Source organism: Pholis gunnellus (genome assembly GCF_910591455.1).
Source record: "Pholis gunnellus genome assembly, chromosome: 16".
Taxonomy (NCBI): domain Eukaryota; kingdom Metazoa; phylum Chordata; class Actinopteri; order Perciformes; family Pholidae; genus Pholis; species Pholis gunnellus.
In genome coordinates, this window is record NC_136543.1 from 17,989,911 (window position 1) to 18,060,869 (window position 70,959).

Sequence of the window (70,959 nt, forward strand, 5' to 3'; positions counted from 1 at the left end):
AAAGTACAGAAATACAGAAGATCACCTGAAAATCCGGGTAATTTGATCTAAAGTCAAACTTTTTTCCTTCATGTGCCCCTGAGCAACTTTTGGATGGATGGGGCGCCGTCTCAAATTCTGTATCCAGTTCTCTTTATATAGATCCATGTATGTCCCAGGTAAACAGTTGATGATCCACAAAAGAAGAAGAGAAGAGATTTGTTCTTGTATTGCAGTGTAGAGCTAGGCAGTCGTATACAGGAATTGTAAGATTAAACTCTTCATTCTAACATTAAATTAACCCTGTTTGACTGCTTAGCTTACTTGTATGCATGTTTGTAAACAGTATTCACTCTTAACGTTACATGAGAAAATGTTGATTTAGAATTCAAATGTCAACATTGTAAATGAATAGTCAAAGCTTCCAACTATTCAGTAAAGGCCTAGAATTGTCTTACATTGATGGGTTTGATATTCTGATATGGAGGGCACTTTGTTTACTATTTGTCACTTTACATTGACACCAGTATTGTTGAGAAGGAAGGGAAGGGACAGGTATGTGGTCCTTGGCCGGTGGACCCTCTGCCTCCACCGTCTCCCAATCGTCTGTCCCATCAACAACTCCACGTGACTGCATATGAGCAAACACACCGATAACCGATTTAACCGACAAGGAAGGTGCTGCCGCACGTCCCTGTGTGTGCAACAAGCAGAGTGAACTTGATCATGTAGGCGCATCTTACTATCTAAATAATGCACTTGTGCACACCATTGACTTTGGATCAGGTTTTTGTTGGTCAATGGCGTAGTCGCTCTCTGCTGCCTCGAGATAGAAATGTGACAACAATGTGGCTAATGACATTTCAATCAGGAGAGACTTGTTTTATAGTTTAACAATGATTTATTACACATGCATGAAATATGAAAAGTGCAAAGTCTTTGGCGATTGGACTCCATCCTGAAGTACTATCACCGAGGGAAGGGATACTGAGGTCCAATAGGCCTAATCCCCCCTGGAGTCCAGACACTGGTGTTGGTTGTGAAGGGTGTTGCTGCAATCTGATGATGAATCAGGAGCATGGCTATGATGCTGACTGGAGGTGACTGGGGTGGAGGAGGGTCGCGTCTACTTAGCTGAAATGACAACTGACAGCAGCAGAGAGAGCACTTTTAAAGTTGACAGCAACGATATGATTGGCTTAAGGAAGCTGTGTGTAGAATCTGGTTGGTTACTTAAAAGTGCACGCCCCCAATCAGCTGATAGAGTAATTCCAATGAGAATAGAGACAGAGATTACGAGTGAGTGTCTTCCTGACTGAACTTGCGCTTGAGCTTCATGTCATTTTAAGACCAGGGCGTACAGATGGGTGCAAAGTTATACAGGCCTGCCATGCCTACTTACAGTTGCTACGCTATATGATTGGACAATCGATGTACAAGGATTGGTTTTAGTGAACTGTCAACAAAGACTTTATTTATATGGTAAAGTTGCTTTGGAGTTTACTGTTCCAAAAGTTTTCCAAAATTTTAAGTAACGGGTTCATTCTTCGATTGACAGCCTTGGCTGATTTATTTTTCAGTGGCATGCCTTTGTCCCCAGGTCATGAAATTTTAATGTAGGGGATAATGTCAGCGCGTAATTACAGAAAAAAGGGGGCAAGATTGGATTTGTGCACTTTGTGCAGCGCTGCCAATGTTACTCTGAAGGCCTGGTACAGGCCAATCAATACTCTGAACATTAACAGTTCTCTCCAAATGCTAGCCTGGAGATGTGCAATTAACAATGAATGTGGTAATTTTGTTGTCAGGATTTGTACCTTCAAATGAGTTTTATTTTTATTACACCTGTCAGTTGTGAATTAGGGAGTGCATTCGCCAGAGAAACAGTCCAGCTTGCAGTCATCAGCACTTTCATAATTTTATTTTGCCATTAGACATCATAGATTAGAAGCCGAGAAAATGTTTTTACTCTTGTCTCAAGTCACTAATGCAGACCAAAGTGTCCCAAGGCACAGGAATATATCAAATCTGGAATATATTGCAGTGAGTTCAGTGTACTGGATCCCTGTGTGCCTTAATCCTTAGGAAAGCTGGATATACTGTATATTATTGATATACAACTTACAGAAAAAAGTGGTTTCAGGTATGCAGTAGATTCTATATTGCCAGCTATTTCTGGTTGGTGCAGTGATTGGCACATGAGATGAGGTAAGTTAATTAATTTCCATATCTGGGGCTGAAATTTTGGCTCATTTTGAACATCCTCACAGTGGAGAATGGAACAGATGGAAAATGATTATTTCCACTGACATAATATCAAATACAAAAAGAAAACATGTTCTACACGTTATAGAATGTTAAATACCGCAATGAAAGACTCTCACAAGAAGTTCTTTTAGAGTGCATAGTGTGCGACGCATGCTGGGCTTCAACTGCAGTGTCTGTGCACTAAATAGCAATATCTCCCAGCGTGAGGCACACAGCCCTCTGGCAATCTCCTTCTCACGCAGAGCCAAGGTCACTTGGCTAACTACGGTATCTCATCTCACAATGCAAAAGGATTACCAGTTTGTTGGGCTGCTCTCCGGTGGGGAAGCTTTCCTCTCTATCGCTCTACTTCAACAGACCCTCCATCATGAAGGGCCGTCGACTCCGAGGTTGTGTGCCCTTCGTCATTCAGTGTGTAAAGTGTTGTTTTCATTCTCACTGTTTTCCAGGTGCACACCTGATCATACCTCAAATGAACCGGGATGCTTTTTGGCTCTACTCCAAAGATGGGTCTTTCACCTCCTCCCACTCCTCCTTTTTCTCCTTCACTTCTCCAACGGCGTCTAAGGAGAGAAATCCACATGGCAACCTTTTCCAGAGATTATTGTGGAGGCAAGAAATCTGTGTTGTCATAACAGTGCAGCATTACGTCAGTGATCCGGGGAGAAAAACTCTCAGATTATCAAGCAAAACTTTTCGAGTGAGGCTCACAGCGGCAAACTACTTAAGATTTGTGGATACTGTAACAAATAAATTAAAGTTTGTGTCATACAATTAATTCCTTTATTGGCATGTCGCTGTTTTGTAGCTCTCCAGCCATGGGCAATTAGGATTAGACAGAGCGAGATATGAAAAATTGAGTGTTGCGGACCTGAATTCTGTCTCAACCAATTCAGCAGCAGCTCCACATGAGAGCGAACACCCCAGGAGTATTTTACAGAGCGGATTATCAATTCACCACTGCCAGGAGAAAAACCATCTCTCCAGTGGGAGATGCCGTTATTTAAAATCTTTGTCCAATTATATTATGCTTGCAGGAGCAGCTTGTCTGTCTCTGTGTGTGTGTGTGTGTGTGTGTGTGTGTGTGTGTGTGTGTGTGTACATGCAGGTTGATTGGGCAATAGGAGGGCACTGAATACTGGGGATGTAATCAAAAGTAGTAAGTGTTTGCAGTCAGTAAAACTAGTTGGAGAGATACATGGCTTCTGAGGAGGGATGAGAAGGCATGGGTCTCTCAGGAGGGCGTCGGAATCTGTCTTGTTGATGGAAAATCATAATCAAAAGCATTGAGAGTACTGGGGGTGAAGACAAAAATGCAGCCTGTAGAGTCCATCCAAAACAGCTCTCATCTTGTTAAAATTGATATGGCGCTGCCCTCCGTTTTGATCTCGGGAGTAGTATTTGTTCCTAAAGTCCAATGTTGTTGATTTGTGAAAGTGCCTCAGCATTGGATCACAGCATGGGCGTCAGATGGGTTATTGGCATGTTGTGACACTTGCCATGTCTGAGCCTTTCTGAGTCCAAATTGATCGTGCGCTGTGCTTTATTATAGTGGAGAGGAAAGTTCATGGAAACTTTGAGACAAGATTGAAACGAACAAAGTCTAAAAACTCTGCTAATAGTCAAGTAGAAGGTAGGCTGCAATGCGTTATTGGTAATGGGGCTAAACATGTGATGTTTGTCCTTCAGGATGGAGCTGAAGTACAGACCGTGGCCTCATTAAAATCAAAAGCATACCTCCCCTTGGGAGCATCACTGTTCTTACAAAACTCTGAGGTAATCTGCTGTTATGACATAATTGCGAGAGAGAGGGACATTTCACAACTGATTTTGGTGCTAGAGGAAAGCTCATGGACTCCAAAATGGAAAGGGTCTATCCTCAGTGGAGTACCCTGTGTTGAAGAAGGCAAGGCAAGTTTATTTGTATAGCACATTTCAACCACAAGGCAATTCAAAGTGCTTCACATAAAACCATTAAGAACATCAAAACATCAGGCAAAAGAAAATGAGATTTAAAAATAATTGAGAACATTGATTGAAACAGTCATTAAAACATTAAAAAGCTAAAAATAGAATAATAGTTGCAGTGCAGTGTAAGAAATAAAATACAGTAGTAAAATGCAGAAATGCAGGAAATTGATTATTATCCTTGAATATGGTTCAATTACAGGCAGCAGCAAACAGAAACGTCTTCAATCTTGATTTAAAGGAGCTGAGGGTCTCAGCAGACCTGCAGCTTTCTGGGACTTTGTTTCAGATATTTGGTGCAGAACAACTGAACGCTGCTTCTCCATGTTTAGTTCTGACTCTGGGAACAGAAAGTAGACCGGTCCCAGACGACCTAAGGGATCGGGATGGTAGCAGCAGATCAGAGATGTATTTTGGCCCTAAACCATTCAGTGCTTTATAAATCAACAGCAGGATTTTAAAGTCAATTCTTTGTTGGACAGGAAGCCAGTGTAAAGACCTCAGAGCTATAGCTACAGACACAAAGTATTCTCGGTCCTTCAAGTAGGATTCAAACCAGTTGAGTGCTGTGCCAGAGAGTCCCACCCAGATTTTTAGTCTTAGTAGTATGTCATGGTCAACCGTGTCGAATGCAGCACTGAGATCCAGTAATACTAAGACTGAAATTCTGCCATTGTCTGTGTTTTAGTGGATGTCGTTGAATACCTTAACAAGAGCAGTTTCAGCACTGTGGTGCTGTCGAAAGCCTGACTGGAAGACATCAATGCAGTTATTTACAGCCAAGAAGTTGTTCAGTTGTTGAGAAACCGCTTTTTCAATTATTTTTCATAAAATGGGAGGTTTGATATTGGCCTATAATTTTTCATTGTTGCGGAGTCTAAATTAGCCTTCTTTAGGAGTGGTTTAATAAGTTTTTAAGACTTGTGGGAAGACTGAGAGACCCGAGAGATGGATAAAGAAAGTCAACAGCCATACTTTGTGAGGTTGTTATTAGACACAGTCGTGCTTTGAGCTAAACGCTAACGTCCATACTCATAGTGACAGTGCAACATGCAGATGTTAAGCAGGCATGATGTTTACCAAGTTTACTGTCTTAGTTTAGCATGTTAGCATGCTAACATTTGCTTCAATAATGGAGCTAAACACAAAGTACAGCTGAGTCTGACGTGAATAGCACTAGTTCTGCAGAAAGAATGAAAACGAATAAATGGGGCGACCCATAGGTCTCGGCAACCATGTTAAAGCAGGTTGGCCCCCAATCAGTTGCACCCAACCTGTTTAATGCAATTGAGTTTGATCAGATTTTCTGAGAAATATGAAGCAGTGTGCGCTTGTTATGAATTTGGAATTCATTTTGTATTGTGGTATCTTAAAGTGTGAGATCTTGAGTCCTGACATCTGATAACCTTAATCAAGGGATGTCAATTGAGTCAGTGGCAGTTGGGGATGAAGACTACAACTTTGAAAATGAAAAAAAAGGGTTGGTGGAGTTCTGTAAAGTACAGTTTTACCTCAAATAAAATATGTAACTAGAGGAATTCAGTCACACGAGTAAGTTTGTAGCAAAACAATGTCCTTATATTAGAGTAAAATTATTATTTAAACATTTGATCATGTGTGTTATACACATTTTATGCTTTCCATTTCTGATTCTAGACAATCATCATCCTATTAACACAGCTGCCTCCTGGTAGTTTAACCCACTGTTATTTCGACAGACAGAATGTAGAATGCAAGAAGCTTGCAGTGATGGAACAAAACAAAACCACTGGGACACCCACAAACACACACACACACACAAACACCCACATACCTGAGGATCAAAACAACTTTGTGGGGATTCTGGGACCAGATATCCCCACTGTTCCCCCCCCCCCCCCCCCCACACACACACACACACCCGAGTCTCCTCTCCCTCCTGTATGTGTGTGTGTTTCTTTTGTTTGTCTTTTTCTTCTTTTTCTTACCCTAGCCTGTTTCTCCTCCAGACTCTCAACTTCTTAGCCGGAGTGCAGCCGTGTTGCCGAGGTACTAACAGGCTCTTTTGCCAGATTGCTAAGAACTTCAAAGTGTGTTTGACATGTACACTCGGGAGGCCCACACTGGGAGCGAGTGCGTCTCGGGCTGAGACCTGAGGATGGGTTTTAAAAGCACAGTGTGTATCTACACTATTAACATTCAAAGGAGCGTGCACTTTACTGACTCTTTCATGGCTACTTTGAATTAAATATGTGTCATCACTGTCACATCAGCTCCAGTAATAGCTTTTGCTGCAACGTTTAACTGACGAGGAGTGTTGAGACAAAGGTTGCATGGCCTACATATCAATGAATGAACTCTTTCTGGCATTTCATTTGACATTTGACACACTGGAGGCACGTCTTTGTCCCGGCTGCCATGTTTGTGTCTGCCCTTTTTAATTTGAAGTGCCTTTGCTTTTGGGAGAGGCATTGAGAGAGCAAGTGAATGTTTAAAGAGGGGGAATGCCTTTTCAGTATTTAATTTAGCACTTCTTCCACAGAACATGACGCGTCGGCATTGAAAAAGCTTTCAATCCACTCAGTGCACTTGAGATCTTTTCATTTCATCATGATACGCCAGGGTTTTTCTGGCTTGTCTTTTTATCTATGCAGCCCCCACACTGACTAGTCGCAACACTCAATTTAAGACAAAGCTCAAGAGGACTTTAGAATATGAAAACTGTGGAGAAATGGATTGAGAACGACACAAAGCACGAATGAGTAATACATTAACTGAATATGGAGATATGACTTGAGTATAAATAAATGAAGAAATCGCTCCTCTAATCTTGTTTAATACTGCATGTTTACCAAAGACAGGGAGAAGGAAAAAAAAGGTCTATCTTGAATTTTTCATCTCATAATTGAACATGAAGATGAGCCTGCATATTGAGGAAACAATACCAGAGGAATCTGGCTTATGGTCGGATTGAGTACATGACAAAAGTAACTTTTTATTATCCTTTATTTTCCTGATCAATACAACTGAAATAGAAAATAAACGTTTTGTTATGCGCTTGGTAAGTAAAAGTTTGGTTTCCCGTTCTGTGTCTACACAGGAATGATTGTGTCCTTTGTGTAGCGAGTGTAATTTAAGGATGTGGTTTTAATTTAAGAAGGTTGGGGTGGAAGACAGTCATGTAGTGCATCATGCAGGACTCGCATGCAGGTTTGCAATATTTTCCTAATGTGTTTTAGTTGCCTAACCTTGACCCTTGTTTATGGGCCATAATCACCATTCCGTGGCCAGTTGTTGGCAGTGAAACAGGCTTACATATACCTTATGAAGTTGATATGGATAATGTGTTACCTAACGACAGGCACAGAGCAGTGTTAGCATTTGCTTTTATCAAAGAAGTAACGTTCTATCCAGGTCCAGCTAAGAACAGTGAGATGCTCCACAGCTAACAGCTGCTGATTCGGTCAATGACAATATTGATTCGGTTTAGTCACTTTGAAGATTCAATGTTGAAGATTTGTTCGTACATGTACTGAACATCTGTAGCGGTCACCTGATGAACATAAGCTTAAATGTCTGTCTCCTTTTAGCTCTGTTTTGGATTCCAGCAGACGACGGGGTTGAATTTTGCTTTCAAACTTCATTGTGACTTTTACATTAGCAAAGCCCCGTATTACCGTTACCAATGTAATCATTCCTGTATGATGAGCGTCAGTCTTTCATAAATGTAAGGTCACACTAGGTTGTTATGAATGGGTTTTGGTGAGCACGTCCCTGGTAGCAGAAAAGAGCTAAGACAAGAGTGTTCTGCTACCAGGGACGCTACCGGGGACTATTTATTCTAGTAGTGGTTTATTGACTCTGGAGGATAAACACTGTCGGAAAAAAATGGTCAATAGGCTATTTTGCTTGATCCTCTGCTCACCCTCCTAAACTAACAACAACATAAGATGGAGGCTTTGGGCAAAGCATTTAATAGTGGGATTGTTTCAGGTATCAGTAGACAATGGCCATCACTTTGTTTGGTAATGAAACTATGTCAAACATTATTGTGCTTATACGTGATTTCACATGATTAAAAACATGGTTAAAATCCTTCAAACATCCAGTCAAATGTGTGAAACAATGTTTGGTAGATTTACACTCATGGAAACTTGTTGCATTTGTAGATTCTTTTTGAGATCTACTGTATGTTTGCCATCGGAAATGGGTTTGTGGAACTAAACAGATTGAGATGTCCTCGTGAAGAAATGTCTTTAAATAAGTGCAGTAGTCAGCGAGGAGGTGCTGGAAGAGATTTGCATGGAAGCTAATGATATGTGCATCACCCTGAGTGTCTCTTGCTGTCCTAATAGCATTACGGAGGGGATTGGCCTACCTGATGGCTGCTGATCATAATGGGTTTGGACCAGTGTGTCAGTGTGACCACCTCCCAGCTAACAAGATCTGAATAACCACGAGGGGGAAAAGCCCAGATTCCCTCACTGAGTGAGGAGTTCTTTCAGAACTATTCCACTATCGAAACATTTTTATTTAACAATGAGGGGTTTTCATGACAAAATCTAAAGGACGTGGTGCCAAGTCCCATGAAGAGACAAAGATAACATTGAATTCATTATACTAACAAGTGTTGGATGTGTTGCAAAGCCTGATAAATGTTATCACTCTGGGTGATGGATCTCCATTGTTGTCCGAAAACTATGAAGAACACATCAATGAGCCCCATTGTTGCACTGGATGACAATGTCCTTCATCACATCGAATACACACCTTATAGTTTATTTTGATTCATACACCATTGTGCTGCAGTTAGTCTTCGATCCTCATACAAAGGTTTTTGCGATCTTTTGCTTCATGATTACTTGGATTACACACAAATTGATTTCGTGTGATATCTACAAATATCAGCGCATTCATTTTCGTAGACAAACCAATGAACACTGTATAAGAACGACCTGAGTAAATTAATATTCTGTAGTGCAGCTAGAAATAGTTCCAAAGAGATTTAGACCATCTACTCCTGTTTGAGTTATGTTTGTTAAGAACTGCAGTGCTCAGACTTACACATTTTTGCTTTTGGTGAAAGTTTAGTGAAAAGAAGAACACAGAATAATGCCAGACTCACCTTTTAAATTACGGAATTTTGACACAAAGAAAGCAACATGTATGCTCTTTCTTGAATTATTCATATGCTGTAAAGCAATGCTGCACCTCTGAACCTCTAAAGTAATACTTCGTTACACCTTTAGCCACGCAAGCGGGGCGACTCAATAGCATTATTGTTCAGTTGGTTGATTCACAACTTTGGTGCAGTTGGAAATATCTCAACAGCTGTTGGATGGTTTGCTGCGATATGTTTTGAAGAAATTCATGGTTCCCAGAGGATGAATCCGGATGACTTTGGCGATCCCCTGACTTCTCCTCTAGCACCACCGTCATGTTGAAATTTGTGTTTTTTAGTGGACTGCCCTGAAAGTTTGTTGCGATATATATGTTCCCCTCAGTATGAAGATTAATAACTTGATCACTTCGTTTTTCATCTAGGGCCATCTGCAGGTCAGGTTAATTGAATCATTTTGCTCAGTTTTGTTTCATAATCAAATTCCTGCAAAACTAATGACACCCCCATCAGCCGCAGCTGTACTGAACCAACGGTTCTCAACATGTGGGCCGGAAGCCCCGAGGGGGTTGTAAGATAATTACCGGTAACCATCTTCCGTAAAACTATATTATCACAGGTTGTGAGATAATTACCGGAAACCATCTTCCGTGAAACCATATTATCATAGAAACCACAGGGCCTTATGTGACATGAGGCATGAAAAAGATGGGTAACAGGTAAACACCAGCATGCAAGCAGCCATTGCTAGCATATTGACTTTAACGGCCTCACAGAGTTGCTAGCTGTCAACTCAAACTATCAGTTTTGCTGTATTCCGAAACAATTGTTCTCCTACAAATCAGAGAATCAATCTGAGCCACCTCTGGAAAGCTTAGGTCAATGTTTCATTACGTTCATTTCCAGTTTGGTATGAACAGAAGAATTGGTGAGAAACATGTCTTGGCCCCGGCCACATTGTTTGATTGACGAGCAGTTTCTGGGAAGTGCAAAGCGAGAATGCATCAACACAAAGACGCTGATAAATTAGAAAAAATAAAAAAAACAATCCACTTTAACACTTTAATTTCTCACCACAGCTGAGCTGCTGCTTAAGAGCTGCAAAACATTTTGCATGCTTTTACTTCGTAACTCACCTTGGAAGTGTCTTTTTGTAAACACTGTTACACGGCTACAGTAATTACAGCAGGCTTTGGGGGGATTGAAGGCACTCCCTTCTCAGATGGTTCCATCGTTTGCATGCCCATTAGAGGTAATTGGATTATTTCTACTCTGTTTATCTCTTAATTCCCCACATCTGTAGTTGGGGGGGATGCAGATTGGATGGAGAAGCACAGGATCTCACCAAGGGGTTTATGGGAATGTTCCCACAGCGGAATCTGTCCCCGGGGAACTAGCACTGATCATGTGCAATTAAAACCACCAAGAGGAGGAAAAAACAAGGGATTATCCAGACGCTATTGTACATGGCAAAGTAAGGACATGCTTTAATGCAAGCATTTGCTAATTTAGATATAAAACATTAATACCCACAGATCTAACCAGAAATTTGAATTTTTGTACCTCAGACACGAGGCAGCAGATCAATAACGTGTGTATTGTGGGAGAACGCAATCCAAAGCCATTGATTTGTTTCAGTGTGATATTGATTTTACAGGCTAAGAATAGTTTTAGCTTCAGCATATCACAACGCAAATGTATTTATTTTCTTTCTGTGACATATTCACTTTAGTGCCTTTCTTGATGGGGTATAGGAAGTGTTTTCTTCTTCTTTTTTTCACTGTGTTTTGGGAGTTTTTTGTGTATCTGCATATTTCAGCTTCAGGTCCACAAGTGTGAAAAGCAATCCCTTCGAACCGTGTAATGTTGTCACACTGCTTGACTTCCCTCTTCACTGGAAGAACACTATGAAGCAAGACCTTGGCTTGCAAATAAATCGTGGCTACCAGAGTCCCTGAAAAATACATTTACACACTCTGCAGGCGAGATGCTCACCTTCCTCCCTTTTTTCCACCGTTTGATTTCAATACTGTTTATACATTCTTTGTCTCTCATTAGTCAAAATTTCCTCCAGTGCTTCAATGCTGCTGATTAATTATGCATTTAGACACAACTGCAAAAGCAGCCTCAACATCACAATAATGAATTAATGATCTGCATTTGCAAGATTATCATGTGCGACCTACATTTGTCTCAGAATTGTTTCTTTCTATTTGAAGCTTGGGAGAATAATTATGCTCTAAAGTTTGTTCTTACATTAAAATCGATCCTCGGTGTGATGTGCTGAGAGACTGCAGCAGCATCGCTGGGGGGAGAAGACTGTGCTTCAGGGCACGTTTCGAAATTCTTACATAACTTAAACACAACAGTCCTTTCGCACAACTGTGACATCATCAGTCATCCATCCCTTTACTTAGCTTGATGTCATTGTCACTTATAATAAAGATCCAGATCTGTGCAGCACATCATAGACTGCTTTTCTCAAAGTGTGCGATGTGTGACAAATTCCCTGCTGCGTGATTTTTGCATGCAGCACCCATCTGCCCATTTGTAATACTGAAATTAAAGGAGATTGCAAGGTTATACCCATTGTCAAGAGGTACAAAGAAGTGCGGCAGGGACGTCTTACATCGGCTACATCTTTTTCTTACAACCTTGGCAGACCTTGAAGTGCTATCCCTGCATGACTGGCGGCAAGAAAATGTTCTTTGGTTTGGGATGACAGTCTCAAAGAGATGTGAAAGTGGGTGGTATTTCTTCTCCGAGATCCTTTTTTCGCAAAGCGATGTAAAACCTTGTGAGTCACAATGGAAGCTCAGGACAGACTGTTCATTCAAGGGTAAACACAAATCAGCTTTTGTGCAGTATGCATTTACAAACAAAAGGGGTTTTGCAATGATATAACTCCGGCCCAGGGCCACAGGCTGCACCGCGGTGAAAGCACAACTCTCAGAGAGAACTCAATCCAACTCTGTAATGTCATTCTCACTTATTATAAATAGCGTCTTCATCGGTTCACTAGTCAACTGATTGTATGAATTACTTTCCCAGGAGTAAAAAAGTAATTTGCATCGCCCTGGTTTGCTCAGCAGTGAAGAGGGGTGTCCATTTTTTCTCTCTCTCTCTCTCTCTCTCTCTCTCTCTCTTTCTGTGAACTGCCTCAGCGCTCCCCATCAATCCCAGCTCCATCCTTAGGCGCCATTGCTGTCCCCGTCCCCACTTTCACTTTGTCAAAGCACTAATTCCATACCCGGAGTTGACATTTGGCTACTGTGGTCGGTCTCCTAACCCATCCCTGTACCCGCGCAACCCGATGAAATCTCATTAGCTATCAAAACGCTCGATAAACAATGTGGAACTTAATCCCGTGCCATCCGATGTGCAGCTTTGGCTGTGTTTTTCTATTTGCTCCTGAAATGGGTTTCAGAGATGGAGAGCGCCAGGGTGCATCACCGACTGTCTTTGAGTTTTAACTCCGGTGCGATTCCGTGTCAGCGCTGGAATAAATGTATGACTGGAGGCACAGGTGAGCCAGACAACAAGAACTGTCAGCATTTCCAATTTGATGTATAGTGTTTGTGGGTGTGAATGAAATATATAATTCACGGTACTTATTAAAATGGGCAGTCCAACTGCATTCCCGTATTGGTTTTCTGTCTGACATAAATGATACATTTCTCTCTCTCTCTCTGTGTGTATATACATACATATATATATACAAACATTTCAGAGCATATCTACAATAAAAAATTGGAGAAAGTAAAACATTTTTAAAAAGATCTCCAGAAGAAATCGCTCTGCTTCACGTTTATTAATTATAGGCAATATGCCTTGGAGCTGGGAGGAGGAAAAAAAACAAAACACAATTTGCTGCACCACAGGACAAGAAATTCATCCTTGGGTGTTGTGCTTTCAGTCTTGTTTGTGGATTCAACGTGTGTCTTTCATTTTTACAGATAGAGAGCCAGGAGGGAGGAGGATCTGAGATTCAATTTACGGACAAGATGGAAAGGCAACACAGATGTCAGGAGTGAAAAATAGTTTAAATTGACAAGTGGAAGAAGTTTGCAATGTTGGGCTGTGATGGTTCTGGCAGGCGGGTGTCCTGCCAACGTGTTACAGCTGACATGCAAGGCCGTGGCTGGTGGAATCCTGCATCCCAAGATTTAATATATATACAGTATATATATATATATATATATAATAGTAAACCGTCTTGAGATGAGATGTATTTTTCTTTTGGTGCTTGAAAATCCCTCAGCACAACAGGTTGGAGGGACAAGAGGAATAATTGATGTGTACCATATGCATAATTTATTTCCCAGCCATCATGATCAAAGCAGCCAGTGCCATGCTGTTTTTCCCGCCGCACTGTTTGGCGATGAACGTCCTACCTGTAACGGAAGATTCTATGACTGACACGGCAGCTCTAATCCGTGTCGAGAATCACCGCCTGGAATTCACTGATATTCAAGGATATTGCATAATCAGTGCTTGTTCAGCAGGAAATGAATAGAGAGGCTTTTTTTCATTTCAGTGGAACCAAATAGGCCTTGAACGATTTCCATAAATGAAACAAACATTCTTAGGCATTCAGTCCCCCACCTCTCACATTTTATATTCTTCCCCGTCAAGGTTTGTTTATTTTTAATCTCCTTTGTTAGCCGCCATTTAACCCCTCTCTCTCTCTCTCTCTCTCTCTCTCTCTCTCTCTCTCTCATCTCCTCTCTCTCTCTCTCTCTCTCTCACTCTCTCTCTCTCCTCTTCTCTCTCTCTCTCCTCTCTCTCTCTCTCTCTCTCTCTCTCTCTCTCTCTCCTCTCTCCTCTCTCTCTCCTCTCGAGGTGGATTTTGCTCACCTGAGAATACGACGGAGTGGCAGGCAGCCTCAGCCGCAAGTAATACATAAATATGAAGTAAGAAGAGTGCCTTTTGCGGACAAAACCAATTATTTGAGCCAATTTGGAGTCAAACAATGGACACAGGTCATTCCATATAATTGAATGCCAATTCTCTGGGAAATATACAATGGGAATAAGAATAGAGACACTCTGGGTGAAGGCACTCACCAAACAGCAGCAGCTAGAGGAGAGACAAAGGCAGAGAGAACAGAAAAGCGGTGCACTAGCATGAGCCCATTGTTTTTTTAGAGATTCTCTCGCATCAATGAATGCAGCACATTCCAACATTCATGTTTTTGTGTTTAAAACATGCATGCTTGGTAGTCATTTCACAATTAACAGTGGTGTTGTTATTTAGGATTATGATAGAGATACAACAGAAAAGTATCTCTGACTGCGGAAAATGCGACGATAAATAACACCAAAGATCTGTAAATGTTGCATTTTTGGAAATTTTCAGATGGAAAACAAGAAAGCTCTCCGTCAAAGAGAGCTTTTTTGATTTTATCACCTTCAAACAATCGACCTCCTGGGAGTTCACAAAGAATTCTCTGTTCCTTTTTATTAGAAAGGTTGGTGTTTCCTCTGCCACAGCGGGTAATTTCCTCTATTTTGGTTCGGCTTTTTGAATAGTGATATTTAAAATAGTAAATGTTTGTTACTATCTTGATTCCCTAAGTTCATTTTGATCTTATATTCAGATTCAAATCCTCTTTTCCCAGTTGCTATTATATTTGTGCTTGCTTTCATACTTGTCCTTTTCAGTGATTTTGCATGAACAACAAACAATTATTTACACGCCCAGCGGATACATGGTGAAGACCGGGAGAATTCAAGTCCAATATTCACTCTTCTTCATCTGTGTTTCCATCAACTCAAATACCGGCTACTTCAGCCGATAAAAGCTCCACTATGTTCACCTGTTCACTGTGCTGGTGCACGGTGAGCTTATCAGAGTGTTTTCACTGAAAACAGCTGCCTGCTGCTGCAAATGAGACTGAGAGCAACGAGAGTGAGCCAACGCTGTAGAAACAAAACACATATCTTGATGCTAAATCAGTCTGCAGCGCAGAGAGGAGCTGTGGAGTCAGTTCTCTTGCTACAGGTGACCGTATTCACTTTACACATGTATTTGATACATTGTTAGAAACTCATTGATTACTGGAGCTTTAAAATAGTGCAACGAGCTTGAAACACAACTTCTGACGTATTTATAATGTTGTTATGGCGAATATATTTGCACATTTATGCATTAAGCAGACATGGAGCCACATTAGCATTCATATGGAGTTGTGTGTCTCGCCACCTGATGAATGTACGTTCAATATCCACTCTCCTTTTAGCTCGGTTTATTTCTCCAGCCACGCCTGAGAAATAATGGCTTCTTAACTGCCACAGTTTGTAATTTCTTCTCCAGCTGGTAGCTAACTTTGCCTTTCCAGTTGCTGGACAGGTAGCCTATAAAGGAAATATTGGATTATTGAGAGCAGAGGTTGTGGGACAGAAAACCAAACAATGAGATAAAAGACGCTAAAAAGCTCTGTAAGAATGAAAAGTATGCTGTGCTCATTCTCTGTTGATTTGTCCCACAAAGTGACTCCACAATGGATACAAACCACGTTAAGGGTGCTGAATACGAGATTGGGAGCACTTCTATTGCCTTTCAACGGCTCTCAACATGGTTGATGACGGTAGGAGAAGATAATATACCAACCATTATAGGAGGATATGTTGTTCTTCAAATAGCAAATAGCTCTGAATATCAAATGTAGTACTTTTGACATAAAGATTATTAGTTTGTGCACCTTTAGTGGACGTTTCAATTGAGTGATACATGTTTCTGGCTTACATACAGTACACATACCCACTGATGGTATTAAAAACATGCACACTGCTGGTGTGCATACTACAACCTACATGTTTGACCTTCACTGTCTTAAGTGATAGAGTCACTATGTAGATGGCCCCATTCTGGCAAAGCAAGTGAGAGGATCATTAATCATCTTTCAGAGGGGACTTGGCTGGTATGTATGAGGTATATAAAAGCCCAGCCAAAGCCAATTTGGGTGACGCAAACCATTTCCTTTCATCTGAGCATCCCGTATCCCAATGAGTAAGGTGCTCTATATTCTGCTATGTTAAAATCATATCACATGTGTTAAGTGTCCTGGAGCTGTTCGATCGTCCAAGGCCATGACATGCTGTGCAGCAATTACATTTTTCATAATTTCACATGAACGTGACAAAATGGTTTCTTTGAGAAAAAATAAATAAAAAATGATTTGGTACTTACATCTGGAAGAGCAAATGTTCAATTAAACACTTCACAGTCTGGAGACTTTCACAATTTGCTGTTATGGAGTCCAATTTGCACCAACGATAACCGTATATTTCCCTCAGCTATTATTGAGCTTTGTTACAAAACAAAGCGAGTTGCACAAGAAATCAATCTGCATTTCAATTCGGAGGAATGTTTGTACGTATAACTCTGTTTCAGGGTCCACGAGCCATCGGCTACAATGCTAGCAGTTCTTTTTATTTTTTTATTCTCATGTTTGAATACTGTAGAATCATAAAAAGAAGAAATTCACCCTCCAGTAGCAAATAAGTTCATGTAATGTCAGAGTGAGCTCAATAAAACATGAAGAACCAGTATTGACATGTAAAGTCACCCTTGAAACTCTATGTGATATATAATGTGGATTATATGTGAGTGTTAATTTTAGGAGTTTGGTTATAAATAATAAGACACAGTAAGGCAGGAGCACTTTAAGTGCCCCTTGAGCGTGGAATTAAACTTGCCCTCTTAATAGCCTGATGATTAACACATTTATAAGGCTCCTTGAAGCTACATGGCGCATTCATAAATACTGATTTATGACTCGTGCTAGCCTAATCACAAATGAACTGATCGTTTGTGACGGGCCATGGAACAATGTGTCAAAACTGTTTGGCTTAATGAAAGAGTAAAGGTCCTTCTGCCACTTAACATTTCCCGCAGATAAACACGGCTCGGAAAAAAAACTGTCCTCTCCTGTATCACCTGCTGCTCTCCTCCTCCTCTCTGGTCTGAGTCTGATCAAAGAGTAGCTTCATCCTTGCAACTAAGTGTGTGTGTGTTGTTCAGTCGAAAGAGGAACATATCGATTTCTCTTTAATCTCCCTCACTGAGTCATGACAGTGAATTTAAGTATTGTTCAGGAATGTTGTTTTTTTTTACTATTTTTTTGCCATTGAAAGTTGGGTGAACATTAAAAGGAAGTGCTTTTCCTTTCACTGCATTCAGGTCATTAAGGGTACTTGCACATGTGGTCCTGCTGCAAATGGCACATATCTGATGTGTGTCAATGTGACCTCAGTCTGAATCATGGGACCTTCTATTCTAAACAGAAAGAGTATAAAGTAGACCTCGACATTCTGATATTCAGAATTAATTCTGTTTCTGTAACGCCATTGATGTGGCGAACACAACACCCCTGGCTCTGACCTTGCATCAAGTGCCTCTCTGCACAAAAACTAGCCTCCACAGCTGCACGGTTATTAAAATCTTGGCTCTCTTTTGCCTTTTCAGACTCAATAACCTTCATACCGTAAGAACATTAATGTATAGATGACACAGCATGCAGTGCATTAACCAAAGCGGACTCATTTTCATTTCCTTAGATAAGCATTACCATGCTGAGTTTACCGCCTTTGTTATTGTTCGCTTCCTTATGTGAAAAGAGCTTTCTCTGTTCAGGGTTGTTGCATTTCAGGGGATCCATTGGCTGAAATAGAATATTAATATTTGAGTATATATTATTAATAGTATAATAGCTTTCTTTTGTGTATAATCTTGTGTACACTTGAAAATAAGATTTTATCAGCAATGCCCAACACACACTTGAAACCATTGCTCCTAGCCAGAGTTGAATCACAAACCTTAAACCTTAGCAGGCAAACAAGACAGCAAGCATATTTTTTTATGTTGTGTCATGTTCCCATTATGTGACGTATGAATCTGGGGAACCTAGGACCGTGGGAATGACCCCATGCTGAAATGCTGGCCTTTAGCAGCTTCGTTTAGTGTGTTAACCTGCTAACATTTGCTATTTATTGATGGCAATGTCATTAGTTTAGCAGGTAGCCTATTTGGTTATAAACCACCCAAGTATTGGAGAAATTACAAGTTTGACGTGATGATGGCACAAAATGAAAGGATGACCAAAGTTATTCCAAGTAGCGCAGTGAGAATATGAATGTCTGTACCAAATAGAATGACAATGTTGAGATAATACTTGAGCTTGAGGAAAAGTCAGAGGATGAAGATTTAGAATTCAAAATACGTTTTGTTTATCACATCATGATCGAAAATTGTCTTGTTAGGAGCTCAAAAGCAACTTAAAAACATGCACCCATGCAAGACATATAATTACAATAAGGCACAAACAATTCCATGAACAAAGAAGAGCAGGTGTATTTAGAAGTAGTCTTGTTTAAAATGGGCATTGCATTTGGATGAAGAGTTTTTGTCGGTTCTCTTTTCGGCCAGAGGTGCTCTGAAGCAGCTGCCTGACGGGCGTAGCTGGAAGCAGTGGTGAAGAGGGTGTGGAGGGTCCTCAGTGATGCAGTCTGCCTTTCTCTTTACTGCATGACTGGACAGGTCTCAGAGTTTGGTTTGAGTGGTGCCGTGATTTTGGTTGCATGCTTGATGCTTCTTGTGAGTTTTTTTCTTGCTTGTCGTGAAAGTCATTAGGATTCATCGTCTGTGAGTTGTGAATTTCTGGAGAACATTTTTGTTCTGATCCATCCAACGGTTTAGATATTTCTTTCCGGAACAAAGTGGTGGTTCAACCGACTGACTGACCATCCCTAGAGGTTGCACCAATTTGGCTAAAAAAATGCAGGAGCGCCCTGAAGGCTCTCATCGTTTCAGCTGATATCATGTTTTAGTTGTGCTAACTCTCTAACAAATTTGCATTTAATCAAATTACCACATGCTAATTGCCGTCAAATGAACCGAGGGACTCTCGGGCCCCTGAGGGTTTGAGCCCCCCACAGGCATTCACCTGCTTTGCCTGATTCATAATCCAACCTTGTCAGCAATACATAAAAATAAAAATAAACTTCCGATCAGATCTTCCTGGATTTTTCTTGGCAGAATCATACAACGTTTGGAAATAAAGAGACAAACGCTGTGTGTCTCATGCGTGTGCATAGTTTACGTTAATTCATCATGAGAGCACTAGAGTGTGGATACAGGTTTCTTTTCAGCATTTTGTCTCTCAAACAAAAAGAACATAAGTTACCACAGTGTACGGATGTCGACCACGGACGTGTCGTGTCGTTTTTTTATGAATATGATTGGCCTTACAAGGGACCCTCTGTTAAATGAGATTAAATTAGGCAAGTGTTCAGTCAGAACCATGAAATCAGCCCTGCAAACTCACTCACTGCTGTCTGTGATGCCTGAAGGGACACATACACACACACACAAGTTCGCTTGATTGTTTAATAAAACAGGAAGGAGGAGGAAGGAGCAACCTGTCCAATAATTTTCATGTCTTTTATTTCTGTCTCTGCTCGTCATCACCCTGAATACAAAAAACACAAAACACTCTTCAACATTACTGTGATGAGTTCCTGACTGCTATTTAATTAAACACATCTAGGGTTTAAGCGGAGACTTGCACTTTAAATGGCAATAGTTAAAGTTCCAGTGCTTTGTAATTCTTTGACAACACTATCAGCGCTGCCTCACACTGCTTTAATTAGAAATTTAACTCCTTTCATGCCACAGATACGCCACCTGTTTATACAGACATCAAGCTTCCTTTGCCTGAATGAATACTACCTGCTTAGAATAACTGATAATAAAGCAGCAAACCACAAAATTAGTGACGTTTATCATGTATTGTGACAAATGTGCACGTTGTGGAGCCGTTTTTGTATGTGACAATGATGACACGTGCTGCAAAAGATGAATGAATGAGGGCAAGAGAAACTGGAGAAAACCTGAATAAATCTATAGTAGATTTTAAATGTTCACAAACAAGTCTTTGAACCCTTATCTACATAAGTTAAGAGTCTATGAACCCTTAATTGTCACACACATTAAAAATGTCCCACTCTGACCAGGTGGCCTCCTGCTTAGGAGTTAATGCTCAAGTGCATGCATCCACTCCAGAGAGTATTAGTTGTGCATACCAATCACCACTTGAGGGCACTGCAAGCAATGTCAGCCATGTTGTTTGGTTTAATCTCTGCACTACTGTTAAGTTAGTTAATTTAATAATTAGTTGTATTGTATGTATTGTGCATTGTGACGAAAAAAACTAAACAATTGTTCTCGGGATGGGCAAAAATCTAGCAAGAATGGTGACAAATCTAAGTGAATGAAAGAAAAACTACAATAAATAAGGAAAATGAACAAAACTGTCAGTCGGACTTATATACTGTGTAAACCTGTGTGTGCATGTTTATAGCGAAGCATGCTCTGTATAGGTTTTCTTGTTTTTTGGCCTGTGGCAGCATATGTGCAGTGTTTACATTTTCCACAACAAATAAACCCATCCAGTGTGAAATACATCTACTTCTTCAAAACAAACATTTCTATAAAAAGCACCACCGTAGACTTCATCCTGTGTCGGCCTTTATTGCTCCACAACCAGCAGGAACACGAAGCGCCCGGGGAGTGAGGTATTTTCTACCTACAGTACGCCGGAGCATTACAGTGCACAGGAAGTTCAGCGACCTAGAAAACACTCGGTGTGACAATGATGATCTTTACTCTGTAATTAGACTCAGTGGAAGTGACACACTTCTGCGTACCTTCTCACCGATGCTTGCTGCTGTTCTTTCCTTATTGACATGTCAGTATTTGAAGGCCTTAAACTGTATCAGTTAGAATTATTGGTTACATTTTTAAAGATAAAGAAGAACAATTATTACTGATATTTTTGCTTTCCCTGCTGTACCGAAAAAATACCAAAGTGTGACACCTAATCCAAGATCCATACCGAACCGGATTTTGTTTACTGCTCAACCCCTAACAGAAATAGATTCAGCGAGGTGTTGTTCATATTGAAGCTTGTTGAGCAGCATTGTAGCCAGAGACGGAGAGGATGTGGACATGGTGGAGGAGTACAAGTTCCTGGGTGTCTCCATCGTCAACAGACTGAGCTGGAAGGCCAACATCAACGCCGTGTACAAGAAGGGGAGGAGTCGTCTCTTTTTCTTGAAGAAACGTTGATCCTCCAATGTGAGCAGCAAGATGTTGGAGATGTTCTACCAGTCTGCTGTGGCCAGTGCACCGTATGTCTGGAGCCGGAGACACCAACAGACTTAACAAGAAGGCCGGCTCCATTATTGGCTGCAAACTGGACTGTCTGGAAAACTGTGGTGGAGATGAGGACACTGAAGAAATTATTATCCATATTGATAACACGGACCACCCTCTCCACCACCTACTGCAGGGACAGCGGAGCACTTTCTCCAACAGACTCCTCCAGCTCCGCCGTCACAAGGACAGATACAGGAGAACATTCCTGCCCTCTGCAATAAGACTCTATAATAAATCACCTGTGGCCAAATCAACCACACGACTAGAACGCCGTTACACTGTTGTTTGTTTGGTTTATCCTTTGCACTATTGTTTAGTTAGTTCATTTAATATTATTCTACTTTTTCGTATATATTGTGCATTTTTATATTTAATATAATTCGAAAAAAATTCCCTTGCGTGAATAATAAAGTAACTGACTGACTGTCTGTCTGTCTGTCTGTCTGTCTGTCTGTCTGTCTGTCTGTCTGTCTGTCTGTCTGTCTGGTTGTGTTTGTAGTAAATGAAACCTGCAACACTTTTCTTTTGTTGAGCTGATTTTATCTTCTGGCCTTCAGAGAGTTTGTTTCTGATATTTTTCAGCTTTTTCTCCACCGTGGGACCGGATGTAAGCTTTGCTGCATTTATATTGTTTTCCCTTGTAGTGGCGTGACATCAGATACCTGCACCTCAAACGCTCTGAATGGAAAACCTTAACTATTGCCTGGATACTGTTGCTAAACTTTATCAGTTTATGACAGCAAGACCAGAAGAAACTAAACCCATCACTTTATCTGTTTATCACGGAGCACACAAGCACAAGCGCAGCTACGCACTGAGAAAAGAGTGGCTCAGCAGGCCAAAACACCACTCAGCGGGGATGACGGAGACTTAGCAGCATGGCGCTAAACTCTGAATAAGGATGCATGTCCATGTTGAATAGTTACAATACAGTCTCAGCTGTCTACTATCCATGAAGCTCATGTTGCACTGCTAAGGTACTGGGTTGTGGCGCCAACCAAACACTATAAAGCAGGTGTTTTGCCACAGGGCGAAGAAAAGTCAAATGCTTTAATATCAGGGTTAAGGTTTCTTCCCATGGTCCTACAATTGAGACAATTGTTAGTGACAGTTTAGATTATTCTAAGAAGGCGCCTGAAAGGAAATTAAAAAGAGGTGTCTACTGATGCAGGTCTGCCCTTTTCTTTCACATATCTTTGTAGCAAGGGCATTGATTTTGCATGTGAGTAACTATAACATAACAAAAGGATGCACTCAGTAGAGGATGCATGTCCATGTTGAATAGTTACAATACAGTCTCAGCTGTCTACTATCCATGAAGCTCATGTTGCACTGCTAAGGTACTGGGTTGTGGCGCCAACCAAACACTATAAAGCAGGTATTTTGCCACAGGGCGAAGAAAAGTCAAATGTTTTAATGTCAGGGTTAAGGTTTCTTCCCATGGTCCTACAATTGAGACAATTGTTAGTGACAGTTTAGATTATTCTAAGAAGGCGCCTGAAAGGAAATTAAAAAGAGGTGTTTACTCTGACGCAGGTCTGCCCTTTTCTTTCACATATCTTTGTAGCAAGGGCATTGATTTTGCGTGTGAGTAACTATAACATAACAAAAGGATGCACTCAGTAGAGGGCCCTGCTCTCCACTCAGCCAGTCCCACCGTGAAGACCATGAACAAGTTGAACAGGTTCTTCACTCACATGCCTCATGCTATAGATATCATCGCGTCACAGCTGCGTCTCACAGGTGTAACCACGATTTGAAGCTTTTTACCCTATTAAGTCTATTTTTGTTCAATAGTACGCGTGTAAATGCAAGGTTAATTATAAAAAAGGTAGTGATTAAATACTGTCTCACACACTCTCCTTGAGACCCGCTTTGTGGTGACCGAGCTTTTGAGGCAGTAGCACCAAGGCTGGAATTCTCTGCCTGCACCCTTACGTTTTGCTAATTCGGTGAATTCTTTCCAGAATCAGCTCAAGACACACCCGTTCAGACTGGCGTTTGTTTGAAACGCATGTCTTATGCTTTTATGCCATGTTTTAATTGTGTTCTTTCAGTTTTTTGTGTCGTCTTAAATGCAAACGTTTGACCCTTATACGGTCACTTTGTGTTATTTTATGCTTGTAATTCCACTCCTGTTAAGCACTTTGTGACTAAGGTCTGTGAAAAGCGCTTCATAAATACATTTTACTTACTTACTTATATCACGGGAGGCTTCTCATTGAACAGTGAGAAGATTTATTTCACTCATAGCTAATAAGTGTGGCTCTTGGTACAGCATTTGTCAGCATTACACAGAGTGAACCGTTTTCTTCTTCTAAGTGCAGAACTGGCAACATAAATCCCACAGTGCCACCCAGTGGACTATCATTCAATAAACTTCATTTCACTGTGATGAGAGGTCCTTGAGCATACAGTTAAATTGAGTACAAAGAATATTAGGCCAATAGTGTGCAAGATTAGTCGTGGACATATACACACGCTCTCGACAGAACACATAACGTCCCCCCAGGGCTTACGCCTGGTAGAGATATTTATGTTAGACAATTGTCATTCATTTACAATATAGCTACTGTACCCTCAACATACTGCATGTCTACTTTAAATGTGTCCCGTCAATCAACTTTGGCTTAAATGACTAAAATTCTAATGAAGGCAACATCCACAAAAAACCTGTACAAACCAGCCTGTGAGACATTAAAATAGAAATTGTGAGCAGCTTTGTGAGATGAGAGGGTACAAGGCAATCACAGGGCAATTATTGCCACAAATGGACTTCACTGGGATTCGAGAGTAATTAGCCAAAACATCCCTTAACCAGACCCGTGCTGTCTAATTCCTTCATCCACAGAGAGCACAACTGGTGAAGCAGCCTAATTTTAAAAGCAATCTCCCATTCCAATCATAAGCCTGGGATTTTCATTAGCATCTTGTTACTGCTCAACAGCACCGCAATCACCTCTTAATTGGAACTCATTCTGCTCTTATTTATGGGATACAGTAATAATTTGCATGCCATTGAGCCTAGAATTAGATGTAAATGGATACATATTTCAATGCCAATAGTTGCCTTTGCCAGGCACATCATTAAAGCATTTGAACCAATGAGTCATGCTCACTGCTTGATTTTGCTCAAATATTAATTTCATAATGACACATGAAAGCATCAGATCGAGACAAAATAACATTTTTTTTTCAATTAATTTCCTGTAAAGTAACAGTTTTGAACATAATAAGGTTTCCGCTTGACAGCAACGATATACACACATGCAAACAAGCTTGGCCTACTGTACAAATACAGCGTGTTTATTTAAGGAAATGCTTGAGTGAAAAGGAATGAAAACAGTGTCAGAGCAAGTCTAAGATCAGCAAACTGTTCAATTCTTTAGGTGCATAAATAACGAGACCACCACACCGGACTTAGACAGTGCTGTGGGCACACAGAGTTTTTCACCTTGTGATCTTAGAGATTCACTGGTGTTACAAACTGACCGCGTGTTTGGGATCTGCTTTGGAGCCAGACCGGCCAGTTCTTTGTACACCAAAAGTACAATTTTGAATTGTATTCTAATGATCACCAAAACACGAAGTACAGCTGAGGCTGTATGTCATTATTTTTGCAGATATTTCCAAAGGGTCAGATAAAAAGTTAGGGAATCGCCAAAGTTGTTACAATTCATCCTGAGGGGGACACGAATATCAGTAACAGTTTATGCCGTAATATTGTGTAAAAACGGATGCACTTATCACTTAATAAATGAAAAAAATGACAGGCTGGTGGCACTAGATGAAAAGTCAGAGGTTAACCAAAGTCAGTTCACATTTCCATCAGTCATGTGATAGCATGGATAAAAACATTTAAAGGCCCAGATTGTCACAAAAAAGGCTCAGCGAGGAATTTCCTAACCTTCTAAATACGACACACAACTGTTAAATTAATAAGGCAGCCATATTGATGCACTTAGCAAGGCAGAAAGAAATGACTAGGCCGTTGCTTGGGCTCTGTTCTAAATGCATCCCATAGATCAGGTAGACAGAGCTGGAGCCAGAACTAATTGAGCGAGGCTGGTTCTCCTGCAGGACTTGGGCGATTCCCCCTCCGTGACTGATGGATGTGTCTCAGAGGAAGAGCAGGGCCCCTCTGCTGCTATCACACATCCTAATAATATCTCTTTGATCACACTCTCAACCTGATGAAAAAGTTGAACATATTTTAATATATAAAATAGATAGGTGCAGTTCTGCTGAGGGGCAAAGCACACAGTAAGGTGCTAATATAATCATTTCACTGAAGACATGTTCAAATCTCTTCCTTGTATACCTGGTGTGAATGTTTATCTGCTGAGACAGCAGCCAGGCCTTGATAACACAACATATGACAGTTCTGCAGTTTCATCCACTGACTCAAAGTTAATGAACTCAGCTACAATTACAAATATGTCTTCACGAGTGCCCAAAGATGCCTAATTCACAGACTTATTTCTTTAATTTATTCTTTCAAAATAAATCTTTTTTTTTTCAGCCTGCCCTCTATGTGTGTAACATTTGCGCTGTAATATTATTAGCGCAATACCTTTTGTGAATCAGACCTTGAGACGTAGGTAGCAGTTAGCGGTTTCAAATGATGATTCATGGATCTGTAAGAGTCCAGCGCTGATCCGTGGAGTAGCAGTCAAAATGGGACAAGGAGGTCCCATATAAGACAAACCGATTCAAGTCAAACTACAGCACTTCCTGCCTCTTCCTAGCTGCCCGCATTCTTTTAATTCAAACTAAACCTTATGCACATGGCGCCAGATTTTATGGGACATGTATAGGCACAGAAGGGCCGTTGCTTTTCGGACATCATTGATAATGCAGTTTAGATGTATGGGAACATTATTTTGAAGGAGACGACGGCTCAATCCCAAAGGGCCTTAAACCCTGAACCCTCAGGGACTTTACTGAATTCCCCCGGTATATGCAAGAGTTTGAGAGGCTGCAAGGGCTGGAAATTGTATAAATATAAATTGGACAGCACTATGTGGCGCCATATCATGTTATCACGGCGATGCCAAAACATGTTATGTACAACTGTGGGCTTTTGTTTTTTGTTTCTTACTGCCTGATTTGAACATCTTCCAGGCTCTTGACTTTCGAGACGAGAGGTAAATGTCAATTAAAATTCATTTTAAGTCGTTTTTGTCAAAACAGCTTCAATAAGCTAAATTATGAATAACACAGCCTATGCTTGCAATCCCCTGCTTTCATGTGCTTTTTATTTCCCCATCTTTAAGCCTTTATGTTAACGTTGCTGTGTAAATATTTGATGCCAGGATGAACACCCATGCGCCGTCCCCTTTGTATACGTTTTTGTTTGAGACGCCTCTTGGCTTCCCCTGGCAACCCCGTGTTTAATGTCACAAAGCGATGGCTTATGGGTAATTCCCTGCATAAATACAGACTTACAAAACGTTTGCATAAAGGGCTCATAATGTTTGCGAGAGAGCCCTCAAACACTTGATCTGACTACAAAAAAGCCCCAAACCCTCATAGACTGTGCAGGAACGCACATCTGACTCTTTGAGTGCACGAGTGTGGACATTGGGATTGGGCCATGGTAGCGTCTATGTTGGGTGGGCTCCAAAATGTCTATGTGCTCAGAAACCAATCTGGCCAGCATGTGCAGCCCCATGCCTCTGGGCTGTGGGAAGCTTGTTTATCACCTCATGAGAAGTCGTCATTAAATGTCTGTGAGGAATGGGCGCCGCTACGCCGGCTCGACAGGTGGCTGCGTTCACTAATACTCGCTGACGACTCCATCAGTTGTTGCGATCGCATCACCATCCATCAGTAGTGAACAATTGCATTATAATTCATCTCTGCAGAGAAATGTCATCGCCACTCATTCAGGGAGAAGTTTAGTTTGTCATCCAGGACCGTGACCTGCACCGATCATGTCAGTGAGTCTCATTGTTTGAAATTGTCCCGAGGAGGAATTTCAGCATGCTGCGACACAACCAGGGCACAGAGGCAGAGCAGTTGAAAGCAGGTCAATCATTCACGTGATAAAAGAGGAGAACGCCTCACCACGAGAGCAAACAGTGCTGGCAAACGGGCTGCTATATATGCAGGGGAGATAATGAGGGAATGGGGATCAGGTGTGCTTGGCACACACTGAGGGCAACAATAAGGCAGAAGGGGAAGAGCAGGTGTCTGAAATGACAATGACGATAGCCATTGTGCCGATTTACTTCAGGTTAACAAAGCATTCTACACTGATGACAGGCTCTGTCGCCTCCTGGAAGGAATTCAGCGCCAGAGTTTGTCGCGCTCTCTGGCTCAATGGCCCAATCCCAATCTCCACCCTAACGAACTCACGGACTTTGAGGCGCGCTCCCGCGAAGTCTGTGAGGGTTTAGGGTTGTCCCACTGTCATATCATCGAGTGTTTGAGGCTCTCTGGCAGACACTTTTGAGCCCTTTATGAACCCTTTCCGTAAGTCAGCTGACTTTGCCTCAGGGAATTACCCACAAATCATTGCAATGTGACGTTAAACACGGGGTAACCAGTGGACGCATGGAGCAGTGTAAACAAAGAGGACGGCTCACGTGTGTCCAGCCTGTCTCATTACATTCACACAGAAACAAGATGGAACAAAAAATAAACTTGAAATCAGAGGATATTTATTAATTTATTCATCAAATATTTGATTTTGTCATTGAAGCTGTTTTGACAAAAACGAGTAAATAGATTATATAAAATGACCTCTCATCTTGTGAGGAGAGAGTCTGGAAGACGTTCATATCAGGGAGTACAACGTATAAAATAAATACACACAATTATACATCACATTGATTGTCGTTTTCATGGTAACGTGATATGTTGCAGCAAAGTGCCGTCCCATTCGTATTTACACCATTTCAAGCCCTCACAGGCTCTCACACTCAAGGCAAGTTTATTTGTATGGCACATTTCAACAACAAGGTAATTCAAAGTGCTTCACATAAAACCATTAAAAGCATCAACACAAAAGGAGATTTGAAAACAATTAAAAACATTAATTGAAACATTAAAAACAGTCATTAAAACACTAAAAAGCAGTGTAAGAAATACAATACAGTAGTAAAATGCAGAAATGCAGGAAATTGATTGATATCCGTGAATCTGGTTCAATTACAGGCAGCAGCAAACAGAAAAGTCTTCAATCTTGATTTAAAGGAGCTGAGGGTCTCAGCAGACCTGCAGCTTTCTGGGACTTTGTTCCAGATATGTGGAGCTGAACAACTGAACGCTGCTTCTCCATGTTTAGTTCTGACTCTGGGAACAGAAAGTAGATGGGATGGTTCATAAGGCAGATCAGAGATGTATACACAAAAAGAAAGAAAGCCTCAAAGATGCATACGGTGTCATCCGCTCATGATGGAGGAAATGTCCTGGGTCGGGCTCCCAAAGTGCAGATTTGTGCAAACAAACACAAAGAATTGGGGGGAAAATAGAGTCAATATACTGAAAAACAACAGCTGTGCAATTACTTCCATGCGAATCAGCATCTCTGTAACCCGAATGAGACTTGACTCCTCCATCCTTGAGTCTCACACATTAAGCTAGATCACATTCTCTCATCACCAGACGCTATAATTATTCCTCAAATAAACAAATATCATACAAATGAAGTGCATATTTTTTAACATGTCTTTCCTAATATATGTTTTTTTATTCAAGTGACCACCTCATCTGAATGCGCCCTGGTTACGATGGTATTCAAGAGCTTAAATAATGTGTGAGTACTGTGTTATACCGACCGTGGCGCATGAGGTAGAGACGGTCGTCCACGGTTCGATCCTTGGCTGCCACGTGTCCCACCGCGGGCACTACTCCCTGGATAGCTAGGGATGGGTTAAATGCAGAGAATAAATGTCCCCACTGCGGGACTAATAAGGGATTTATTTATGTATTATCACATCATAATAATAACAAATTAAATAAATCTAATATGGATGAATACCAAAGTGACAGTGATTGGTAACATTGAAGTCATCATCCTTGTGATTCTGGGTGTTTTTTTGTGTGAATAAACTAAATGATTAAATGAGATTTTCTTTTGGTTGAGTAACTTCTACTTGTTAAATAAAATGAATCAAACATGTAAACCCCAACATTATTTAGAAAAAGTCGAGAAAACGTCAGTGTGCTCATGAGACGCTCATGTTTTGGGCAGGACAGTGACGTAATAACCTCATATCTGAGGAGCCCAGGACCTTTTATAGCCTGATCCTTACACAGCGCATTTTCTTAGATCAGGAGCCGCCTGTGGGCGAGGATGTGAGTTAAGTTGCTGCCTGTAAATCCCTCCCATGTCTCTCTAAGACTCATCTTTTTGGGTGGTTGGACAAAACATTTGTTTAAAACGAGTTAGACTGCATCACATTTCCATACGTCACGTTCTAAAGGCTAAGCCGTGCATAACAATGAGCTGGGTGTCAGCTTTCCAAACGTTCTGGCTGCTGAAAGTCAAGTCCCGGTCACCGCTGTTGGACTAAGATGGTTAAAGGGCTGCTGTTGTTCCAGTTTACTTTTAGCCACATAACTGGATAACTATTTAACGTCTGTTTCTATAGTAGCCTACACGGTAGAGTTATTAATATAGGGAGTTTATTTTCCCTTTTTTATTGTCTCTGTCAAATGATCACGTTCTATAGCGGGGGACGATAAGGAGGACCTGGAGCTGATGGTATATTCATTTTTAATCTTCTTACTCATATTATTGTCAAAAATCTACTTCCCTTTAAACTCATTTATATTTCTATTATCTTTTTGCGTAATTTATTGAACAACGTGATCCAATCAGAAATGAAAACATGTCATTATAGGTGGTTATTACCGACACCATTAGAAGAGATTTAAACAGTCACGTAGAACAATTACTTTCTGAATTCAAAACTTTTAATAGACTTTAGGTCTTCTTGACAACATTGAAGTTTATTTTTGAAAGACCACATATGTCATATAATGACAGATGACACTCGCGCATTAAATGTTACTTTCTCAGTATTAATTAAAGTCTTTATATGAATGAAAACAATAAGTCCAGGTGGTAAGTATAATGGAACATAATGCGACAAGACTCTCAGAAATTCTTCATGCTTTCAAATATATATTCTCCTGAAGAATAACGATTATTTACATCAAGGTCAACACACCTGTGTGCATGGTTTAGCTTCCCTCCTCTTTTGTGTCTCTAACCTCTTTAAATGTGCAGGTGGCACAATGGTAGTTAATTGTAACGACTTTATACATTCCTGGACTTGAATAGCTCACTTATTCATGTTCAACACGTTTTGCACGTCCACAAATATTTCGCAAATATGTGTCAAAGGTGTCGAGAGTAAAGTCATAATTTAATGAGAATAAATACTATTTCAAGAATAAATCCATCTGCCCAAAATAACAAAACTGACGCAATAACAGAAACCTCTTCTGATCAGACATACATCATACAACATGTTTAATTCACCCCTCAAACATTGTTTGAGTGTATGATTTCATCATTACTGCGAGTCATTTGCAGTGAACACGACGGTGCAGTTACTGGAGCCGCCGCGGTGCGCCACACGCACCATTTTTTTTCTCCAGTCACCTCACGGATAACTCTGTTACTGATGTTGCCAGCTTCAAGCGGTTTCACGTCATTCAGATGCAGAGAGTTGGTGCGCTTTTTACGAAATAATTACCGACGTCCGTGATCGCGGTGACCTCACAGCTGGCTTCCGCCAAGGTTGATCACTAGAAGGGCGTTCCTCCGCAGCAGACGACAAGCTATTCTGATTGGACCTCTGAACACATAGCGGGGTCATTGACCTCGAACAATGTTGAGTTCCAGTTTCTGGCGATTGTGACGAGGAGAAGCTGATGTTATAATGTTATAATGATGTTATGATTCATATTCATGTTGAGAGAGAGAGAGAGAGAGGGGGAACACACACCAGTGTTGGAGCGGTGCTGACCAGGGTGAAGTTACAAATATAAAGGAAAAATAGTTGCACACTCGTAGACACAATGCTAAATATATATTTAATAATTGACCAACGTTTCGACATGACAGTCTTCTTCAGGGTAAAGAGGGACACAAACAGCTTCACATAGGACACAGGTGTGTTCAAGGAGGGGCATGTCCACAACCAAACACATTGTGAGAGTAACTGCTGCACACTTCAGGTTAAAAAAATCACATAGAAGAAATGGTTAGATCAAGAAACACAACAGGTTGTACATGGATTAAGGAAATCTATCAAAAACCGACAAGTTAAGAGTCTAAACTGCAGCTTACAACGACACAGAGCGTAAGAGATATCATACATATATATTTCAGGAAAAAACAGAATACCTCAGGTTCCAAGTAGGTTCCTTACCTTAGGTTCCTTTTAGAAAGAACAAATATGTAGAAAAAGTTAAGGACCCAGATGGAGGGAAGACGCCCGTATCAATGTACTTGTAGACAATGAACTCTATGCAAGGTCAGATAACAAGCAGATAACTGACATGGCACGGGCATGTGCAATGTCCTTTGTGTCCGGTGTGTGTACTGTACACATGCATACAATTGTCTTATGTGCAGATCTGCACTTGCGGCCCTTAACTTTCTGGTTAAAAGTAGTGACTGTCAATAGTCAATGACTGTATAAAACAGTCAAGAAAATATGTTGTCAAGAAAATATATTCATTTCTTTTTTGTAAACATTCCATACACACAATATCACACACATATTCACAATATTTATGTTTCCAGTTCATTTGAATCCCATTATACAATCACAGGGACATACAATAATACATTGAAAAACAAAAACACCAGCACATCAAATTCTTCCACAAATGCAGTGTTCGTGTGTGTTGTGTGAATGTTCAGTTTCAACATTTTTTTTTCACAAAGTTGCGGAAGTAGAAAGTACAATATTTCCTGTTAAAGTGGAGTAGAAGTATAAAGTAGCATAATATGGAAGCACTAAGTATCACAAATTGATTAAACCTACTTAGTTACATTCCACCACTGACTACATTCTCTTGTGTATTTCACCACATGTCTTGTCTAGATATTGGAGCGGCTTCCCATTCAGCGTTACACATCCAAGATGAAGTTGAAAGTGAGCATTCTCATTTTCCTGCTGGCTGTGACGGGCATCGGACTGTTTTGGAGAGCAGACATCTCACCATACGTCACATTTCTGTTTAAAAGTCCCTGTGCTTGTGGCCAATGTTTATCTGAAGATGATTCGTTGTTCAAGCAGCGTTTCAGCAGATTTGATGAACCAATTTTGTCAGCAAACTACAAACTCTCAGAGGATAATTTCAACTGGTGGAAGGTAAGTTGTGACCTTGCAAAATAACAGTCTCTCAACCAGCAGTTCAAATCAGGATCAGAAAGTGAAATACAATCACATTCAACAGTCGCCATCTTCAGTTCTCAGTCTGGTCTTAGTAAGACCACTTCTCTCAATGTGAGCAGTAGAAAGGTGTCTGACTCGTATCCATCCAATACTCAGATTGTGTATATTGATTACTTTACTAATTGCTATTTTTCAGTCGTGTTTATTTTGCTTTTGTTTACATAAAAGAAAAATCCTGTTTGACTTGACAATCATTGTGGTGACAGCGACTGACAATTTGTTTATTTGGTACAATTCATGAGGTCTAACTGTAAGTAATGTTTGGTGTTCTTGACAGCGCCTGCAGAATGAAAGGCGTAGCATGACTGCCTACAGAGAAACAGTGGAAAGGATTTTTCACTTGATCCCAGCCAGTGCTTATGTTGAAGCATCCCGCCCTGATCGCTGCAGGACTTGTGCTGTGGTGGGGAATTCTGGTAATCTGATGAAGTCACACTACGGACCTCTAATAGATTTCCAGGACGTTGTCATAAGGTAAAAGAGTCTAGACAAAGATGAACGTCAAAATTCACACCTTAAATTTCTGACAACTACAGTGACATATGAAATATATCCCTTTTTACTTTTTAGAATGAACAATGGTCGTACGGAAGGCTATGAAGCAGATGTTGGGACCAGAACAACTCATCATGTCATGTATCCAGAGAGTGCTGTGGATTTAGATAACACCACTCGTCTTGTGCTGTTTCCATTTAAGATACTGGATCTTGACTGGGTTACGAAGGCCCTCAGCACAGGATTTTCTGGACGGTGAGTCATGTTTTTCATTTCAGTTCAAGTCGAGTTGCTACGGTCCGTCCTCTGAAGCTGGTGTTGAATCCTGGTGAAGTCACCCAGCGGTAGGGAGCGAGGCGGACGGACCGCAGGGTGAAATTTAAACAATGCACTAGTACAACTATACTGTTCTTACAACTAGTTAAGTTAACCCTCTCGTAGGGCTGTATCCTATTAAGTTGTTAGTATGCAGAGCAGGACTGTGGTAGCAAAGGAAATACTAGTCAATCAAGTTTGATCGTTCTGATTCGAGGTCAATTGAGTAATATCAGTCTGGAGCTGCTGTGGAGGCTTTGCAGAGGATTTTGACTTCCTCTCTAAATGAGGACATTAACTCCAAACATGGCAGCAGAATCAGTTCAATGACTGCTACTAACCGAGCATATTTCTCTGCATTCCCACCACCACTTTTGTGGTAATAAGAGTGAAATTGTATTTCATTAGAGTATTCTCCCTGAAGGGCTGTACTTACAGGAGCAAAGGCACCAAACGTGTCTGTGACAACTGATCTTCAGTTGCTAAAGCAACTTGTGCCTGTCACAAAGCAGAGCTTCCCTATTAACATTAATCCATGATAATTCTTGCATCATAATTTACATAAAATGCTAACATTTAGTGCCAGTGGTAGTTTTTCCTTCATGTAAGGCAAACATTGGGTAAATGCCTGGTGTATAATTTTACTGACAACAAACGTACATTTGACATCATCTGATGTTGACTTTAACATTTCATGCTTTCTTCAAAAGCTCATATGTGCCAATAAAATCAAACATCAAGGCCAACAAGGATTTGGTGAGTGCTATTTTTGTATGCATATATCGATAAACTGTATTGGCACCAAAGGTAATGGTTCATAAAATATGTTGAAAGACTAATTCTGATTTAATAACAGGCGATGGTCCTTAACCCAGCGTTTATACGGTACGTTCATGACGTGTGGCTGCAAAAGAAGGGCAGTTATCCATCCACTGGCTTCATGACTTTGGTTCTTGCCCTGCATATTTGTGACGAGGTAGGTTTATTTTTTAGTTGAGTGAATGTCGTGACACACTAATGATTGACAAGTTGATGCTAATGACGTTGAAGGAAAAAGCGCGTAATGTTGTGTCATTTAGTGAGATTTATTAACGCTTTTACCACATTATCTGTTCGTAAAATAGTTTGCCTTTGTTTTTCCAGGTCCATGTGTTTGGTTATGGAGCAGACAGTGATGGAAACTGGAGTCATTACTTCGAAAAACTCACGAACAAAAACTTAAAAACTGGATCACATCCTGGAGGTGAAGAGTATAACATGATCCTGGAGCTAGCGAAGCATCAAATACTCAAGTTTTATACGGGGTAGTGATGTTTCTCTCAGTATTTAACGTATTCAAGCCTTGATAGTGAATCACTTACAAAGCAAAACAAGACTAAGAAGCCTTCAAGAGACATCTCTTCTCAGAATAACTCCCCTGCTGCTGCACACGTTAAAGATTAGAAAAGTGAGTGATAAATCATCCATGATCTAATGGAGAGGGAACTAACACTACATGTATAGTTGCTGATCCTGTTGATGTCTGGGTTTAAGCTACCCAAATAGGTTCAGTGACATTAACCACAAATGCCTTCGAATTATATGTCACATCACAACTGTTCTATGCTGCTGTGTGCATTTTTCTCTGTGAACATAATGTCACGAGAGCTGATTTAAACCTGAGAGCATTTTAGAATGCACAGAGCATTGATTGTCTCTGGAAAAGTTTACAATATCTTTTCACTGTGTTATGTTTTAATGAAATGGTCTTTGGAAGGTTCTTAGAAGTAAAAATACATGAAGCTAGTTTTTCCAAGGTTTAAACAAACAATGATCTTTGTGTTTTTACATGAAATGTCAAAGTTTCATTCACAAGATGTCAATTTTGAAGTAGTGATGATCGCTTGCCTGTGTTACTGACGGTAGAAACACTATGAAATGATAAAGATCTATATACATGTATACTATATAGATGATATAGCCACCTGTAGAAGTGTCTTCATGATTGTGACAAAAATATTCTAATAACTGAAGTAAACTAAAACACGTTGGGGTAATGATGAAGTATACTGGACCTTATAAAATGTATTTAACTGATGTAATAACTGAAGTTTTTTCATATTCTTTGGGTTTTGGAGCACTTTCCTGTATTTTACTTATTGTAATATGTTACTTGTTGCTATACATTTCACTGTTAAAGGGACAGTTTATCCCAAAATCAACAATACATATTTTTCCACTTACCTGTGTGCTATTTATCTAGATTGTTTTCATGTGAGGTGAAATTGGCCATATTTCCGTTAGTTCCTACACGAAACTGCTCACAACAAGTTCTGCGGAGTATCTTGATTAACCGGGTCATGATTTCTGAAAAGAGACATTGCTGTTAAGTTGAGCAGGGTGCCATATAATGCCGTCATGCGCCAAAAGGGAGAGCATCCCCTGTATTTGGGGAGTTCCTGGCTGAGGTTTCCTTTGTTAAAGTCACCAAGGACAATAACTAAGGAGTCTGGGTTGGTCTGCTCCAGACACAGTATCTGGGGTCTCATTTAGAAAATAGTGCGTATAGGATTTATACTAAAAGTGTATGTGCGCTCAGAAGCCGAAAATGGCGTTTATAAATCCCAAATCAACCTGTAAATGTGCTTAGCTGGTTCAGCCTTACATCCCGCCCTCTACACGCCCACATTCAACCATACATGGTCAATGCATGCAAAGAACCTTAAGAATGTTGATGCATAAACACGAGCCTGCTGATCAGTGGGTCTGAGAATCACGGAGACTACCGAGAGGAAGAACACTCGTTCACTCCAAATTCTTCCATTTACGCAGTCTGAACAGTGCCAGAGTATTTGTCGTGCGACTTAACACATCAAGAGTGTAACCATAGTATTTATATTTACAGCAATCAGACCGATTGTTTCCAACATGATTGCATCAATTGGTGGTATCCACCACTCATTTAAACAAAAGGAAGTTTGATAGGTGAACACAATTTATTTATTCATGTTTTATTATCGTTATTTGCAGGTGGTGCCAGAGTAGAAGGGTTTACAGTTCATGGTGAAAGATTCCAGATCAAGAGAACAGTGCTGTAGAATCACTGTCACGTCGTTACACCGGTCACTGTTCCAATAAAAACAGATTCCTCCACCCGGAAGTAAGTCCGCTGGTGTGGTTTCCCTGATGTTTATGAGCTCATCTGTGGTGAAAGAGCTCCGGGTATCACAGCAGAAAACAGAATTTACAATAAAAACAACAGAAAACAATGGGCACCAAGACACCGAGGCAGCCATCCGCGGCGCCATCTTGAATGTCTTCAATCTAAATCAAAATTGTACTCCTAAGTCTTAGAGTGATATTATGGTTTACGCTAAAATAAAAACACATTTCCACCATTCAATAACTTTATACATAGGGTGTCAGGTGCATACTCCAAAGCAAGAGTAATAAGAGAATATTTCAATAGTCAAGGTACTACACCACATTCAAATATTTCTCAAATAAACAAATCATACAGAGAAAAAAATACAACTGTAAAATGTATTTAGCAACACATTACAATAAGTAGAATACAATAAAGTACACAAACAAAGAAAAGACACAACTGATTACATCAGTTAAATACATTTTATAAGGTCCAGTATACTTCACCATTACCCCAACGTGTTTTAGTCTCCTTCAGTTATTAGAATATTTTTACATTTTTAAACTTTGGAAAAACTGTAGCTTCAAGGAACTTCTACGAACCTCCCAAAGGCCATTTTTTTGTTCAGACATTTTAACACAATGAAAGATTTTGTAAATTTATGCACAAACAATTGATGCTCTGCGCATTGGTTCAAGCTCCCTTTTGAATTTAAATTCAAACTTTTTATTCTCGGAAAGGTTTAAAACCTCTTGGACCCGAACGAGCCCCATTTGGAAAGGTTTAACGTGTGCAGCAGCAGGGGAGTTATTCTGAGAAGAGATGTCTCTTGAAGGCTTCTTAGTCTTGTTTTGCTTTGTAAGTGATTCACTATCAAGGCTTGAATACGTTAAATACTGAGAGAAACATCACCACCCCGTATAAAACTTGAGTATTTGATGCTTCGCTAGCTCCAGGATCATGTTATACTCTTCACCTCCAGGATGTGATCCAGTTTTAAAGTTTTTGTACGGGATTTTTTCGAAGTAATGACTCCAGTTTCCATCACTGTCTGCTCCATAACCAAACACATGGACCTGGAAAAACAAAGGCAAACTGTTTTATAAACAGATAATGTGGTAAAAGCATTAATAAATCTCACTAAATGACATGTTATTACGCGCTTTTTCCTTCATCTTCATTAGCATCAACTTGTCAATCATTGGTGTGTCACGACATTCACTCAACTAAAAAATAAACCTACCTCGTCACAAATATGCAGGGCAAGAACCAAAGTCATGAAGCCAGTGGATGGATAATGGCCCTTCTTTTGCAGCCACACGTCATGAACGTACTGCATAAACGCTGGGTTAAGGACCATCACCTGTTATTAAATCAGAATTAGTCTTTCAACATATTTTATGAACCATTACCTTTGGTGCCAATACAGTTTATCGATATATGCATAAAAAAATAGCACTCACCAAATCCTTGTTGGCCTTGATGTTTGATTTTATTGGCGCATATGAGCTTTTGAAGAAAGCATGAAATGTTAAAGTCAACATCAGATGATGTCAAATGTACGTTTGTTGTCAGTAAAATTATACACCAGGCATTTACACAATGTTTGCCTTACATGAAGGAAAAACTACCACTGGCACTAAATGTTAGCATTTTATGTAAATTATGATGCAAGAATTATGCTCTGCATACTAACAACTTAATAGGATACAGCCCTACGAGAGGGTTAACTTAACTAGTTGTAAGAACAGTATAGTTGTACTAGTGCTTTGTTTAAATTTCACCCTGCGGTCCGTCCGCCTCGCTCCCTACCGCTGGGTGACTTCACCAGGATTCAACACCAGCTTCAGAGGACGGACCGTAGCAACTCGACTTGAACTGAAATGAAAAACATGACTCACCGTCCAGAAAATCCTGTGCTGAGGGCCTTCGTAACCCAGTCAAGATCCAGTATCTTAAATGGAAACAGCGCAAGACGAGTGGTGTTATCTAAATCCACAGCACTCTCTGGATACATGACATGATGAGTTGTTCTGGTCCCAACATCTGCTTCATAGCCTTGTGTACGACCATTGTTCATTCTAACAAGTAGAAAGGGATATATTTCATATGTCACTGTAGTTGTCAGGAAAATTAAGGTGTGAATTTTGACGTTCATCTTTGTCTAGACTCTTTTACCTTATGACAACGTCCTGGAAATCTATTAGAGGTCCGTAGTGTGACTTCATCAGATTACCAGAATTCCCCACCACAGCACAAGTCCTGCAGCGATCAGGGCGGGATGCTTCAACATAAGCACTGGCTGGGATCAAGTGAAAAATCCTTTCCACTGTTTCTCTGTAGGCAGTCATGCTACGCCTTTCATTCTGCAGGCGCTGTCAGGAACACCAAACATTACTTACAGTTAGACCTCATGAATTGTACCAAATAAACAAATTGTCAGTCGCTGTAAGCCAGAAGACATTTGTAAATATTTGTTTGTATTGTGAAATGCATGAATCTTGTATTTTTCTGCTTAATGAAAGGGATTTGCCTCGGATGAAAAAAGAATCAAGATTCATTTCATTTCATATTTCTTACAGAAGGATCATGTGGTTGATCGCATGTGTGTGTTTGCATCCGTGAGTTAGTGACAGAGTGATTGCATGAGTGAGTGTGCACCTCCATATCCGTCCAAAGCTAATCTCTCATTATGCTGCATCAAACTGCATATTATTTTGTGTGCCCAGTTATGGCTGCAAAAACAAGGGATTTGACTCTGATGAAGGGAACCCAGGAAGAGTCCTGTAAGTAGTCTGTAACAGAGTGTACTACTGGATAAAGAAGTCGGCAAATGGATACGAGTCAGACACCTTTCTACTGCTCACATTGAGAGAAGTGGTCTTACTAAGACCAGACTGAGAACTGAAGATGGCGACTGTTGAATGTGATTGTATTTCACTTTCTGATCCTGATTTGAACTGCTGGTTGAGAGACTGTTATTTTGCAAGGTCACAACTTACCTTCCACCAGTTGAAATTATCCTCTGAGAGATTGTAGTTTGCTGACAAAAATGGTTCATCAAATTTTCTGAAACGCTGCTTGAACAACGAATCATCTTCAGATAAACATTGGCCACAAGCACAGGGACTTTTAAACAGAAATGTGACGTATGGTGAGATGTCTGCTCTCCAAAACAGTCCCATGCCCGTCACAGCCAGCAGGAAAATGAGAATGCTCACTTTTAACTTCATCTTGGATGTGTAACGCTGAATGGGAAGCCGCTCCAATATCTAGACAAGACATGTGGTGAAATACACAAGAGAATGTAGTCAGTGGTGGAATGTAACTATGTAGGATTACTTAATTTGTGATACTTAGTACTTCCATTTTATGCTACTTTATACTTCTACTCCACTTCCTCAGGAAATATTTTACTGTCTACTCCAGCAACCTTCAGAGGCTTTTGTGTGTGCGTTCGGCCGCTCTGAGTGCTTCAAGTTGAAAAACTTGTACCTCTTTGTGCAATATTTGAATGTAAAAAGTGTGAATATTGAATGTTAACATTAGCTTATCCTTTTTATAATCGCCAGAAATTGGAATTCAACATTGTTCGGAGTCAATGACCCCTCTATGTCTTCAGATGTCCAATCAGAATTGCCTCCACATCTGGAGTCAGTACTGTTATTGTTACTTTTACTTCAATAAATGATCTGAGGTCTCATTTACAAAACAGTGAGTGGGATCCACACTACATGTTTGCGTACGTTCAAAGGAGGAAATGCTCGTATGTCCAAAAAATATTCAAAACCTTGCCAACGCGCAATTTATTTTTATAAATCCCAAATCAACCTGTAAATGTGCGCAGCTGGTTCAGCCTCACATCCCGCCCCCAATTCTTCCATTTACGCAGTCTGAACAGTGCCAGAGTATCCATCGTGCAACTTAACACATCACGAGTGTCACCATAGTATTCATGTTTACAGCATTCAGACTGATGGCTTCCGAAATGATCGCGACAATCGGTGGTATCTACCACTCATTTAAAAAAAAAGGAAGTTTGATATTATGATCAGGACTGATAATGAGGATATGGAGCGATCGTAAGAGAGCGGTCACTGGCTTTATTTCCACTCTTTGCCAATTTAAATCGTCATTTGCAGGTGGTGACGGTTTGCCAGGTGAGGTGACGGTGTCTGACGTCACCGTGGGGACTCCTCTGATCCAGAGAGCTCTGATGCTCGCATCGGACAACTGTTCACAGTTTGTGTGTTCAGTCTGCTGTGTCGGTCACTATGGCATACAAACCATACATGAATCAATAAAGGTGTGTTCACTGCAGCGATTTTACTACTTAGTGATATATCTGCACATTATTAGAAGATTATTGAAAACTAATGGCGCTCTGTTCTGCAGTTCTTTGACACTGTTTGACGTTATCTTATAGCTGATGATAATTCTATCAGCTGATCTCGAGTGTAGGTAGTTGGGTCTCTCCTCTGCGCTCCGGGGAGCAGACAGCGCTGATTAAGCGAAATTTGATTTGAGGTTTAAGTTGGTTTATATCTTTTTATAATTGAAATGTGCTTACAGTTATCTACACTGGTACAATCACAAATAACACTGCTGGTTTTACTGTTAATGCTAAAAAGAATGTATAAGTGCAAAGTAACTGGCGACGTGATATTAAATGTGGGAGAGGCATCATTACGTGTAATGACGACTCATAACTGTTATAAATGAGATCCGTGAATAACTTTCACCACTGTGTACATTCAGAAATGAGGGAAATTCGCATAAACTGTCCTATTGGTTAAACATATAATATTCAAAATAAAATAAGGCCGTTTGGCAGTGGAGAGCTCAATCCCTAAACTCCATTTATATAAACTCGTCTTTATATCAGGCAAATGCAGCTGATGTCATTACAAAAGAAATATCACCATATGCCTTATTCCTCTGAGGATTGAGGATTTATCAAATAAAAACTTTAACTTTATTGTTATTCTTAACACAAATTATAAGGAGGATGATTCAGTCATTATTATTATAAATAGTATCATAATTATTAGTGCCATCATCATCAGTTAAAAAGTATTAATGTTTTAGTTTTGTCCTACCTCATCAGAGAGTAAATCCACTTCTAGTCATCTGGAGAAAAAAGTCAGACTAAAATAAAAAGTTCTCTGAGGAGGAGTGGCGTTTCGTTGGGTGTGTCCAGGATCTTAGGTCTTAATTTCACTTCATGTCTCGTCACTTTGCATCTAAATATAGCCTTATCACAACCAGTCAAACCAGCAGTGCTTGTTTTGTGCTTGTTTTATCGGACAGGTGACTGGAGGTGCAGCTGTTGGTGTACAGGGAGAAGAGCTGAGGGGAAAGAACGCAGCCTTGGGGGGAACCGGTACTGATGGTCCGAGAGACTAAGACATGTTTCACAACATGGTCAGAGTGTCCTAGTGCAGCACGAGGGACGCCGTGATAGGACCCACTTATTGTGGTGCAACAGTTCTAAAGTGTTGGTTGTGTTGGTTCCTGAGGAGTCCAGATGCTGGAGGATGAAGTGAAGGGACATGTTGACTGCGTCGTCTACAGACCTGTTGGCTCTGTAGGCGAACTGCAGGGGGTCCAGGAGTGGGTCAGTGAGGATTTTGAGATGGGACAGGACAAGGCGCTCAAATACTTCATAACCACAGAGGTCAGGGCGACGGGCCTGTAGTCGTTAAGTCCTGTGATCCTTGTTTTTTTGGATCCTTGCATGATGGGGTCAGGACTGTCCCATTGTCCCATTTGCTTCTGTTTTGCCTCTGTTTTGCCTTGTCATTTTAATTAATTTACATTGTTCAACCAGCTGGATGTGTTTGTTTATATGTCTTGATTCTTTTTGATATTAGTTCTTTTTTTCTTTAGGTGAAGTAGAGTGCCATTGTTGGGAGGAATCCGTGGTGAGGTCCCTACACCTTATGCATGCGTGTATGAACACAGGGATAACAGTGTGGACTGCACCATTTTTGTTTTTTGTTTAAGACTGAGCAGTGAAATAGCCTGTAATATTGTAAATGAAGGAAACGTAATTACATGTTATTTGCATGACGCGGTCCAGCAATGATATCAGTGAATACATTACTCATGACTTGGATCAGAGGGTGTTTTATCTGCTTCTTTACTGTCTTGGAGACAGTTGTGTAGATGAGTTACATCAGCCTGGTTTTAGGAATTTAAAAATTTAAAAATAAATTAGAAAGAACATGGAGCAGGACTGATTGCAAGACAGTACAAGTGTATTCATGTTGTTGTATGCAAATGTTCTATTTCCTTTTGAATAACAATTTTTGTCCGAAGATCATCTACACTGGAATCTACAGTATGAACATTTAATTAGTTTCACATCAAAGGTTCTTCTCTCGTGTGTGTCAGGTCAAGTAGCCACGTCGCTTGAATTTCAGTTGAATGCTGGAGCATGACTGGTTTCCAGAGTAGTTGTTGATGTGATGTCACCTCACATCCTCACATCTTAAACAAGGCTCACGGTTCGATACGCATTACGAACCGAATGCATTCTAGGGAGACCAGGGAGAAGAGAGATACTGGATCCGGTTCAAGTTCAGTTCCCAACATGTTCTTGTTGGGACTTCACCATGTGGTTGAAACAAAGACATGGGACCTACATGTCATTTCAAAAGCTAAAAGTGGTTTACACCAATCCAATCCGAGCTTTGTTTAAATCCGCCACCGCGAGTAAAGTCTGTAAACTGTACTTTATTAGTGAAAGGACGAGTGCAGCGGCTGCCAAATCTGATTTTGACAGTCGAGCTGCTGCGGAGTGGATCTGCTTTGTTTTCAGTGCTTTCTACTTCCTTTTCTTCTTCTTTTCCTTTCTTTACAAACTAACAATCACCTACACGTACACACCAGCACACCAGCATACATTTACGCTGTTACGTTTATTTCATACACACATGGTTTGTTAAGCACCGCCTCCATTATGTGTCACATTCACCCATTCACCCATTATAGTCAAGTGCTCGGATTCAATGTGTAATAGTACCTTATATATGTTAATAACACAGTTAATATTAATATTTGTATTAAAACCAATAAGTAAATGTATATACTTGCTAGTAACTAAACCCGCTCCGGCCAAAGACACTGTGTGTGGCTGCCAGTGTTTGTTTTGTATCTAAGGAACAATGAGGAGATGGAGTGCTTAACTTCGGAGACTATGAGGCGATACATTCACCCTGTGTTTTTAGTGTTGTAGCATATGTCACTCACTGTGATGACCCCTCCCTTCCTCGAGGGCTCTGTGTCCTGTTTGCTGTCTTTCAGGATGTTGATAGGCAGCTGACGAGCCACACCTGATCCTGGTGTGGTAACAGGCATAAAGACTCCTCTTCTTTGACTGAAACGGATGTCTGGGATGGCAGTGAGTTGAATGAAGCGCTTCTGATCAAATAGAAGCACAAGTCTGACATCTAGTGGTGAGTCTATAGTATGTGCTGCACTTAGACTGTGTATGTTGAAATCAATTAAGCTTTAAGCTTGTTAATGTCAGTTATGTTAACTTAATGATGCAGAAAGTGAATACATAATTAATATTATATTAAAAAAATACATATGTAAACATTTGTTTTGAGTTCAAAAAGATTTACACACCTTTTTTACTTGTCAATGTAAAAGAAAACATACTTTTACCATTTCAAACCCAGCTGATGCTTTCTCACAACACCGTGAGGTTTAAAATTTGAGGCCCCTTCCATCAGGCCAATCGATCATGTTTTCTCATTCAAATATTTCTCAAATAAACAAATCATACAGAGAAAAAAATACAACTGTAAAATGTATTTAGCAACACATTACAATAAGTAGAATACAATAAAGTACACAAACAAAGAAAAGACACAACTGATTACATCAGTTAAATACATTTTATAAGGTCCAGTATACTTCACCATTACCCCAACGTGTTTTAGTCTCCTTCAGTTATTAGAATATTTTTACATTTTTAAACTTTGGAAAAACTGTAGCTTCAAGGAACTTCTACGAACCTCCCAAAGGCCATTTTTTTGTTCAGACATTTTAACACAATGAAAGATTTTGGAAATTTATGCACAAACAATTGATGCTCTGTGCATTGGTTCATGCTCCCTTTTGAATTTAAATTCAAACTTTTTATTCTCGGAAAGGTTTAAAACCTCTTGGACCCGAACGAGCCCCATTTGGAAAGGTTTAACGTGTGCAGCAGCAGGGGAGTTATTCTGAGAAGAGATGTCTCTTGAAGGCTTCTTAGTCTTGTTTTGCTTTGTAAGTGATTCACTATCAAGGCTTGAATACGTTAAATACTGAGAGAAACATCACTACCCCGTATAAAACTTGAGTATTTGATGCTTCGCTAGCTCCAGGATCATGTTATACTCTTCACCTCCAGGATGTGGTCCAGTTTTTAAGTCGTTGTCCGGGATTTTTTCGAAGTAATGACTCCAGTTTCCATCACTGTCTGCTCCAAAACCAAACACATGGACCTGGAAAAACAAAGGCAAACTATTTTATAAACAGATAATGTGGTAAAAGCATTAATAAATCTCACTAAATGACATGTTATTACGCGCTTTTTCCTTCATCTTCATTAGCATCAACTTGTCAATCATTGGTGTGTCACGACATTCACTCAACTAAAAAATAAACCTACCTCGTCACAAATATGCAGGGCAAGAACCACAGTCATGAAGCCAGTGGATGGATAACTGCCCTTCTTTTGCAGCCACACGTCATGAACGTGCCACACGTCATGAACGTACCGCATAAACGCTGGGTTAAGGACCATCGCCTGTTATTAAATCAGAATTAGTCTTTCAACATATTGTATTACCTTTGTAGCCAATAAAGTTTATCGATGAATATATTAAAAAAATAACACTCACCAAATCTTTGTTGGCCTTAAAGTTGGATTTTCTTGGTACATGTTGAAAAAAGCATGAAATGTCAAACTCAACATCAAATGATTCTGTTTTTTGTCAGTAAAATGATTCTGACAGAAAAGTAATAAAGTTTAATCTCACATAGACTTTTTAAATAAATTCCAGCAAGGACACTGCTTGTTTGCCTTGCCTACATGAGTGTTTGCATTTGTTGTAAATTATGCTGCAGGACACTTTTGGTGCCTTTGCTCCTGTAAGCAGCCCTTCAGGGAGAATACTCTGCTGAAGTAGAATTTCACTCTTATTACCACAAAAGTGGTGGTGGGAATGCAGAGAAATATGCTCGGTTAGTAGCATTTATTTCATTGAACTGATTCTGCTGCCATGTTTGGAGTTAATGTCCTCATTTAGAGATGAAGTCAAAATCCTATGCAAAGCCTCCACAGCAGCTCCAGACTGATATTACTCAATTGACCTCGGATCAGAATAGGAACGATCAAACTTGATTGACTAGTATTACCTTTGCTACCACAGTCTTGCTCTGGAACCTAACAACTCAATAGGATACAGTGAGAGGGTTAACTAGTTGTAACAGAATAGATCTAGTAGTGCTTTGTTTAATTTGTTTAAAGTGTTACTTCACCACCAGGTCTGAGCATAAATCCACCTGCTGCATAATAAAAAAAAGCCCAAAAAAATGTCAAGGGGCTGAGAGATGAAAACACGGCCACTTCATTAGGACACGACTCAAGAGGCAGCGTCGAAAAATATGACAAAGTTGATGAGAGCCAGGTACAGTAGCTTGAAAAATAGTGATATGGCATGTGGCCCTGAATGTGATGGATTTACTGTTCATCAGACCACAAATGAAACGCAAATGCGGTCCGTCCGCCTCACTCCCTACCGCTGAGTGACTTCACCAGGATTCAACACCAGCTTCAGAGGACGGACCGTAGCAACTCGACTTGAACTGAAATGAAAAACATGACTCACCTTCCAGAAGGTCCTGTGCTGAAGATATTTGTTACCCAGACAAGATCCTTCACCTTAAATGGAAACAGCACAAGACGAGTGGTGTTATCTAAATCCACAGCACTCTCTGGATACATGACATGATGAGTTGTTCTGGTCCCAACATCTGCTTCATAGCCTTGTGTACGACCATTGTTCATTCTAACAAGTAGAAAGGGATATATTTCATATGTCACTGTAGTTGTCAGGAAAATTAAGGTGTGAATTTTGACGTTCATCTTTGTCTAGACTCTTTTACCTTATGACAACGTCCTGGAAATCTATTAGAGGTCCGTAGTGTGACTTCATCAGATTACCAGAATTCCCCACCACAGCACAAGTCCTGCAGCGATCAGGGCGGGATGCTTCAACATAAGCACTGGCTGGGATCAAGTGAAAAATCCTTTCCACTGTTTCTCTGTAGGCAGTCATGCTACGCCTTTCATTCTGCAGGCGCTGTCAAGAACACCAAACATTACTTACAGTTAGACCTCATGAATTGTACCAAATAAACAAATTGTCAGTCGCTGTAAGCCAGAAGACATTTGTAAATATTTGTTTGTATTGTGAAATGCATGAATCTTGTATTTTTCTGCTTAATGAAAGGGATTTGCCTCGGATGAAAAAAGAATCAAGATTCATTTCATTTCATATTTCTTACAGGAGGATCATGTGGTTGATCGCATGTGTGTGTTTGCATCCGTGAGTTAGTGACAGAGTGATTGCATGAGTGAGTGTGCACCTCCATATCCGTCCAAAGCTAATCTCTCATTGTGCTGCATCAAAACTGCATTTTATTTTGTGTGCCCAGTTATGGCTGCAAAAACAAGGGATTTGACTCTGATGAAGGGAACCCAGGAAGAGTCCTGTAAGTAGTCTGTAACAGAGTGTACTACTGGATAAAGAAGTCGGCAAATGGATACGAGTCAGACACCTTTCTACTGCTCACATTGAGAGAAGTGGTCTTACTAAGACCAGACTGAGAACTGAAGATGGCGACTGTTGAATGTGATTGTATTTCACTTTCTGATCCTGATTTGAACTGCTGGTTGAGAGACTGTTATTTTGCAAGGTCACAACTTACCATCCACCAGTTGAAATTATCCTCTGAGAGATTGTAGTTTGCTGACAAAAATGGTTCATCAAATTTTCTGAAACGCTGCTTGAACAACGAATCATCTTCAGATAAACATTGGCCACAAGCACAGGGACTTTTAGCCAGAAATGTGACGTATGGTGAGATGTCTGCTCTCCAAAACAGTCCCATGCCCGTCACAGCCAGCAGGAAAATGAGAATGCTCACTTTTAACTTCATCTTGGATGTGTAACGCTGAATGGGAAGCCGCTCCAATATCTAGACAAGACATGTGGTGAAATACACAAGAGAATGTAGTCAGTGGTGGAATGTAACTATGTAGGATTACTTAATTTGTGATACTTAGTACTTCCATTTTATGCTACTTTATACTTCTACTCCACTTCCTCAGGAAATATTTTACTGTCTACTCCAGCAACCTTCAGAGGCTTTTGTGTGTGCGTTCGGCCGCTCTGAGTGCTTCAAGTTGAAAAACTTGTACCTCTTTGTGCAATATTTGAATGTAAAAACTGTGAATATTGAATGTTAACATTAGCTTATCCTTTTTATAATCGCCAGAAATTGGAATTCAACATTGTTCGGAGTCAATGACCCCTCTATGTCTTCAGATGTCCAATCAGAATTGCCTCCACATCTGGAGTCAATACTGTTATTGCTACTTTTACTTCAATAAATGATCTGAGGTCTCATTTACAAAACAGTGAGTGGGATCCACACTACATGTTTGCGTACGTTCAAAGGAGGAAATGCTCGTATGTCCAAAAAATATTCAAAACCTTGCCAACGCGCAATTTATTTTTATAAATCCCAAATCAACCTGTAAATGTGCGCAGCTGGTTCAGCCTCACATCCCGCCCCCAATTCTTCCATTTACGCAGTCTGAACAGTGCCAGAGTATCCATCGTGCAACTTAACACATCACGAGTGTCACCATAGTATTCATGTTTACAGCATTCAGACTGATGGCTTCCGAAATGATCGCGACAATCGGTGGTATCTACCACTCATTTAAAAAAAAAGGAAGTTTGATATTATGATCAGGACTGATAATGAGGATATGGAGCGATCGTAAGAGAGCGGTCACTGGCTTTATTTCCACTCTTTGCCAATTTAAATCGTCATTTGCAGGTGGTGACGGTTTGCCAGGTGAGGTGACGGTGTCTGACGTCACCGTGGGGACTCCTCTGATCCAGAGAGCTCTGATGCTCGCATCGGACAACTGTTCACAGTTTGTGTGTTCAGTCTGCTGTGTCGGTCACTATGGCATACAAACCATACATGAATCAATAAAGGTGTGTTCACTGCAGCGATTTTACTACTTAGTGATATATCTGCACATTATTAGAAGATTATTGAAAACTAATGGCGCTCTGTTCTGCAGTTCTTTGACACTGTTTGACGTTATCTTATAGCTGATGATAATTCTATCAGCTGATCTCGAGTGTAGGTAGTTGGGTCTCTCCTCTGCGCTCCGGGGAGCAGACAGCGCTGATTAAGCGAAATTTGATTTGAGGTTTAAGTTGGTTTATATCTTTTTATAATTGAAATGTGCTTACAGTTATCTACACTGGTACAATCACAAATAACACTGCTGGTTTTACTGTTAATGCTAAAAAGAATGTATAAGTGCAAAGTAACTGGCGACGTGATATTAAATGTGGGAGAGGCATCATTACGTGTAATGACGACTCATAACTGTTATAAATGAGATCCGTGAATAACTTTCACCTCTGTGTACATTCAGAAATGAGGGAAATTCGCATAAACTGTCCTATTGGTTAAACATATAATATTCAAAATAAAATAAGGCCGTTTGGCAGTGGAGAGCTCAATCCCTAAACTCCATTTATATAAACTCGTCTTTATATCAGGCAAATGCAGCTGATGTCATTACAAAAGAAATATCACCATATGCCTTATTCCTCTGAGGATTGAGGATTTATCAAATAAAAACTTTAACTTTATTGTTATTCTTAACACAAATTATAAGGAGGATGATTCAGTCATTATTATTATAAATAGTATTATAATTATTAGTGCCATCATCATCAGTTAAAAAGTATTAATGTTTTAGTTTTGTCCTACCTCATCAGAGAGTAAATCCACTTCTAGTCATCTGGAGAAAAAAGTCCGACTAAAATAAAAAGTTCTCTGATGAGGAGTGGCGTTTCGTTGGGTGTGTCCAGGATCTTAGGTCTTAATTTCACTTCATGTCTCGTCACTTTGCATCTAAATATAGCCTTATCACAACCAGTCAAACCAGCAGTGCTTGTTTTGTGCTTGTTTTATCGGACAGGTGACTGGAGGTGCAGCTGTTGGTGTACAGGGAGAAGAGCTGAGGGGAAAGAACGCAGCCTTGGGGGGAACCGGTACTGATGGTCCGAGAGACTAAGACATGTTTCACAACATGGTCAGAGTGTCCTAGTGCAGCACGAGGGACGCCGTGATAGGACCCACTTATTGTGGTGCAACAGTTCTAAAGTGTTGGTTGTGTTGGTTCCTGAGGAGTCCAGATGCTGGAGGATGAAGTGAAGGGACATGTTGACTGCGTCGTCTACAGACCTGTTGGCTCTGTAGGCGAACTGCAGGGGGTCCAGGAGTGGGTCAGTGAGGATTTTGAGATGGGACAGGACAAGGCGCTCAAATACTTCATAACCACAGAGGTCAGGGCGACGGGCCTGAAGTCGTTAAGTCCTGTGATCCTTGTTTTTTTGGATCCTTGCATGATGGGGTCAGGACTGTCCCATTGTCCCATTTGCTTCTGTTTTGCCTCTGTTTTGCCTTGTCATTTTAATTAATTTACATTGTTCAACCAGCTGGATGTGTTTGTTTATATGTCTTGATTCTTTTTGATATTAGTTCTTTTTTTCTTTAGGTGAAGTAGAGTGCCATTGTTGGGAGGAATCCGTGGTGAGGTCCCTACACCTTATGCATGCGTGTATGAACACAGGGATAACAGTGTGGACTGCACCATTTTTGTTTTTTGTTTAAGACTGAGCAGTGAAATAGCCTGTAATATTGTAAATGAAGGAAACGTAATTACATGTTATTTGCATGACGCGGTCCAGCAATGATATCAGTGAATACATTACTCATGACTTGGATCAGAGGGTGTTTTATCTGCTTCTTTACTGTCTTGGAGACAGTTGTGTAGATGAGTTACATCAGCCTGGTTTTAGGAATTTAAAAATTTAAAAATAAATTAGAAAGAACATGGAGCAGGACTGATTGCAAGACAGTACAAGTGTATTCATGTTGTTGTATGCAAATGTTCTATTTCCTTTTGAATAACAATTTTTGTCCGAAGATCATCTACACTGGAATCTACAGTATGAACATTTAATTAGTTTCACATCAAAGGTTCTTCTCTCGTGTGTGTCAGGTCAAGTAGCCACGTCGCTTGAATTTCAGTTGAATGCTGGAGCATGACTGGTTTCCAGAGTAGTTGTTGATGTGATGTCACCTCACATCCTCACATCTTAAACAAGGCTCACGGTTCGATACGCATTACGAACCGAATGCATTCTAGGGAGACCAGGGAGAAGAGAGATACTGGATCCGGTTCAAGTTCAGTTCCCAACATGTTCTTGTTGGGACTTCACCATGTGGTTGAAACAAAGACATGGGACCTACATGTCATTTCAAAAGCTAAAAGTGGTTTACACCAATCCAATCCGAGCTTTGTTTAAATCCGCCACCGCGAGTAAAGTCTGTAAACTGTACTTTATTAGTGAAAGGACGAGTGCAGCGGCTGCCAAATCTGATTTTGACAGTCGAGCTGCTGCGGAGTGGATCTGCTTTGTTTTCAGTGCTTTCTACTTCCTTTTCTTCTTCTTTTCCTTTCTTTACAAACTAACAATCACCTACACGTACACACCAGCACACCAGCATACATTTACGCTGTTACGTTTATTTCATACACACATGGTTTGTTAAGCACCGCCTCCATTATGTGTCACATTCACCCATTCACCCATTATAGTCAAGTGCTCGGATTCAATGTGTAATAGTACCTTATATATGTTAATAACACAGTTAATATTAATATTTGTATTAAAACCAATAAGTAAATGTATATACTTGCTAGTAACTAAACCCGCTCCGGCCAAAGACACTGTGTGTGGCTGCCAGTGTTTGTTTTGTATCTAAGGAACAATGAGGAGATGGAGTGCTTAACTTCGGAGACTATGAGGCGATACATTCACCCTGTGTTTTTAGTGTTGTAGCATATGTCACTCACTGTGATGACCCCTCCCTTCCTCGAGGGCTCTGTGTCCTGTTTGCTGTCTTTCAGGATGTTGATAGGCAGCTGACGAGCCACACCTGATCCTGGTGTGGTAACAGGCATAAAGACTCCTCTTCTTTGACTGAAACGGATGTCTGGGATGGCAGTGAGTTGAATGAAGCGCTTCTGATCAAATAGAAGCACAAGTCTGACATCTAGTGGTGAGTCTATAGTATGTGCTGCACTTAGACTGTGTATGTTGAAATCAATTAAGCTTTAAGCTTGTTAATGTCAGTTATGTTAACTTAATGATGCAGAAAGTGAATACATAATTAATATTATATTAAAAAAATACATATGTAAACATTTGTTTTGAGTTCAAAAAGATTTACACACCTTTTTTACTTGTCAATGTAAAAGAAAACATACTTTTACCATTTCAAACCCAGCTGATGCTTTCTCACAACACCGTGAGGTTTAAAATTTGAGGCCCCTTCCATCAGGCCAATCGATCATGTTTTCTCATTCAAATATTTCTCAAATAAACAAATCATACAGAGAAAAAAATACAACTGTAAAATGTATTTAGCAACACATTACAATAAGTAGAATACAATAAAGTACACAAACAAAGAAAAGACACAACTGATTACATCAGTTAAATACATTTTATAAGGTCCAGTATACTTCACCATTACCCCAACGTGTTTTAGTCTCCTTCAGTTATTAGAATATTTTTACATTTTTAAACTTTGGAAAAACTGTAGCTTCAAGGAACTTCTACGAACCTCCCAAAGGCCATTTTTTTGTTCAGACATTTTAACACAATGAAAGATTTTGGAAATTTATGCACAAACAATTGATGCTCTGTGCATTGGTTCATGCTCCCTTTTGAATTTAAATTCAAACTTTTTATTCTCGGAAAGGTTTAAAACCTCTTGGACCCGAACGAGCCCCATTTGGAAAGGTTTAACGTGTGCAGCAGCAGGGGAGTTATTCTGAGAAGAGATGTCTCTTGAAGGCTTCTTAGTCTTGTTTTGCTTTGTAAGTGATTCACTATCAAGGCTTGAATACGTTAAATACTGAGAGAAACATCACTACCCCGTATAAAACTTGAGTATTTGATGCTTCGCTAGCTCCAGGATCATGTTATACTCTTCACCTCCAGGATGTGGTCCAGTTTTTAAGTCGTTGTCCGGGATTTTTTCGAAGTAATGACTCCAGTTTCCATCACTGTCTGCTCCAAAACCAAACACATGGACCTGGAAAAACAAAGGCAAACTATTTTATAAACAGATAATGTGGTAAAAGCATTAATAAATCTCACTAAATGACATGTTATTACGCGCTTTTTCCTTCATCTTCATTAGCATCAACTTGTCAATCATTGGTGTGTCACGACATTCACTCAACTAAAAAATAAACCTACCTCGTCACAAATATGCAGGGCAAGAACCACAGTCATGAAGCCAGTGGATGGATAACTGCCCTTCTTTTGCAGCCACACGTCATGAACGTGCCACACGTCATGAACGTACCGCATAAACGCTGGGTTAAGGACCATCGCCTGTTATTAAATCAGAATTAGTCTTTCAACATATTGTATTACCTTTGTAGCCAATAAAGTTTATCGATGAATATATTAAAAAAATAACACTCACCAAATCTTTGTTGGCCTTAAAGTTGGATTTTCTTGGTACATGTTGAAAAAAGCATGAAATGTCAAACTCAACATCAAATGATTCTGTTTTTTCTCAGTAAAATGATTCTGACAGAAAAGTAATAAAGTTTAATCTCACATAGACTTTTTAAATAAATTCCAGCAAGGACACTGCTTGTTTGCCTTGCCTACATGAGTGTTTGCATTTGTTGTAAATTATGCTGCAGGACACTTTTGGTGCCTTTGCTCCTGTAAGCAGCCCTTCAGGGAGAATACTCTGCTGAAGTAGAATTTCACTCTTATTACCACAAAAGTGGTGGTGGGAATGCAGAGAAATATGCTCGGTTAGTAGCATTTATTTCATTGAACTGATTCTGCTGCCATGTTTGGAGTTAATGTCCTCATTTAGAGATGAAGTCAAAATCCTATGCAAAGCCTCCACAGCAGCTCCAGACTGATATTACTCAATTGACCTCGGATCAGAATAGGAACGATCAAACTTGATTGACTAGTATTACCTTTGCTACCACAGTCTTGCTCTGGAACCTAACAACTCAATAGGATACAGTGAGAGGGTTAACTAGTTGTAACAGAATAGATCTAGTAGTGCTTTGTTTAATTTGTTTAAAGTGTTACTTCACCACCAGGTCTGAGCATAAATCCACCTGCTGCATAATAAAAAAAAGCCCAAAAAAATGTCAAGGGGCTGAGAGATGAAAACACGGCCACTTCATTAGGACACGACTCAAGAGGCAGCGTCGAAAAATATGACAAAGTTGATGAGAGCCAGGTACAGTAGCTTGAAAAATAGTGATATGGCATGTGGCCCTGAATGTGATGGATTTACTGTTCATCAGACCACAAATGAAACGCAAATGCGGTCCGTCCGCCTCACTCCCTACCGCTGGGTGACTTCACCAGGATTCAACACCAGCTTCAGAGGACGGACCGTAGCAACTCGACTTGAACTGAAATGAAAAACATGACTCACCGTCCAGAAGGTCCTGTGCTGAAGATATTTGTTACCCAGACAAGATCCTTCACCTTAAATGGAAACAGCACAAGACGAGTGGTGTTATCTAAATCCACAGCACTCTCTGGATACATGACATGATGAGTTGTTCTGGTCCCAACATCTGCTTCATAGCCTTTGGTACGACCTCTGTTAATTCTAAATAGTACAAATATATTTCATATGTCACTGTCTTTGTCAGGAAAAACAAGGGGGTTTGGGACATTGAGGAACGTTCATCTTTGTCTAGACTCTTTTACCTTATGACAACGTCCTGGAAATCTATTAGAGGTCCGTAGTGTGATTTCATCAGATTACCAGAATTCCCCACCACAGCACAAGTCCTGCAGCGATCAGGGCGGGATGCTTCAACATAAGCACTGGCTGGGATCAACTGAAAAATCCTTTCCACTGCTTCTCTGTAGGCAGTCATGCTACGCCCTCCATTCAGCAGGCGCTGTCAGGAACACCAAACATTACTTACAGTTAGACCTCATGAATTGTACCAAATAAACAAATTGTCAGTCGCTGTAAGCCAGAAGACATTTGTAAATATTTGTTTGTATTGTGAAATGCATGAATCTTGTATTTTTCTGCTTAATGAAAGGGATTTGCCTCGGATGAAAAAAGAATCAAGATTCATTTCATTTCATATTTCTTACAGAAGGATCATGTGGTTGATCGCATGTGTGTGTTTGCATCCGTGACAGAGTGATTGCACGAGTGAGTGTGCACCTCCATATCCGTCCAAAGCTAATCTCTCATTATGCTGCATCAAACTGCATATTATTTTGTGTGCCCAGTTATGGCTGCAAAAACAAGGGATTTGACTCTGATGAAGGGAACCCAGGAAGAGTCCTGTAAGTAGTCTGTAACAGAGTGTACTACTGGATAAAGAAGTCGGCAAATGGATACGAGTCAGACACCTTTCTACTGCTCACATTGAGAGAAGTGGTCTTACTAAGACCAGACTGAGAACTGAAGATGGCGACTGTTGAATGTGATTGTATTTCACTTTCTGATCCTGATTTGAACTGCTGGTTGAGAGACTGTTATTTTGCAAGGTCACAACTTACCTTCCACCAGTTGAAATTATCCTCTGAGAGATTGTAGTTTGCTGACAAAAATGGTTCATCAAATTTTCTGAAACGCTGCTTGAACAACGAATCATCTTCAGATAAACATTGGCCACAAGCACAGGGACTTTTAAACAGAAATGTGACGTATGGTGAGATGTCTGCTCTCCAAAACAGTCCCATGCCCGTCACAGCCAGCAGGAAAATGAGAATGCTCACTTTGAACTTCATCTTGGATGTGTAACGCTGAATGGGAAGCCGCTCCAATATCTAGACAAGACATGTGGTGAAATACACAAGAGAATGTAGTCAGTGGTGGAATGTAACTATGTAGGATTACTTAATTTGTGATACTTAGTACTTCCATTTTATGCTACTTTATACTTCTACTCCACTTCCTCAGGAAATATTTTACTGTCTACTCCAGCAACCTTCAGAGGCTTTTGTGTGTGCGTTCGGCCGCTCTGAGTGCTTCAAGTTGAAAAACTTGTACCTCTTTGTGCAATATTTGAATGTAAAAACTGTGAATATTGAATGTTAACAATAGCTTATCCTTTTTATAATCGCCAGAAATTGGAATTCAACATTGTTCGGAGTCAATGACCCCTCTATGTCTTCAGATGTCCAATCAGAATTGCCTCCACATCTGGAGTCAGTACTGTTATTGTTACTTTTACTTAACCCTCCTGTTATGTTCGTTTCTTAGGTACAGCCATGATGTTCGCGGGTCAATATGACCCGGTGCATGTTTAATCATCCAAAAGTTGTCAGAAACCAAAAAATCCTAATAAATATAGTTTGTACCTCATCACCAACACCCTTACTAACAATTCAATCAGTATTTAGTGGAATGAAGTAATTCCCCCCTCCATAGATCATAGTTCAATGAGGATAACTCACTTGTTTTAATGAAAAATACATGTTAAAACAATTTTTTAGGTACATTGGAAAAACCTAGATGTAAATTGCATTAGTCTACCATAACATGTATTTTTCTCTAAATTATTTTTACATTTTGAAACATTATTTTTTTCATGGGGTGATGTAGATAAATGGAGATGAGACACCTCTGCTGTTCAGGGTCATATTGACCCGCTCACTCAAAATCAAGCTAAATGAGTCATGAGGATTTGTATTGAAAGTAAACTTTACTCATGTTTACTTGTAGTGTTAAGAAACAGACATTTACAAAAATTAACAAGATATAAACACAATGAACGAGGTGTGTGTGTGTGTGTGTGTGTGTCTACACAGCACACGAGTGTCACGGTGTGCTTTGTGCTAATACATGTTGCCACTGTCTTTATAATATTTTTGGTATACGTGTATTGGGTGAGGATGAACACTGTATTTCACAATTTTTTGACACGAATGTCTCGCTTGGAGGAACAGGTATATCAGTTTCCTCATCTGATGGTTCATAATCAGCACCATTATAATCTGAATTGACCTCAAGATGGTCTTCATCTTCAGACACATCCTCCTCTATTTCACTGTCGTGATCAAGGATGTGCTCCAGAGCCTCCAGGGCTGTCATCCTTTTGTTTCTGTTGCTCATGTGGTCCTCCAGTTAGCTGGTGTGTTGCATGTATCTGCAGAGTGTAATGTTGGTAGGACTCCCAAGCAACCCTTTCATATGTTTCTCTCCTCTCCTGCTAAGTGTGGGCGGAGTTTTCCCACGAGAAAAAAAAAGGTTCCTGCCAAAATAGTATCTTTCTCGCACAGGTGCGGTAGTGAGACCGCACCTATGTGTGTGTGTGTGTGTGTGTGTGTGTGTGGGTGTGTATGTGTGTGTGTGTGAAATGGGGTGAAACATGTTGGGAGGAGTAAGAGATACTTTGTCTCACATTTTCAAAGAAAGAACTGGTCTAAACTTGACCCTTCTGACCCCTTACAGCCTCCACTTTCACTGGCGGGTCAAACTGACCCGAACATCATCTCTGTTATATAAACCTGCAGGGGGGGGGGGGTTGCAAATACATGATATTTTTAATTAAATTTTTTTCACGTTGATTACCCTAATTAAGGCAAGCAGAAGAAGTTTCATACAGAAAAAGTACTTTAAAATATTTTTTCTAGATTTTCAAACTTTGAAACGGGTCAATTTGACCCGCAACATAACAGGAGGGTTTTAAATACATGATCTGAGGTCTCATTTACAAAACAGTGAGTGGGATCCACACTACATGTTTGCGTACGTTCAAAGGAGGAAATGCTCGTATGTCCAAAAAATATTCAAAACCTTGCCAACGCTCAATTTATTTTTATAAATCCCAAATCAACCTGTAAATGTGCGCAGCTGGTTCAGCCTCACATCCCGCCCCCAATTCTTCCATTTACGCAGTCTGAACAGTGCCAGAGTATCCATCGTGCAACTTAACACATCACGAGTGTCACCATAGTATTTATGTTTACAGCATTCAGACTGATGGCTTCCGAAATGATCGCGACAATCGGTGGTATCTACCACTCATTTAAAAAAAAAAAAAGTAAGTTTGATATTATGATCAGGACTGATAATGAGGATATGGAGCGATCGTAAGAGAGCGGTCACTGGCTTTATTTCCACTCTTTGCCAATTTAAACAATCGTCATTTGCAGGTGGTGACGGTTTGCCAGGTGAGGTGACGGTGTCTGACGTCACCGTGGGGACTCCTCTGATCCAGAGAGCTCTGATGCTCGCATAGGACAGCTGTTCACAGTTTGTGTGTTCAGTCTGCTGTGTCGGTCACTATGGCATACAAACCATACATGAATCAATAAAGGTGTGTTCACTGCAGTGATTTTACTACTTAGTGATTTATCTGCACATTATTAGAAGATTATTGAAAACTAATGGCGCTCTGTTCTGCAGTTCTTTGACACTGTTTGACGTTATCTTATAGCTGATCATAATTCTATCAGCTGATCTCGAGTGTAGGTAGTTGGGTCTCTCCTCTGCGCTCCGGGGAGCAGACAGCGCTGATTAAGCGAAATTTGATTTGAGGTTTAAGTTGGTTTATATCTTTTTATAATTGAAATGTGCTTACAGTTATCTACACTGGTACAATCACAAATAACACTGCTGGTTTTACTGTTAATGCTAAAAAGAATGTATAAGTGCAAAGTAACTGGCGACGTGATATTAAATGTGGGAGAGGCATCATTACGTGTAATGACGACTCATAACTGTTATAAATGAGATCCGTGAATAACTTTCACCTCTGTGTACATTCAGAAATGAGGGAAATTCGCATAAACTGTCCTATTGGTTAAACATATAATATTCAAAATAAAATAAGGCCGTTTGGCAGTGGAGAGCTCAATCCCTAAACTCCATTTATATAAACTCGTCTTTATATCAGGCAAATACAGCTGATGTCATTACAAAAGAAATATCACCATATGCCTTATTCCTCTGAGGATTGAGGATTTATCAAATAAAAACTTTAACTTTATTGTTATTCATAACACAAATTATAAGGAGGATGATTCAGTCATTATTATTATAAATAGTATTATAATTATTAGTGCCATCATCATCAGTTAAAAAGTATTAATGTTTTAGTTTTGTCTTACCTCATCAGAGAGTAAATCCACTTCTAGTCATCTGGAGAAAAAAGTCAGACTAAAATAAAAAGTTCTCTGATGAGGAGTGGCGTTTCGTTGGGTGTGTCCAGGATCGTAGGTATTAATTTCACTTCATGTCTCAACACTTTGCATCTAAATATAGCCTTATCACAACCAGTCAAACCAGCAGTGCTTGTTTTGTGCTTGTTTTATCAGACAGGTGACTGGAGGTGCAGCTGTTGGTGTACAGGGAGAAGAGCTGAGGGGAAAGAACGCAGCCTTGGGGGGAACCGGTACTGATGGTCCGAGAGACTAAGACATGTTTCACAACATGGTCAGAGTGTCCTAGTGCAGCACGAGGGACGCCGTGATAGGACCCACTTATTGTGGTGCAACAGTTCTAAAGTGTTGGTTGTGTTGGTTCCTGAGGAGTCCAGATGCTGGAGGATGAAGTGAAGGGACATGTTGACTGCGTCGTCTACAGACCTGTTGGCTCTGTAGGCGAACTGCAGGGGGTCCAGGAGTGGGTCAGTGAGGATTTTGAGATGGGACAGGACAAGGCGCTCAAATACTTCATAACCACAGAGGTCAGGGCGACGGGCCTGTAGTCGTTAAGTCCTGTGATCCTTGTTTTTTTGGATCCTTGCATGATGGGGTCAGGACTGTCCCATTGTCCCATTTGCTTCTGTTTTGCCTCTGTTTTGCCTTGTCATTTTAATTAATTTACATTGTTCAACCAGCTGGATGTGTTTGTTTATATGTCTTGATTCTTTTTGATATTAGTTCTTTTTTTCTTTAGGTGAAGTAGAGTGCCATTGTTGGGAGGAATCCGTGGTGAGGTCCCTACACCTTATGCATGCGTGTATGAACACAGGGATACCAGTATGGACTGCACCATTTTTGTTTTTTGTTTAAGACTGAGCAGTGAAATAGCCTGTAATATTGTAAATGAAGGAAACGTAATTACATGTTATTTGCATGACATGTTCCAGCAATGATATTAGTGAATACATTACTCATGACTTGGATCAGAGGGTGTTTTATCTGCTTCTTTACTGTCTTGGAGACAGTTGTGTAGATGAGTTACATCAGCCTGGTTTTAGGAATTTAAAACCAGGTAGCTTTGAGTTTCCTCAACGTAGCAGTGAAAAGAGATGTTATGAGATTGAATGAGTCATTCCATTGAGAGCATGTAAAGACAGAAAAGAAGTGGACCTAAAACACAACCCTGCAGAACCCCACGTGAAAAAACTGAGCTGCCAATGGAAACAGTGAAGAGTTTGTTTTAGATGTAAGAGGGGAACCAATCAAGAGCGGACCCAGAAATGCTGACCCAGCGTGTGAATCAATCCAGGAGAATCACGTGGTTGATGGTAAAGCTTCAATGAGATCTGAAATAATTGAGATAGAGAATCTGCAGCACAGATCAACTTTAAAAAAAATACGTTATAAAAACAAAGCATTACAAAATGCATGCAGACCAATGTGTTGTTATGGTTGCTTAGCGTCAGGTTCACAATGGATATAAGGAAGAGGTTCAACAATGCATCTCTGGGCTTGGCTACATTCCGTAACACATACCGTTCAATAGAAAATGCCTTGGTATGTGCAAGCAGTTTGCCATGAAGGCGTCAGGGGAATCTTGTTCCTCCGCTTCATGTTGGGCTGGGCCAAACAACGCCCTGTGACTGTAAAATAAGATGAGATCAGATCAAATAAGATCAAATAAGGTCAAATGAGATCAAATGAGATAAGATAAGATAAAATAAGATAATCCTTTATTAGTCCAGCAGTGGGGAAATGTACAGGATTACAGCAGCATAGTGGATAGTCCAAACAAGAGACACAGTAAAAACAGGATCAAACAAGTATTATAAATAAGTAATAAACAGTAAAGAATATTAACTAAGTAAACAAGTAAAAATCCACAATAGTGGATAATAATATATTACACGGTGTATATATGTATTAGCGCATATTTTTAAGTGTTGTGTTGGGTGTATACTTCAAACGTACCTGTGAGAATATATATTAGAAAAACAACTGATGAACAGCAGGTAGAACTTGCAAGAAGGAAGCCTTGGCATCTGTGGCAATGGGGGAGTGTCAAGACAAATTCCGACAGTTTGAGTGTGTGACGTTTGTCGTGATTTAATTAATTTTGGATGTGTCTTAATTTTTCAAAAGTGTGCTGAACATCGGCTAAACTTGGCTGAGACCGGTAGGTGTTATGTCACTGCTGAGGAGGACATACTGTACTATGGAGGAGGAGGAGGAGGAGGTCGGGTGAAAGCAGGGCTCAAAAGGTACAGGTGACACTAGTCAGGGAGAATCAGACAACTCAAACTGGTTGCAACACACACAAAAGCTTTAGTATTTAAAATAAATTAGAAAGAAAATGGAGCAGGACTGATTGCAAGACAGTACAAGTGTATTCATGTTGTTGTATGCAAATGTTTCTATTTCCCTTTGAATAACAATTTTTGTCCGAAGATCATCTACACTGGAATCTACAGTATGAACATTTAATTAGTTTCACATCAAAGGTTCTTCTCTCGTGTGTGTCAGGTCAAGTAGCCACGTCGCTTGAATTTCAGTTGAATGCTGGAGCATGACTGGTTTCCAGAGTAGTTGTTGATGTGATGTCACCTCACATCCTCACATCTTAAACAAGGCTCACGGTTCGATACGCATTACGAACCGAATGCATTCTAGGGAGACCAGGGAGAAGAGAGATACTGGATCCGGTTCAAGTTCAGTTCCCAACATGTTCTTGTTGGGACTTCACCATGTGGTTGAAACAAAGACATGGGACCTACATGTCATTTCAAAAGCTAAAAGTGGTTTACACCAATCCAATCCGAGCTTTGTTTAAATCCGCCACCGCGAGTAAAGTCTGTAAACTGTACTTTATTAGTGAAAGGACGAGTGCAGCGGCTGCCAAATCTGATTTTGACAGTCGAGCTTCTGTGTGATGAAGTTACAGTCGCTGTACTTTACCGCTGCGGAGTGGATCTGCTTTGTTTTCAGTGCTTTCTACTTCCTTTTCTTCTTCTTTTAACGACTACAGGGCGTTGTCCTTCAAAGCAACAGTAAAACTCGTTCAGCTCGTTTGTCTGGCGGAGGTCTATCATGGAGTTACGGGCTTGCAGCTTGTTATCTGAGATTACTCCAGACAGAAGCAGAATAACTTGCTGAGAGCTGGTGTTGCAGTTTCTCAGAATACTGTCGTTTAGCGTCTGTCACAGCCTTGCTAAACCTGTAATTTGACACTTTCAAACACATCCTTAGGCCCACTCCTCAATTCCTGTTCCTTTTGTAACCTATAAGCTGTCTGAGTTGGACCAGGGTTTGTCGTTGTTAAAACTCACCCTGGTGCTTGTTGAAACACAGCTGTCTTCACAGAAGCCGATGTATGACGTCACAGCCGCTGTGTACTCATCCAAATAATTGGGAAAGCAATTTATTATTATACAACCATCATTTCTGGGGGACAGGATTTAATTTACATTGTTCAACCAGCTGGATGTGTTTGTTTATATGTCTTGATTCTTTTTGATATTAGTTCTTTTTTTCTTTAGGTGAAGTAGAGTGCCATTGTTGGGAGGAATCCGTGGTGAGGTCCCTACACCTTATGCATGCGTGTATGAACACAGGGATAACAGTATGGACTGCACCATTTTTGTTTTTTGTTTAAGACTGAGCAGTGAAATAGCCTGTAATATTGTAAATGAAGGAAACGTAATTACATGTTATTTGCATGACACGGTCCAGCAATGATATTAGTGAATACATTACTCATGACTTGGATCAGAGGGTGTTTTATCTGCTTCTTTACTGTCTTGGAGACAGTTGTGTAGATGAGTTACATCAGCCTGGTTTTAGGAATTTAAAACCAGGTAGCTTTGAGTTTCCTCAACGTAGCAGTGAAAAGAGATGTTATGAGATTGAATGATTCATTCCATTGAGAGCATGTAAAGACAGAAAAGAAGTGGACCTAAAACACAACCCTGCAGAACCCCACGTGAAAAAACTGAGCTGCCAATGGAAACAGTGAAGAGTTTGTTTTAGATGTAAGAGGGGAACCAATCAAGAGCGGACCCAGAAATGCTGACCCAGCGTGTGAAGCAATCCAGGAGAATCACGTGGTTGATGGTAAAGCTTCAATGAGATCTGAAATAATTGAGATAGAGAATCTGCAGCACAGATCAACTTTAAAAAAAGAACGTTATAAAAACAAAGCATTACAAAATGCATGCAGACCAATGTGTTGTTATGGTTGCTTAGCATCAGGTTCACAATGGACATAAGGAAGAGGTTCAACAATGCATCTCTGGGCTTGGCTACATTCCGTAACACATACCGTTCAATAGAAAATGCCTTGGTATGTGCAAGCAGTTTGCCATGAAGGCGTCAGGGGAATCTTGTTCCTCCACTTCACTCGGATTCAACCCTTCACTGTTCACTCTAAATGTGTAATAGTACCTTATATATGTTAATAACACAGTTAATAAACCAATAAGTAAATGTATATACTTGCTAGTAACTAAACCCGCTCCGGCCAAAGACACTGTGTGTGGCTGCCAGTGTTTGTTTTGTATCTAAGGAACAATGAGGAGATGGAGTGCTTAACTTCGGAGACTATGAGGCGATACATTCACCCTGTGTTTTTAGTGTTGTAGCATATGTCACTCACTGTGGGGGGGGGGGGGGGGGGGGGGGGGGGGGGGGGGGGTGCTACTCGCGTGCCACTCGCAGGTGAGCGACCGTTGCATCGTGCGCGCGGATCGGGGCGGAACACCGCCGTGCGCGATACAGAGAGCAGGGGAATTGAAAACGCGCGACCATGTAGTGACAGACATGACATGCCGGCGTGTAAATAAATTAAGCACAAGTACTCGTCCTTCAAGCTCCCGTCTCTCTCTTCTTCTACTTCTACAGGGTGCGCGCATGACAGCTCTCATCTCGTTCGCCCCCTGGTGGTTGGCTGATTAAAATTCGATTAATTGTGCAGACTGAAAAAAAATCATAATGCGTCTCTGGTATTGTTCAGGGGGCCGGACCAAATGTGGAGGCGGGCCGCATCCGGCCCGCGGGCCGTAGTTTGGGGACCACTGAAATAGAAGCACAAGTCTGACATCTAGTGGTGAGTCTATAGTATGTGCTGCACTTAGACTGTGTATGTTGAAATCAATTAAGCTTTAAGCTTGTTAATGTCAGTTATGTTAACTTAATGATGCAGAAAGTGAATACATAATTAATATTATATTAAAAAAATACATATGTAAACATTTGTTTTGAGTTCAAAAAGATTTACACACCTTTTTTACTTGTCAATGTAAAAGAAAACATACTTTTACCATTTCAAACCCAGCTGATGCTTTCTCACAACACTGTGAGGTTTAAAATTTGAGGCCCCTTCCATCAGGCCAATCGATCATGTTCTCTCATTCAAATATTTCTCAAATAAACAAATCATACAGAGAAAAAAATACAACTGTAAAATGTATTTAGCAACACATTACAATAAGTAGAATACAATAAAGTACACAAACAAAGAAAAGACACAACTGATTACATCAGTTAAATACATTTTATAAGGTCCAGTATACTTCACCATTACCCCAACGTGTTTTAGTCTCCTTCAGTTATTAGAATATTTTTACATTTTTAAACTTTGGAAAAACTGTAGCTTCAAGGAACTTCTACGAACCTCCCAAAGGCCATTTTTTTGTTCAGACATTTTAACACAATGAAAGATTTTGTAAATTTATGCACAAACAAGTGATGCTCTGTGCATTGGTTCAAGCTCCCTTTTGAATTTAAATTCAAACTTTTTATTCTCGGAAAGGTTTAAAACCTCTTGGACCCGAACGAGCCCCATTTGGAAAGGTTTAACGTGTGCAGCAGCAGGGGAGTTATTCTGAGAAGAGATGTCTCTTGAAGGCTTCTTAGTCTTGTTTTGCTTTGTAAGTGATTCACTATCAAGGCTTGAATACGTTAAATACTGAGAGAAACATCACTACCCCGTATAAAACTTGAGTATTTGATGCTTCGCTAGCTCCAGGATCATTTTATGCTCTTCACCTCCAGGATGTGGTCCAGTTTTATAGTTTTTGTTCTTGAGTTTTTCGAAGTAATGACTCCAGTTTCCATCACTGTCTGCTCCAAAACCAAACACATGGACCTAGAAAAACAAAGGCAAACTATTTTATAAACAGATAATGTGGTAAAAGCATTAATAAATCTCACTAAATGACATGTTATTACGTGCTTTTTCCTTCATCTTCATTAGCATCAACTTGTCAATCATTGGTGTGTCACGACATTCACTCAACTAAAAAATAAACCTACCTCGTCACAAATATGCAGGGCAAGAACCAAAGTCATGAAGCCAGTGGATGGATAATGGCCCTTCTTCTGCAGCCACACGTCATGAACGTACCGTATAAACGCTGGGTTAAGGACCATCGCCTGTTATTAAATCAGAATTAGTCTTTCAACATATTGTATTACCTTTGTAGCCAATAAAGTTTATCGATGAATATATTAAAAAATAACACTCACCAAATCCTTGTTGGCCTTAAAGTTGGATTTTCTTGGTACATGTTGAAAAAAAGCATGAAATGTCAAACTCAACATCAAATGATTCTGTTTTTTCTCAGTAAAATGATTCTGACAGAAAAGTAATAAAGTTTTATTTCACATAGACTTTTTAAATAAATTCCAGCAAGGACACTGCTTGTTTGCCTTGCCTACATGAGTGTTTGCATTTGTTGTAAATTATGCTGCAGGACACTTTTGGTGCCTTTGCTCCTGTAAGCAGCCCTTCAGGGAGAATACTCTGCTGAAGTAGAATTTCACTCTTATTACCACAAAAGTGGTGGTGGGAATGCAGAGAAAAATGCTCGGTTAGTAGCATTCATTGAACTGATTCTGCTGCCATGTTTGGAGTTAATGTCCTCATTTAGAGATGAAGTCAAAATCCTATGCAAAGCCTCCACAGCAGCTCCAGACTGATATTACTCAATTGACCTCGGATCAGAATAGGAACGATCAAACTTGATTGACTAGTATTACCTTTGCTACCACAGTCTTGCTCTGGAACCTAACAACTCAATAGGATACAGCGAGAGGGTTAGTTGTAACAGAATAGATCTAGTCGTGCTTTGTTTAATTTGTTTAAAGTGTTACTTCACCACCAGGTCTGAGCATAAATCCACCTGCTGCATAATAAAAAAAAAGCCCAAAAAAAGGTCAAGGGGCTGAGAGATGAAACCACGGCCACTTCATTAGGACACGACTCAAGACGCAGCGTCGAAAAATATGACAAAGTTGATGACAGCCAGGTACAGTAGCTTGAAAAATAGTGATATGGCATGTGGCCCTGAATGTGATGGATTTACTGTTCATCAGACCACAAATGAAACGCAAATGCGGTCCGTCCGCCTCACTCCCTACCGCTGAGTGACTTCACCAGGATTCAACACCAGCTTCAGAGGACGGACCGTAGCAACTCGACTTGAACTGAAATTAAAAACATGACTCACCGTCCAGAAGGTCCTGTGCTGAAGATATTTGTTACCCAGACAAGATCCTTCATCTTAAATGGAAACAGCACAAGACGAGTGGTGTTATCTAAATTCACAGCACTCTCTGGATACATGACATGATGAGTTGTTCTGGTCCCAACATCTGCTTCATAGCCTTTGGTACGACCTCTGTTAATTCTAAATAGTACAAATATATTTCATATGTCACTGTCTTTGTCAGGAAAAACAAGGGGGTTTGGGACATTGAGGAACGTTCATCTTTGTCTAGACTCTTTTACCTTATGACAACGTCCTGGAAATCTATTAGAGGTCCGTAGTGTGATTTCATCAGATTACCAGAATTCCCCACCACAGCACAAGTCCTGCAGCGATCAGGGCGGGATGCTTCAACATAAGCACTGGCTGGGATCAACTGAAAAATCCTTTCCACTGTTTCTCTGTAGGCAGTCATGCTACGCCTTTCATTCTGCAGGCGCTGTCAGGAACACCAAACATTACTTACAGTTAGACTTCATGAATTGTACCAAATAAACAAATTGTCAGTCGCTGTAAGCCAGAAGACATTTGTAAATATTTGTTTGTATTGTGAAATGCATGAATCTTGTATTTTTCTGCTTAATGAAAGGGATTTGCCTCGGATGAAAAAAGAATCAAGATTCATTTCATTTCATATTTCTTACAGAAGGATCATGTGGTTGATCGCATGTGTGTGTTTGCATCCGTGAGTTAGTGACAGAGTGATTGCATGAGTGAGTGTGCACCTCCATATCCGTCCAAAGCTAATCTCTCATTATGCTGCATCAAAACTGCATATTATTTTGTGTGCCCAGTTATGGCTGCAAAAACAAGGGATTTGACTCTGATGAAGGGAACCCAGGAAGAGTCCTGTAAGTAGTCTGTAACAGAGTGTACTACTGGATAAAGAAGTCGGCAAATGGATACGAGTCAGACACCTTTCTACTGCTCACATTGAGAGAAGTGGTCTTACTAAGACCAGACTGAGAACTGAAGATGGCGACTGTTGAATGTGATTGTATTTCACTTTCTGATCCTGATTTGAACTGCTGGTTGAGAGACTGTTATTTTGCAAGGTCACAACTTACCTTCCACCTGTTGAAATTATCCTCTGAGAGATTGTAGTTTTCTGACAAAAATGGTTCATCAAATTTTCTGAAACGCTGCTTGAACAACGAATCATCTTCAGATAAACATTGGCCACAAGCACAGGGACTTTTAGCCAGAAATGTGACGTATGGTGAGATGTCTGCTCTCCAAAACAGTCCGATGCCCGTCACAGCCAGCAGGAAAATGAGAATGCTCACTTTTAACTTCATCTTGGATGTGTAACGCTGAATGGGAAGCCGCTCCAATATCTAGACAAGACATGTGGTGAAATACACAAGAGAATGTAGTCAGTGGTGGAATGTAACTATGTAGGATTACTTAATTTGTGATACTTAGTACTTCCATTTTATGCTACTTTATACTTCTACTCCACTTCCTCAGGAAATATTTTACTGTCTACTCCAGCAACCTTCAGAGGCTTTTGTGTGTGCGTTCGGCCGCTCTGAGTGCTTCAAGTTGAAAAACCTGTACCTCTTTGTGCAATATTTGAATGTAAAAAGTGTGAATATTGAATGTTAACATTAGCTTATCCTTTTTATAATCGCCAGAAATTGGAATTCAACATTGTTCGGAGTCAATGACCCCTCTATGTCTTCAGATGTCCAATCAGAATTGCCTCCACATCTGGAGTCAGTACTGTTATTCCTACTTTTACTTAAATACATGATCTGAGGTGTCATTTACAAAACAGTGAGTGGGATCCACACAACATGTTTGCGTACGTTCAAAGGAGGGAATGCTCGTATGTCCAAAAAATATTCAAAACCTTGCCAACGCGCAATTTATTTTTATAAATCCCAAATCAACCTGTAAATGTGCGCAGCTGGTTCAGCCTCACATCCCGCCCCCAATTCTTCCATTTACGCAGTCTGAACAGTGCCAGAGTATCCATCGTGCAACTTAACACATCACGAGTGTCACTATAGTATTCATGTTTACAGCATTCAGACTGATGGCTTCCGAAATGATCGCGACAATCGGTGGTATCTACCACTCATTTAAAAAAAAAGGAAGTTTGATATTATGATCAGGACTGATAATGAGGATATGGAGCGATCGTAAGAGAGCGGTCACTGGCTTTATTTCCACTCTTTGCCAATTTAAATCGTCATTTGCAGGTGGTGACGGTTTGCCAGGTGAGGTGACGGTGTCTGACGTCACCGTGGGGACTCCTCTGATCCAGAGAGCTCTGATGCTCGCATCGGACAACTGTTCACAGTTTGTGTGTTCAGTATGCTGTGTCGGTCACTATGGCATACAAACCATACATGAATCAATAAAGGTGTGTTCACTGCAGCGATTTTACTACTTAGTGATATATCTGCACATTATTAGAAGATTATTGAAAACTAATGGCGCTCTGTTCTGCAGTTCTTTGACACTGTTTGACGTTATCTTATAGCTGATGATAATTCTATCAGCTGATCTCGAGTGTAGGTAGTTGGGTCTCTCCTCTGCGCTCCGGGGAGCAGACAGCGCTGATTAAGCGAAATTTGATTTGAGGTTTAAGTTGGTTTATATCTTTTTATAATTGAAATGTGCTTACAGTTATCTACACTGGTACAATCACAAATAACACTGCTGGTTTTACTGTTAATGCTAAAAAGAATGTATAAGTGCAAAGTAACTGGCGACGTGATATTAAATGTGGGAGAGGCATCATTACGTGTAATGACGACTCATAACTGTTATAAATGAGATCCGTGAATAACTTTCACCTCTGTGTACATTCAGAAATGAGGGAAATTCGCATAAACTGTCCTATTGGTTAAACATATAATATTCAAAATAAAATAAGGCCGTTTGGCAGTGGAGAGCTCAATCCCTAAACTCCATTTATATAAACTCGTCTTTATATCAGGCAAATGCAGCTGATGTCATTACAAAAGAAATATCACCATATGCCTTATTCCTCTGAGGATTGAGGATTTATCAAATAAAAACTTTAACTTTATTGTTATTCATAACAGAAATTATAAGGAGGATGATTCAGTCATTATTATTATAAATAGTATTATAATTATTCGTGCCATCATCATCAGTTAAAAAGTAGTAATGTTTTAGTTTTGTCCTACCTCATCAGAGAGTAAATCCACTTCTAGTCATCTGGAGAAAAAAGTCCGACTAAAATAAAAAGTTCTCTGAGGAGGAGTGGCGTTTCGTTGGGTGTGTCCAGGGTCGTAGGTCTGCATTTGTATCAAGATTTCGAGAGAACAAAATTGTCTCCAATATTTTAACAAACTTTATGAATGATGATGATGATGATGATTTCATCAGCTGCGGGTGCGCCTCACAGCTGACCACGAGTATCAGCAGCATCGGGTCCGGCCATCTCCTCTGCGCCCTGCTATGTTCATGATGAAGGGGATCTAGCCCGCAGAAACTGTATTTAACATTTGTGTGGACAATACCACACACAACAGTGAGATTTATATGCCTGATCAGAAGGAGTTTCTGTTATTGTGTCAGTTATATATAAGTGTCCATGTTGCAAATGTAAAGAGGTTAAAGACACAAAAGAGGGAAGAGTGAGTAAAGCAGAAGTACTTAGCAGGGATAATTAATTTCTGATCTTCAGGAAAATACATGAAAACTGTACAGAAATGCCCGAGAGCCTTGCTTCTTGGATTTAGTGTTTTCATTTTCACAAATTAAGATATTTCTAGTATAAATCAATGTAAAAAAAACCTCCCCAGAATGAAGGAAAGTTAGAGTTTTTACGCTCAAATGTCACGGGGGAGATGCTTCTGACATTTAATTTCACTTCATGTCACGTCACTTTGCATCTAAATACTAGCCTTATCACAACCAGTCAAACCAGCAGTGCTTGTTTTGTGCTTGTTTTATCGGACAGAGTCA

General features: G+C 40.2%; 5 protein-coding genes across 9 annotated transcripts; 1 reads left to right on the top strand and 4 right to left on the bottom strand.

Moving 5' to 3' along the window:
• Positions 1–33,260: 33,260 nt before the first annotated feature.
• Positions 33,261–35,077, top strand: LOC306708471 (CMP-N-acetylneuraminate-beta-galactosamide-alpha-2,3-sialyltransferase 1-like; the record flags this gene model as incomplete). The annotated part of the gene is made up of 5 exons (XM_079176313.1): positions 33,261–33,433; positions 33,530–33,709; positions 34,480–34,525; positions 34,626–34,745; positions 34,913–35,077. The coding sequence occupies 5 exons, from the start codon at positions 33,261–33,263 to the stop codon at positions 35,075–35,077; spliced, it is 684 nt and encodes a 227-aa protein (XP_079032439.1).
• A 2,195-nt stretch (positions 35,078–37,272) lies between these two features.
• On the bottom strand, positions 37,273–44,586 carry LOC306708683 (CMP-N-acetylneuraminate-beta-galactosamide-alpha-2,3-sialyltransferase 1-like). Of its 3 annotated transcripts, none has more exons than XM_079176594.1 (7): positions 44,151–44,586; positions 40,118–40,168; positions 39,075–39,271; positions 38,798–38,977; positions 38,360–38,405; positions 38,140–38,259; positions 37,273–37,972 (listed from the first exon to the last, which is right to left on the bottom strand). In XM_079176594.1, exons 1-7 carry the CDS (start codon positions 44,256–44,258, stop codon positions 37,805–37,807), a joined length of 870 nt encoding a protein of 289 aa, XP_079032720.1. In that variant the 5' UTR covers positions 44,259–44,586; the 3' UTR covers positions 37,273–37,804. The 3 variants fall into 3 exon arrangements, with proteins under 3 accessions (XP_079032720.1, XP_079032718.1, XP_079032719.1); XM_079176592.1 differs by having other exon boundaries at positions 39,899–40,168; XM_079176593.1 differs by lacking the exon at positions 44,151–44,586 and adding an exon at positions 41,996–42,037 and having other exon boundaries at positions 39,899–40,168.
• A 111-nt stretch (positions 44,587–44,697) lies between these two features.
• LOC306708682 (CMP-N-acetylneuraminate-beta-galactosamide-alpha-2,3-sialyltransferase 1-like) lies at positions 44,698–52,576 on the bottom strand. Of its 3 annotated transcripts, none has more exons than XM_079176591.1 (7): positions 52,141–52,576; positions 48,108–48,158; positions 47,064–47,260; positions 46,787–46,966; positions 45,797–45,827; positions 45,565–45,702; positions 44,698–45,397 (listed from the first exon to the last, which is right to left on the bottom strand). In XM_079176591.1, exons 1-7 carry the CDS (start codon positions 52,246–52,248, stop codon positions 45,233–45,235), a joined length of 870 nt encoding a protein of 289 aa, XP_079032717.1. In that variant the 5' UTR covers positions 52,249–52,576; the 3' UTR covers positions 44,698–45,232. The 3 variants fall into 3 exon arrangements, with proteins under 3 accessions (XP_079032717.1, XP_079032715.1, XP_079032716.1); XM_079176589.1 differs by having other exon boundaries at positions 47,889–48,158; XM_079176590.1 differs by lacking the exon at positions 52,141–52,576 and adding an exon at positions 49,986–50,058 and having other exon boundaries at positions 47,889–48,158.
• Positions 52,577–52,687: 111 nt separating this feature from the next.
• On the bottom strand, positions 52,688–59,547 carry LOC306708684 (CMP-N-acetylneuraminate-beta-galactosamide-alpha-2,3-sialyltransferase 1-like). Its single transcript, XM_079176595.1, has 7 exons — positions 59,432–59,547; positions 55,874–56,143; positions 55,058–55,254; positions 54,777–54,956; positions 53,787–53,817; positions 53,555–53,692; positions 52,688–53,387 (listed from the first exon to the last, which is right to left on the bottom strand). Exons 2-7 carry the CDS (start codon positions 56,102–56,104, stop codon positions 53,223–53,225), a joined length of 942 nt encoding a protein of 313 aa, XP_079032721.1. The 5' UTR covers positions 56,105–56,143; positions 59,432–59,547; the 3' UTR covers positions 52,688–53,222.
• Positions 59,548–64,909: 5,362 nt separating this feature from the next.
• On the bottom strand, positions 64,910–68,473 carry LOC306708714 (CMP-N-acetylneuraminate-beta-galactosamide-alpha-2,3-sialyltransferase 1-like). The gene is made up of 6 exons (XM_079176633.1): positions 68,079–68,473; positions 67,254–67,450; positions 66,973–67,152; positions 65,990–66,020; positions 65,777–65,896; positions 64,910–65,609 (listed from the first exon to the last, which is right to left on the bottom strand). Exons 1-6 carry the CDS (start codon positions 68,307–68,309, stop codon positions 65,445–65,447), a joined length of 924 nt encoding a protein of 307 aa, XP_079032759.1. The 5' UTR covers positions 68,310–68,473; the 3' UTR covers positions 64,910–65,444.
• Between the last annotated feature and the right edge of the window lie 2,486 nt (positions 68,474–70,959).

What these genes read in the sequence shown, in the direction of transcription:
- LOC306708683 (XM_079176592.1), bottom strand. Translation starts at nt 44,258, where the DNA reads ATGCCTGTTACCACACCAGGATCAGGTGTGGCTCGTCAGCTGCCTATC. An exon ending in GGAAGGGAGGGGTCATCACA is followed by an intron (nt 40,169 to 44,150) that starts GTGAGTGACATA and finishes TGTCTTGTCTAG; the next exon opens with ATATTGGAGCGGCTTCCCAT. An exon ending in ATAATTTCAACTGGTGGAAG is followed by an intron (nt 39,272 to 39,898) that starts GTAAGTTGTGAC and finishes TGTTCCTGACAG; the next exon opens with CGCCTGCAGAATGAAAGGCG.
- LOC306708682 (XM_079176589.1), bottom strand. Translation starts at nt 52,248, where the DNA reads ATGCCTGTTACCACACCAGGATCAGGTGTGGCTCGTCAGCTGCCTATC. An exon ending in GGAAGGGAGGGGTCATCACA is followed by an intron (nt 48,159 to 52,140) that starts GTGAGTGACATA and finishes TGTCTTGTCTAG; the next exon opens with ATATTGGAGCGGCTTCCCAT. An exon ending in ATAATTTCAACTGGTGGATG is followed by an intron (nt 47,261 to 47,888) that starts GTAAGTTGTGAC and finishes TGTTCTTGACAG; the next exon opens with CGCCTGCAGAATGAAAGGCG.
- LOC306708684 (XM_079176595.1), bottom strand. Translation starts at nt 56,104, where the DNA reads ATGAAGTTCAAAGTGAGCATTCTCATTTTCCTGCTGGCTGTGACGGGC. An exon ending in ATAATTTCAACTGGTGGAAG is followed by an intron (nt 55,255 to 55,873) that starts GTAAGTTGTGAC and finishes TGTTCCTGACAG; the next exon opens with CGCCTGCTGAATGGAGGGCG. An exon ending in AGCACAGGACCTTCTGGACG is followed by an intron (nt 53,818 to 54,776) that starts GTGAGTCATGTT and finishes ACATGTACCAAG; the next exon opens with AAAATCCAACTTTAAGGCCA.
- LOC306708714 (XM_079176633.1), bottom strand. Translation starts at nt 68,309, where the DNA reads ATGAAGTTAAAAGTGAGCATTCTCATTTTCCTGCTGGCTGTGACGGGC. An exon ending in ATAATTTCAACAGGTGGAAG is followed by an intron (nt 67,451 to 68,078) that starts GTAAGTTGTGAC and finishes TGTTCCTGACAG; the next exon opens with CGCCTGCAGAATGAAAGGCG. An exon ending in TTCCAGGACGTTGTCATAAG is followed by an intron (nt 67,153 to 67,253) that starts GTAAAAGAGTCT and finishes TGTACTATTTAG; the next exon opens with AATTAACAGAGGTCGTACCA.